Below are 67,763 nucleotides of genomic sequence, written 5' to 3'. Positions count from 1 at the left end.
TACTATCTAATAAATGGTCTTTCCCAGTGTTCAGTCCCGATTGACCCCATATTAATAAAACGTACATCTCCAACCCACCACAAGGACCATTTTTTGGGGGAACACGACCTGAAAACAGAGCAATGAACCTTCATGAAAAAACAAAAACCTGTAGGTGTTCCATAGACTCACAGAGACCGTGTAAAAGTGGCCAAACAGTGAAGAACTAGTTAAATAGCTGCCCCCCCATAATATCCCCAGCTAAACTCAAGTTGACAAGACAAGGGACAAGACAGACAAAAACATTTCCTCCTCCCCCTCCCAAGAGACCGCCGGACTCACCCGAACACGCACCCCAACCCCGCTCAGCCGCACACTGCGGTCTTTACCTTCTCAGCTGCTGCGAACCACAGGTCAATTCCAGCCTGCCCCACCCCAATCACCCGGGCTGTGGATATCTCAAGATAAATCACATCCAATAGAGTTAGGGACCAGTTAATCATTGTAAGCTTCTCAGGCTCCTTCCATCTCATTGCTATTAGCTTCTTCGCTGCTGTGACGCCCGCTAGGACAACCCTTTTCAGTTGTACGGACGCGGGTAGTGTCGTTATATCGTTCAGGAGTAGCGTAACAGCTGTGAATGGGATAGTTAAGCCACACAGATCTGAAAGTTTGTCCGTTATTGACCTCCAGAAGCGGGCCACTGGTGGGCAATCCCAATACATATGCATATAAGTGCCAGTGGCCTTTTGAGAGCACAAAGTGCACCGAGAGTCGGTTATCAGTCCCATAGCAAATAGCTTCCTAGGTGTAAGATAGGTCCTATGAATATAATTAAAATTAATTTGCTGGTGATTGGGGTTGCGGGAAGATAATGCCACATTTGCCCAAACATCATCCCAGTCAAACTCGGGGTCCAACTCCGGGATATCCACACGCCAGATTGTATCCAATGATAAATTTTTATACGTGGATTGAATTAAGAGCGTATAAAAGTCGGAGACAAACCCTCTGGATGTCGTCCTGTCCACTATGAGCCTGAGGAAGGGGTGTGGGTGCAAGGCTTGAGCCCACGGTACGCCATGCGCCCTCAGTGCTGACCTTAGTTGAAGGTAAAGAAAGAAGGACTCGCCGGGAAGATCATAAAATTCTCTTAAGTCCTGAAACGCACGGAGGCCGTTCTTATCATAAATATCCTCCAGAGTATGCACTCCCCTCCTTTGCCATTGAGGAATATTAACCGGCTTGTGTCCAACAAGTAATTGCTGGTTATTAAAAATTGGAGAGTCCAGGTGCCAAGGGCATTTAACCCCACACGACCTCTGTACATTACGCCACGTTTGGATCACGTGAGTTATGATCGGTCCATACCTCAGCCGGCATTTCGCAATAGAGACAGTGGAGTACACTACATCCTGCAATCTTAGCGGAGACACCGCCGCCGCTTCTAAGGAGCGCCACGATACAGCCTCTACAGGGTCTAGCCAGCACATCAGAGGTCTCAGTGAAAAGGACCAGAAATAAAGTTTAAAATCAGGGATTGCGAGGCCCCCATCTTGTTTCCTACGTTGAGTAGTAGCCCTTTTGATTCTCGGGCGTTTGTTATTCCAGACAAACTTAGATACCATCGATTGTACCTTGCGCCAGTGGTCTATTGGAGGGGGCAGGGGGAGCATTGAGCTAATAAAATTTATCCTAGGCAGGATGTTCATTTTGATTATGGAAGCCCGGGCTTGTAAGGAGTTAGGAAGGGACGACCATCTGTCTAGATCCTGGCGTATTTTATCATAAGTACCCGTGAAGTTGTACTTAGTAGTTTGGTTCAGCGTGGGGAATATCTCTATGCCCAGGTATTTAAAATGTTCTACTATGGGGATATCAGCTGGTAGTCGTACCGCCTTGGCCAGTTCATTAAGAGGTAGGCAGGCTGATTTGTTCCAGTTAATCTTAAAACCTGACAATTTACCAAAGTCGTCGATTATCCTCAATAATTTTGTGGCCGACCGGGAGGGGTCGTCCATGAAAATCAGCAGGTCATCCGCATAGAGAGCAATTTTGTGTGGAGTATTGTTGACCATTATGGGGACGATGTCCTCCGATTGCCTAATAAATTGGGCCAAAGGTTCGAGGGAAAGCGCGAACAGTCCCGGGCTCAGAGGGCAACCCTGTCTAGAAGATCTGGAGACTGGAAAGAGTGTGGAACAGTTTTTGCCTGTCAGTATCATCGCAGACGGCGAGGCATACAGGACTTTAATCATATGAATAAAACTCTTTCCAAGACCCATGACCTCAAGTACCTTCCACAGGTATGACCACTCAAGTCTGTCAAACGCCTTCATGGCATCCAAAGACAGAACTGTGGATGGAGTTGTATTGTCTTTACTGTTATCGATTACATGCAACAGCCTCCTAAGATTATCTGCAGCCAGACGCCCCGGGATAAAACCAGTTTGATCGCAGTGTACCAATACAGACATAAATCTCTGCAGGCGACGGGCCAGCACCTTGGCAAACACCTTTAAATCGGCCCTGAGAAGACTCAAGGGTCTATAGCTACCACAATCATTGGGATCTTTGTCCTTTTTGAGAAGTAAAGAAATCAACGCCATATTGACATCTCTTGAGAACTCCCCTTGTTCGATAGCGTAATTGATCATATCGAGCATCAATGGACCCAGTTGGTCCCAGAAAGCTAAATACACTTCGGGTGGAATACCATCCCAGCCTGGCGCCTTACCCCTCTGCATTTCAACAATAGTCTCCCTCAATTCTACGAGAGTAATCGGTCTCCCCAGTTCCTTGGCCTCTTCCTCAGAAATGTGGGGTATCTCAAGCCCGCCAATGAACGATTCAAATCTAGAGTCATCCAGATTACCCTCTGAGCTATATAACTGTGAGTAGAACTCTTTAAAAGTGTCATTGATCTTTTTCGAATCAGTAGTGACTGCACCCTGGCTCGTCCTAATCGAGGGGATATCTGAGAAATGATCATTTGAGCGTATTTTCATTGCCAATAGATGGCTAGGTCTGGAGCCGTGAAAATAGTAATTTTGTCTTGTCCTATGTATCAAAAACTCAGACTGTTGTTTAAGTATGGAGTTTATTTCTTTTTTGACTATCTTACGTTGTGTGTTTAGTCGTTCATTATAGTCAGTTTGCAAGGATGCGTATAGGTCCGCATATAATGATTCCAGTCCTTCTAGCTTTTTTGACCGGGATTTTCGCAAATTGGAGGCAAATAGTGTGACATGACCCCTGATGAATCCTTTCAATGCGTTCCACAGGACCCTAGGGTCTTCTACTTTGCCAACGTTGATCTGCAAAAATTCAGCTAGTTTACTCCTGAACTCAGAACAGAAGTCATCGTTCTTTAGCAAGGTCGAATTAAAACGCCATCTGGGAGCTCTTGCGGAGAGCCTGCCAAAGGTTGCCGTAAGGAAAATCCCCTTGTGGTCTGAGAGAGCCAAGGGAACCAATGAGACATCGAAACTATCAAACATATTAGGGGACGCGAATGCATAGTCAATTCGAGAGAAGCTTTTGTGTCTGGCTGACAGGTGAGAGTAATCTCTGAGGGTGGGGTTGCATATGCGCCAGAGGTCTGTGAGCCCCGTGTCTTTGGCCCACATCCTGAGGGCCTTAGAGGCCCGTTTCTGGTCGCTCGTTTCAGAGGGCCCGGACCTATCCATCTCCGCATCCCAGCACGCATTAAAATCGCCACCCACAATGAGAGCGTATCCATTAAGTTCCAACATATTCTTCGTGATTGTATTATAGAACGCTGAATCAAATGTGTTAGGAGCATACAATGCTATTATAGCCATCTTCCTATGCAAGAATTCAACTTTTGCTATAGTAATCCTTCCCTCCGTGTCCGACCATACATCCAAGATTTTGATATCAAGGTTACGTCTTGTAACTATGACTACTCCTTTCGTCTTATCATCGGCTGAGGATGAGGAGATAACGTGATATTGCCGATTTGCCAGTCTTGACACGTCACCTACCATTAAATGCGTCTCACTAAGGAGAGCAAGGTCAATATTTCTCCTCTTCAATAGCCAAAGGACACTGGCACGCTTGTGTGGGGCGTTAAGCCCTCCTGCGTTCCAAATTAAAATATTCAATTTAGCCATGGTCGAGCTTGTATAAGTGCGTAGAGAACATACCCGTGCAGCCAGGCTGAGTACAGAGGTGCCGATCCCGGCGGGCCCGGACGGCCAATCCCAGGAGTTCAGAGGAGGAACACTTACACATATATAAGACAACAGTACATAGAACACATAAAAATACCACCCCAGCTACAGCCCCCCCTCCTTCTACTCTAAACCCTAACCCACCCGTCCTACTATAAGTTCCTCTATACCCACTCTCCAATCCCCACCCTATGCCCCATCCACTGAGGATGGTCATCTTCCTATCACTTCCCACTAGAGACATGGATCAATAAGACGCTTCCCACTCCCACCCCCCTCTAGATAAACCCCTGAGTAAACCCCCACTAGTCCAATAAACACAAATAATAATAAAATAAAATTCAATAAAGATATCGGTCGAAAACCACCTGAGCCCTGGCCCCAACATGAGACAACCATAATGGTAAAAATAGCCATTATTAAATAATAACTCCGCATCAACCTGCAGCCCTCTATTTCCGAATCTGCGCTTCAACATCACATTGTTATAGCCCAAAAAGGTATAGGAAAATTCAAAACAAAATTAAATTAAAGCATCCCAGCCGATAGTCTAAGGCAGGTTCGGGTCACAGGTTAATTGTGCAAAATTGTGTGAACAGTGTCAATTAAACAATGACAAAAAAAAAGGAGGAAGGGAAAAAAAAAGTTTATGGTCAAAGTGCACCCCTTTAGCCGTCCCTCTGATCAGGCACAACGGCTGAAATGACCTAACCTATGTAAGAATAGAATTAAACACAATCATTCATTAATCAATCCGGGGATGGTAATAGGCAACACCTGACACCACCTGTCATCATACATTGTTTCAATAAAGATATCGGTCGGAGCAGTTAGTCCAAGGTAGGATCGAATCACAGTTAAATTGCTCATTCAAATGCCCTTAAAACAGCGACACTAATTATTATATAATTACTCAGCATCAACCCTGTAACCAACTACCTTGGAGTCTGCATATTAATGTCGCAACGTTATAGTATAAGTGGATCACGGAAAATTCAAAACACATTTAGGGCAGATTAGCAGTTAGTCCAAGGTAGGATCGGATCACAGTTAAATTGCTCATTCAAATGCCATTAAAACAGCGACAATAATTATTATATAATTACTCAGTATCAACCTGTAACCATCTACCTTGGAGTCTGCATATTAATGTATCAACGTTATAGCATAAGTGCCTCACGGAAAATTCAAAACAAAATTAAGGCGAGTCAGCGGTTAGTCCAAGGTAGAACCGGATCACATTTAAATCGCGCATATAGATGACATAAAAACAGCGACAATAGGAAAGAAAAAATAAAGGAAGAGAGGGTAATGGCTAGAGTGCAAGCCATATAACCATATAGCCATGAAGTGCAAGCCATACCCGACCCAACCTGTTATCAAATATTGTATATGCATATTCAACCGACCTTGGCATCTACTTTGGATCACCAAAGCTCAAAACAACCTGGATATAAAAATAAAAAGCATACCAGAAGTTAGTTAGGGACTCGGTCACTCTTGAACTGTGCAAACCAATGTCCCTTTGAACAGCAACAGCAACCAAAATACGTAACCATTAACGAATGTCTCAGCGCAGACCATAGTCGAAGCCCGTTGGTTAGCCCGAGGCTATCGCGTAAGCTAGTGACGAATCCGGATAGCACGTTAGCCTACTATGTACATTGTTCAGCTAGCTCGTTAGCTTCCAAAGAGGCGATACACAAGTACGACCATGAGGTCAGCTTTAGCAAGTAACAGAAGTCATTGGGAAGCCCCGCTAGTTGGATGGGCAGAGGACAGTTAGCATGTCTGGGCATGACAGCAAGTGTTTGTGAATAGTCGACCTAATCAATGTATATAGGCCCAAACCGCCAAGTCACTCACCCTCCATAGATATCAAGCAACAGACTCGGGTGTCTCCGCGAGATATTCCTTCGCTTTAGCCAACGACCAAAACAAACGCTGACCACCGACCTTCTCCAACACAGATAGTTTCGCGGGAGCGAATAACGTGGGCCTCAGGCCTAGTTTCCATAGCTTAGTCAGGACCACCTTGTACTCGGCTCTCTGAGCTTGAACCTCCGGTGTAAAGTCCTCGAAAATGGCCACTTTGTGATCGCCAAGCCTCAGAGTACCCCTTCTGGTACGAGCCGACCGCATGATGATTTCTCTCTGTTGGAGTCTGTTCAGCTTGACTATGATGGGCCTCGGTTCTTTGTTCACGCCGGGAGAAAACCTGCCCGCTCTGTAGGCCGACTCACAGATAGGAGGCGAGGGGAGGACGTCCGTCCCTAGTATCTTCTGCAGCAGTTCGGGCATGGTCTCAGAGAGACGGCCTTCACCGCTGGTCTCCGGTACTCCAACAATCCTGACGTTGTGGCGTCTATCCCGGGACTGCATCTCCTCCATCGCCGACTGTAGTTTGTTGACTTCAGCCTGCCTAGCCAGCAGGGCGGATTCAAGACCCGCCATCTTCTCACACTGTGATGATACCTCCGTCGTTAGCATGGCTAGTTCGTTAGCATTAGCCGATGAGGCAGCGTGAATCGTCTCCATCTTGTCTGTCAGCGGGACTACCGCCAGCCGTATTTCTTCTGATATCTCACGACGGAGGCTGATACAGAAATCCGCCAACACTTTCTTCTGTGCTTCAGCGATGCGTGCCTCAGAGTCTGCGTGTACTTTCTTCTGTGCTTCAGCGATGCGTGTCTCAGAGTCTGCGTGTAGCTTGGTCATGACCAAGAGCACAGCTTCGCTTAACTCCCCGACAGCGGGAGACGGTGCGGCCATGCTCGGCGGTGTCGGTGTCGTGCCTAATTCTTTCATGGCTCTGGTTTCCACCCCCGCCATCGTAGAAAGTCGAAAAAAGTTGATGAATGTATACTAAACACGACGACCTAGCAAACAGATAAAAAACAAATAAAAATAAAATAAAGACTAATGGGGAGAAACGTATATTCAGCACGGTAGAAGGGAGCTCATGTGAAACACGTCTACTCCATGATCGCTCAGCTCCGCCCCCCCGCCAAGGCTAGCTATTAAACTATCGATATGAATCGAAAATCTGGGACCCTGATGTAAACAAGAGAAACGTCTTTCTCTGGTCTGCATCCCCTTAACAATTGTGTGTATTGAGCCGTACTGTATTGTACCCATTCTGCAATCTGTTAATAAAGTTCTCATTCATTCATTCATTCATTCAAACATAGACGATATTGAACAAGCCATAATCCACGTATTTTCAATCCGAGAGAGCTGCAGTAGTTAAATCAATGAGCCATCGACATAGTCAGTGTGGTAAGTAACGTTATTATTGCATCCAAGATTGATACACGGCTGGCTAGGCAGTTGGTAGTCATAGTCTTGTGTTATAAAATAAATAAACAATCAGCAATGTCTCGCTTCATGAATGGCCAGCAGTAGTACTGCTCCTAAAAAAAACTATTTACAAACGTTAACGTTAAGCACAGAGAGAGAGAGAGAGAGAGAGACTCACTGTTTAGTTGAAACGTCCAGGGCAGGAGAGCTTGATAAACGTGTATAATCCGCCATATAGCTTGTTAGCCAAGTGTTAGCTGAGCTCGTTAGCACAACACTCAACAAGTACATTCCTTTGTCCATTTCCGCTCGAACAGACTGCAAACTACCTGGCGTTCTATCGCCATGCTCTAAGACAAACTCTAACCTTAACCAACTTTGAAAGAGTGCCTAAGCTTAACAGTCTAAAGAACTTGCAGTCACGGCATGGCGGGGCACGCTCTAACTAGACAAACAACCTAGACCAACCTAGGAACCAAGCTAGAAGCTAGAATTGGAACATTAGAAATTGGATTCGGCCAATCAGAGATCGTCTCTGTGAAATTCTGCCATGGAAAAAAATACTGGCGTCGGCCAATCAGAGAGCGTCTCCGCGAAATGCGGCTATGGAAATTCTTCACGGAAGTTCACGCTGCTGCCTAGACCGCTTCAAATCGCGCTCGGATTCCAACATAATAGTCATATTTCAACGCACAACGCCGTATGCACTGATTGGCTGTGACGGAGACAGCGATCAAACTGTGACGCGCACTCAGAGCGCTATCGCTTCTAGCCCGGGCGAGAAATACGAAAAAATAAAAAAAAACGTCACTTCCTGCTCATGAAAACGATGTTTTTTTAATTTAGATAATAACGTTATATTGTGCATTGGAAATACAAACATACTTAAAATGAGTAAATATTATTCATTTTAAACATGTTTATATTATTTATAGGGCTATAAAACACAAAAACTAAAAAGTTTTATTGTCGTCTTCTCTGATTTAACAGCAGCTGGCCAGCAGGTGGGTCGGCGCCCTTGCGCCCCTAGTGGCGAGCCGCCACTGATAATAGGTCTGATTGTGTAACGAATCGATTCCACGTCGCGCTGTGAGAGAGAGAAGGAGAGAGGGAGAGATCTGCCTGTGTTTGGAGACGGGCGAGTTTTGTTTCTAACTTTTCTATTTATATTGCGTTTCAAGTTGTGAATTAGAGTCTAGACTATACTTTATTTGACTGGTTGTGTGTTGTTGTAGTAACAGCTGAGCGACTCGTTCATAAGAGCCGATTCATTGCCGTGAGCGTGAGTCGAATCGCTCACGTCTTGCCATGAGTCTTGCGTGGTACAGTACTGTACTGTACATGTTTGCAAAATATTTGGTATAGCGCCCCTAGTGGCGAAGTACCCACCGGCCGCCACTGGGTTAAGGTTAGAGTTTGTCTTAGAGAATGGCAATAGACAGCCTATTTCCGCGCTGCAGCTCTCTCGCGCTGCAGCGGTCACATGGGCGTAGTGGCCAATCAGAGAAACGCTAAACACAAGTTGGTTGCCGAAAATATTCACGCGGTCCGTCCTCCTATATCTCCCTCCGGGTAGCGTGAACACTCACGCCTCCCCTCCGGTGTGGCGAACCTCGTTCCCAGCTTTATCTCGAGGGGGAAACAAGTGACCACACCCTATAGCTAGACAGAGCGACGGTCGCCTCCATGGTGTGTGGTGTGGGGGGCGCGTCTATACTTTCCGTAGCCGCATTTCTGGCAGACGCTCTCTGATTGGCCACTGTTGCCCAATCGCGTGACAAGCTGTGTCTTTGCCCATTTCCGCATCGAACAGCCTGCAAACTACCTGCCGTTCTATCGCCATGCTCTAAGACAAACTCTAACCTTAACCAACTTCGAAAGAGTGCCTAAGCTTAACCAGTGTAGAAACAGGCGTCGGCCAATCAGAGAGCGGCGTGCAGGCCATAGATAGGTGGCGTTATTTTTTTTCCTAGCCGCATTTCTCGGAAACGCTCTCTGATTGGCCGACGCCTGTTTCTACACTGGTTAAGCTTAGGTTTGATTGATTGAAAAGTGTAACAGATTGCAGAATGGGTACAGTACAGTACAGTACAGCTCAATACATACAATTGGCAAGGGGATGCAGACCAGAGAAAGACTTTCATCTTGTTTACATCAGGGTCCCCCATTTTCAATTCATCATAACATATATGACACACACGACATACAGATAGACAGTACTGCTACATCTATACATTTATGACATACCAGATTTGCAAATACAGTACTGTTTGTGATACAAAAAGTGTCCAGAAAAAGAGTTGTATACATTTGACGTAGAAAGAGGCAGGGGAGGAAACTAACTTTTTGGCTTACCAGCTAACTGGCGAGTATCTGATTTTTTTTACCAGCCAAACAGATTTTTTACCAGACAAAAAAAATCGCTAATTGTGATAATTACTTCTTTGTATGTCAAGCCGCGTCAATGTTGTGTATGCATCTGGGTAGGCACACTGTGCCTTTAAGACAGCACGGTGGTCTTACGACAGTGCTGTGAAGTACCGTCATTGATTGATTGATTGATTGAAAACTTTATTAACAGATTGCAGAATGGGTACAATACAGTACAGCTCAATACACACAATTGTTAAGGGGATGCAGACCAGAGAAAGACTTTCGTCTTGTTTACATCAGGGTCCCCCATTTTCAATTCATCAGGACATATATGACATACATGACATACAGATAGTCAGTACTGCTACATCTATACATTTATGACATACCAGATTTGCAAATACAGTACTGTTTGTGATACAGAAGGAGTCAGGAAAAGGGAGTATATACATTTGACATAGAAACTGTACATTGGAGGAGGTTGGGTGGGGGGGGTTGGGTACACTGGGATATTGACAACCATACTGGGTAATCTACATTGGAGGTGGTTGGGGGGGGGGGGGGGGGGGCACACTGTATAAACAAGCAAAACTGTACATTGGGGGGGGGGGGGGGGGAGACACTGTACAAACAAACAAAATTGTACATTGGACTATTGACAAAACCATACTAGGTAAATGACTGTACATTGGAGGGGGTTGGGTTAGGATATTTACAGGGGCCAGTGTTGAATTGCAGTCTCCCGTAGGTGTCCCTTGAGAGAGGTTTTGAAAGTGGGTAGTGATCCACATTCCTTTACAGCTTTGGGTAGGGCGTTCCACATTGATGTGGCATAATTGCGAAACGTGTTTAGTCCCTTATTTGAGCCGAATCTGGGTTTAACATGATTTGTGGAGCTCCCTCTGGTGTTGTGATCGTGGTATTCACTGACCTTTGGGAAGTATTTTGACATGTACATGGGTACCTTGGTCGTGTAGTGTATCTTGTAGACCAGGCCCATTGCAAGTTGCTGTACTCTGTCGTCTACTCTAAGCCATCCTAGGTTGTCAAAGTGGGCAGGGGTGAGGTGGGTTCTAGGAGTAAGGTCAAGCAGTAGTCTGACCAGTTTGTTTTGAGATGTTTGTAATTTTGTTTTTAGCGCCTTTGAGGTGCTTTGGTACCATGAGGTGCAAGCATAGTCGTAGTACCCCTGAATGAGTGCTCCTGCCAGAGTCTTCAGGGTATTCTTGTTTACCAGAGAGGAGATCCGGTACAAGAATCGAGTTCGTTGGTTGACTTTTTTTATTACATTGGATGCCATTTTGTCACAGGAGAGATTAGCCTCTAGGATGGAACCCAGGTAGGTAATTTCATCTTTCCTTGTGACAATATTGTCACCCACTGTAACTGAGAAGCCGTCGGTCTTGCTGAGTTTGTTATTTGAACCGAAGAGAATGGACTCTGTTTTGCCCATGTGTAATGATAGTTTGTTATCAGCGAGCCATATGCAGATTCTGCCTAGTTCCGAGCTGAGGGTTTTTTCAACCTGTAACTTGTTCTTGTCAGAGACCAGCAGGGCTGAGTCGTCCGCAAACAGGAACAAGTTGCAGTCACAAGCTGACGACATGTCATTTGCATAAATTAGGAACAGTAGCGGTCCTAGTATGCTTCCTTGTGGAACACCACAGCTCACTGTGAGGGGGGGGGATAGGGTACCGTTTACCTCCACCATCTGTTCCCTCCCCTCAAGGTAGGATTGCATCCAGCTCACTGATAGACTATCAAAACCAATTGCTTTTAGCTTGTCAATCAGAATGGAGTGATTGACCGTGTCAAAGGCCTTTTGTAGGTCCAGCATGACCATGCCGCAGTATTTGCCTGCGTCCACCTCTTGTTTGATGTGGTCATTCAAATAGAGAAGGCATGTGTCAGTGGAGTGGGATGTTCTGAAGCCAGATTGGAATTCGTAGATTCGATTTTTTTCCGCTAGGTACTTTTCGACCTGTTCGTAGACTATTTTTTCCATGACTTTCGAGATGGAGGTGAGAATAGAAACAGGGCGGTAGTTGCCTGGGTCTAATTTGCTGCCCTTTTTGTGCAGAGGGGTCACCCTCGCAATTTTGAAGTCCTTGGGGACGTGTCCCTGTTTTATGGAGAGGTTTATAATGTGTGTGATGATTGGGGTGATGGCGGCTGCTGAGTCTCTGAGGAATTTGGAGGGGATGTTAGGTTGGAGGGCGCTCAGTTTATTGAGTACCTCATCTGTTGTTACCATTTCCAGCTTGAAGTCGTCCTTGCGGACCCCTAGGTTTTTGTAGTAAGCTACTATGTGTTCTACCCCATAAAGCCCTGAGTGGGAGGGTAGTTTGTTTACCAGTGTTGTGGCTATGTTTGTGAAGAAAATGTTTAAGTAATTGGCTACATCCAGCTTGTCTGTGATGAGCGTGTTGTCCGTTTTTATGTTTATGTTTGAGAATCTGGTTTTAAGTTTTTTACTGCATCCTAGTTGATTATTGAGTAATTTCCAAAGTTCACGTGTTGTGGTAACGTCAGTTGGGTTGGTGTGCTGTTGACGTTGTGCACAGTGCACTGGTTGAGCTTAGCTAGCCCCTTTCGTGACTGCGATGTGCAAGCCAGGGGCTTTTGAGCATGAAATAAAATGTCTAACCTTACGTCGTAGTCCGGTGCTTTTTTGGAAACATTATAGTCATAACAGATATACACCTAGCTGGCTGCTTTGAGCACACGGGGCTAACGTTAGCTAGCAAGCAGCTATCTAAAACACTAACTAGAAGCTAACCACTGTATACAGTTCCAGTAGACAACATTACACCTCTGTGATTTAAATGTGTCCTTAGTAACTTATACTCGATGGTTGTACTAGGGTTGGATGCAGTTCCCCGTTGGTCAGTCTGTCTGTTTTCCATATTCTGCTGTGTTTAACGTTATCTGTTTGCGAGTGCTCCTGATGGCTAGCCTAGTAGTACCGCGGGACTTTTATTATTATATGTCCGCGGGTTGGCCAGTACTGCGCAAACGTTTATTAAACATTATATGTCCGCGGGTGGTCTTGTGCAGTGCTCTCGTGGCACTGTCAACTAAAGCGAACACTCAGAAGACACGCACCGTTTTCCAGTGCAGTGATTGCAGAATGTTTTATTTTTTTGTATACTCGCCAGACTGGCGAGTGGTCTTCATGAATCACTCGCCAAACGTAAAAAATACTCTCATTTGGGGAGTAAAGTGGCCTAATTTCCTCCCCTGATTGGAGGAGGCACTCTTTCGAAGTTGGTTGATTGATTGAAAAGTTTATTAACAGATTGCAGAATGGGTACAGTACAGTACAGCTCTATACATACAATTGTTAAGGGGATGCAGACCAGAGAAAGACTTTCGTCTTGTTTACATCAGGGTCCCCCATTTTCAATTCATCATAACATATATGACATACATGACATACAGATAGACAGTACTGCTACATCTATACATTTATGACATATCAGATTTGCAAATACAGTACTGTTTGTGATACAAAAGTGTCCAGAAAAGGAGTGTATATACATTTGGCGTAGAAACTGTACATTGGCATTAAGGTTAGAGTTTGTCTTAGACAATAGTGTCTAATAGACTAGACTAGAGCATGGCGATAGAACGCCAGGTAGTTTGCAGGCTGTTCGACGCGGAAATGGGCAAAGACACAGCTCCTCACGCGATTGGGCAAACATGTCAGTGGCCAATCAGAGAGCGTCTCCGAGAAATGCGGCTAGGAAAAAAGATAACGCCAGTCGCCAGACGATTGTCGTTGAGCGACAGACGATCGCATCGCCAGGCGACGTCGGTCGGCCGCCGCCCGCCGTGTGCGGACCACTTTACCCCTAATAAAGATCAGCTCTAAGTGTAATTATAAAAGAGCAAGAGGAGAAATACGCTTCTGATGTGAACAACCATTCTACTGCTTGCTTCATTTGTATTAGCTTAGTTTATTGTTTGAATTGAAGTATTACAATTATTTTTTGGGGGAAAAAACGTGTGCTTCTTATGGAGAGTTCTTTTATTTTGGAAAAAGTCCCACCGGAAATCTTATTGTTGGTGTCTCTACTCGCTAGCGGAACAGTGTGTCTTGAGAGACGACGCCATAGCATTACAGATCATTTAGAAAACGTTTGGTCAAAAGCCTGCATTAAACGCCTAACTAACATGACGCCCACCACTCGTTCCTGTAATTATGACGACTAATCTATCGTGGGATCAAAGTTGTGATAATCGACCTAGCAGGATATGTCTACCTGTTCTGACTCCTGAGTAAGTTGTATTTCTTATTTATCAACGATGGAGTGCATATACTGATTTGACAAATGCTCAGCTATCATGTGAATGTTTTACCTTAGTTCATTTAAAATCACAGAACAACACGGATATTTATAGCACGACAATTATTCAAAACCATAACATATTAGGCGTGTTCGAGATTGATTTTGGCTCGCCTCGAAAATAGACGAGAGTAGCCGAGTGCAGCCGGGGGAGGAGTCAGAACGTCGGACACTTCCGATTTCACGAGAGCCTCTCGCCCGCATGGCAGATACGCTTTCATGTCACCACACACTAGGGCAGTGTTTCTCATAGTGGGGTGCGCGCCACCCAGGGGGGGGCGCAGAGGCATGAAAGGGCCTTGAGATTTATATAAAAAAAAAACACCCTTTTTCTTTTTTTCTTTTTTTTTTATTACAGAAAATTATCACTAAAGTGCTATCTGTTGCAGCTGCACTGTTCTCCATGAAAATACAATTTCTCAAAATCTGAAAATCATTATTTAATAAAACACAGAAAAGGATCACCAAGTTACTCTGGATAAAAAAACCTTTACAGACAACATTGAGACAAAGCTTCCTGACACATCTCCATCCAAACTCTTGGAAGAACTCTTTGAAATCTCATCTGATACCACCTAGAGCTAGTTTCAGAGTGTGGTGCTGAGTACCAAGTATCTCATCTCATGGCCCACCAAGTATCTCATGATGCAGCAGTTAAGGTGTTGATACCATTCAGCACCACATACAGTATCTGTGTGAAGCTGGCTTTTCATCCATGACAGCTCTGAAAACAAAATATAGGGCCAATTTGAAAGGTCACGATATTGGTGTTATTTCAATACATTTAAACATGGCCCATTTCATGACTATTTTGTTGGGGCGAGGGGGGGGGGGCCCAAAATATTTTGGTCCGCCAAAGGGGGGCCAGACAGAAAAAGTTTGAGAAGCACTGCACTAGGGTGACGTGACCAGGTGTCCCCCTTTTGGTTGTACTGTCCCACCATTTGAGACTGCGTCCCACATATTGAGAGGATGTCCCTCTTTTCGAAGAAAAAAAAATATATCGAACACAAGACATTCCTGTCAAGTGATAAAGTTTGAATATTTAAAACAGATGTTAGGTGGTAACAAGCCGGCTGCCAGTGCCAAGATGAATGTGGAGAGATATAATTCTGTATTTAATTTGTATTTATTTTTATTTAACCTTTATCTATTTGGTGAAGACGAGTTATTCTAATAAAAAAATGTACATTATCTATCTGTCCCACTTTGTCCCACCAAAATCTTACTGTTGTCCTGCTTTTGGACTTTTTGCATCTGGTCACCCACACATTACACACCTGTACAGCCAGTGATGGGCAAGCTACTTGGAAAATGTAGTAAGCTACACTACAAGTTACTCTCGATTAAATATAGCTCAACTACAATGGAAGCTATCCCCAGAGAAATGTAGCAAGCTACACTTAGTACAAGAACATGGCAAAAATAGCTAACTACATCGGCACTACTTTTTATTTATTTATTTTACTTCATGATCAGGTTTCCACCAAACAAATAGGCAGGCAAAAAAAAGTTCAGTTTGATTGTTTATTATAAAACTGAAACAAGCCCTCCAACTATGCTATGTATGGAAAGTATAGACGCACGCGGGACGCGTGAATACTTTGGGCAGCCGAAGAGTGCTTCCGCGTTCGAGTTTTGCGCTCTGATTGGCCAGGTCATGTGACATGTGCGCCAATCGTGGGACAGCAAGTTCTGCGCCTATTTCCGGGTCGAACAGCCTGCAAACTACCTGCCATTCTATCGCCATGCTCTAAGACAAACTCTAACCTTAACCAACTTCGAAAGAGTGCCTAAGCTTAACCGTCAGAATCAGGGCAGGCGTTCTATCGCCATGCTCTAAGACAAACTCTAACCTTAACCGACTTCGAACGAGTGCCTAAGCCTAACCAGTGTAGAAACTTGCGGTCCCACGATTGGGCGTACGCCGTACGCGTCACATGACCAGAAATTACCTGGCCAATCAGAGACGCGGAAACACTCTTCGGCTGCCCAAAGTATTCAGGCACGCGGGACCCGTACTGTAATAAAGTTTTCAATCAATCAAATGTCTCATAACTCCCTGGCTGTCACGTGGCTAGTGACTGACAACTTTCCTGAGCCAATAGGCGCTTTGCGCGACCATAGCAAGTCGCTTCCCAGCCGGGAGCAGCCGGGTGAGAGGTACTGTGGAGCCTCGCTCTGAAGGCTGTGCGTGGCTCGGCCCTGCGAGAGTTCCGCGCCTCGTCAGATTTTCAGAGCAAGTCGGACAACATTCTAACCGTCATGCAACGCGCTTGGCGAGGCCGTAGTCAAACCTGCACAGATCTGCGTCCGCCTAGCCAATCTCGAACACGCCTATAATTTGATACACAACAGTGTCTATGGACCTTTCTAACCGATCCCCCAACAGAAGACTGGTGTCGTTTGGCTCCGCCCACTTGTCGCTCGAACGCTTTCAAAATGGCGGCGAAACGGCCGAGATATTTTCGGTTTGTGGTCTATGGTTTGTGGTCTATGGTTTGTGGGCCCAAGTCTTCACATGAGACAAGGACAGAGATCTTCCATTGAGCTAGCCTATATAAAGGGACTCGAAGCAGTTCTTAACAGTGCTATCTATCTAGATAGTTTAAAGTTTAGTATTTATTTATATATTATTTATTTGAAATAGTAGGGGTGCACCGATATATCGGTCGGGTATCGGTATCGGCCGATAAGTGCCTTGTTGACTGCTATCGGCCTATCGGCCGATAAGCTCAAATGTGCCGATAGCAGTCGCCGATAAATAACCATCAATTTGTGTAGTGTCAAAAGGCAAAAAAAAAAAAAGTTCACTCGCGACCTACCTGCACAACGCCCGCCGTCCCCCACACACACACACAAGCTACTGCATCAAAGTTACTTTATGATTAACGAGGCATTCGTTTTGTGGCATTAACGTTATATAGTTAGTGTTACACGGACAATAACATCAGCATATTATTATTACCCATAGCAGCAAGGCATTACTCCGAGTCCGTTCATTAGCTACCGGGAGATGCAAGACTAACGTTACTGGTGAAAATGTGATTTGCGTTGGAATACTCCTTTGCCAACTTGCTGTACTTTGCTTGCAGGTCTGCAGCCATTATTGCTGGATTATGAATAGCCCCAACTTTAGCCAAGGTAACGTTATGGCTAAACCTTTAACAATAGTTAACGCTAGCTTTCGGTTAGCTGTTCAATGCTATTAATAACACAACTCCCCGTCAACACCCTCTCTCGGGAAGATGGCATTTAAGAAAGTATCTGCTGTTAAAATGACACAAACATTCGTTTTGTGGCATTAACGTTATATAGTTAGTGTTACACGTTCAATAACAAGCATATTATTTACCAGAAGATAGCAGTAAACAAGGCATTACTCCATTAGTCCGTTCATAGCTGAGTTCCATTCCGTTGCTCATTCCGTACCAAACTACCCATTCTGCAATCTGTTAATAAAGTTTTCAACCAGACAAATGTATAGAAAGGCTTTGTTTTATTATAACATTTGTTGCAGTAAAATCATTGTCTCATTTGGTCATGCTGTGGAGCGCTGGTCGGCGGGCCGGGCAGCTAACGTTGTGCTCTCGCAAACAGAACAATGGCGGCATGCCCGAAAGTAGAAAATTAATAAACGCTTGCCGATTGGTGGTAAGGACAGCAGGAGTTGGGTGCTAGCTGTAACTGAGGGGTACAATTCCCTGACTGTATTACTAGATATGATACTTACTACCACTACCTTTGTACTTAATATTCGGCCACCCAGTACTCGGCATAAATATATTATGATGAACACTGTCACGTAGATGAAACGGATCCAACACAAATGTACGAATTAGAAATAGGTCTTTATTTCTACACAGCGATGGTGTGTAGAGCAAGCACTTAATCAAATCAATCACATTTATGAATGGGAATTAGTATGCACTTTTATGGCAAGAGTATTCGTCGGTATATCAATAGAGAATGTCCAATCTCTGAAGGCGCAGGTGGTACATATACGACCTGGAATAGTTAAGGAATAACAGCAATGATACTTTAATGATTATAGACTGGATACACTAGGGGGGGTTAATCCGGTCGCTTGTAAGCCGACAGGAGTAGGAAGGGGGGGGGGGGGGTAGAGTCCGGCTGCCTCATCCGGCCAAGGGTATCCCAGGTGAACCCACTGTAGTGCCGTTCAATGCGCCGGCGATCCTTGGACCGCAGATGAAAGCAGATGGACTCTTTGTGGGCCGGCGTCCTCCGGTCCACGGAGGAGAGACGTGAAGCGACCTCGTCTTGCAGAGCGTCTCCTCACCTTGCGTCCTCTCCAGGGGGGGGGTTCCAACACACGGCAGTGTCGGGGGTCTTTATCCATGGAATAATCAACGTATACAAAGCATAATCCGTGCCTGGGAAGGCGGGCTGTCGTCGGTAGAATAATCCGGTATACAGGTCCACTCGCTCGTCGGCTCTGGGGCTCCTCGGGTGCAATCTCACATGGGGTCGATCATCCTGGATAAACAGCCAGTTTTCTGCCCGAAACGATGGGGTGCTGACTACGGTAGTATTCTCACCGCACGAAGCACTATATATTAACAGACTATTATTAGCTTAATAGACTACGTCCAACTCGACGATATAGTGCCAAATATGACTATTCAAATATTAATATACACGATGTCTCAATACCGATGGTAGGCCGAACTTGGCCTTACTCCCACACGTGGCGTCGCGGGGAGGCTTTACGTCTGTGACTCTATTGGAGGGTAAGAAACTGGACTGAAAAGGAAGTCCTACTTTAGTAGCGCAGTATATATACGCACTATGAACAAATAGTCCCATTAGTGGTGCGGTAGCCAGATTCCTACGCGGAACTAGGACTTGTTCGTACATGTTGAGCGGTACGTTTGAACTGGGTCTGGGGGGTATGGCAGCCTGGCACCAAGGTCTCGACCAATAGTAGAATGGAGACTATTATGGGATGTTCAGTAGGCTAGAATGGATATTCAATGCATATTGTACAAGGAATATACAAGGGATATCAGGGAATATTAGAGAATATACAAATACAATTAAATATATATATATAATAAATATATATATTCGGTTTAATCTGGCCCTTCACAACAGCCACCCCCTGATTGGTCCCAGACCTAATCAGTTAAGCAGAGACAGATTAATCGCGTTGTCTATTTACACATAAGGGTTTGCTGTAGGGGTCAGTCAACTTCACAAAGTCATAGGGTTATAGGGTCATGGTCATCATCGATTGTGTCTGGGAGTCGGGGCAGTTCTATGAGCCTCGCCACGGGACGGGAGTAAGTGCGACCCTGGACAAGCACTTCAGCTGCTCGGACCTTGCCGTCGGCACCGGTGATCACTTTGCTTACGCGGCCGGCCGGCCACATAGCTCTGGGCAGTGATTGATCAATAATCATGACGACTGTTCCTTCTGTCAAATTGTCTCTCTCCTTTACCCACTTCTGGCGGGTCTGTAGAGACGGTAGGTAGTGCAGTAGGAAACTGCTCCAAAACTTGTCGGCTAATACTTGGCTATACCTCCACATTCGTCGGCCGTTCGCTTCTTCAGGCCGGTACATTGTCTGGGGTAATGCAGGATCTAGCCGCCCCATCAGGAGTGTGTTGGGGTCTGCGGAGATAACAGTGCTCAATCCACAGAACACAGGCTTCTTATTCTCAGCCTCCTCCTGACTGGCTTCCCTCGGGATAGGCGTGGGCCACTCTCCTTCCGGGAGCTTTAGGAATGCTGGGCCGTCACTGTAGACATTGCGACGGGTGAGGTCATCCAGGGGCATCCCCCGGGTGATGACGTCAGCTGGGTTCTGTTTTGTATCAACGTAGCGCCACTCTGTTTCTCCGGTTAACTCTTCGGTTAAGTCTTGAATCTCGGTGACTCTGACTCCCACGAAGACTTTGTACTTGCAGGAGTCCGATTGGATCCAGGCGAGTACTGTCGTGGAATCTGACCACAGGATTGTTCTAGACACCGGTATGGTGAGCTCACGTTGGATGAGCGTGGCTAGGTGCGCTCCGGCTAGGGCTGCGCAGAGCTCTAGACGTGGGATAGATTGTTGCTTGCGTGGGGCTATTCTCGAGCGGGCGAGGACAAATGCTGTGTAGATCTCTCCCCCCTTTTCTTGGGCCCGCAAGTAGGCTACTGATCCGTATGCGACCTCTGAGGCGTCACTGAAGACGTGTAAGTCCATTTTACATGTCTCTGGCCTCACCGTGGGTGGGAAGTAGCTTCGGCGCATATTAACGCCTGGGAGTGAGTGGAGCTCCATCTCCCACTCTCTCCAGGTGGATGCAAGTTGTGCGGGAATGGGGTCGTCCCAGCCCTGGTCCTTGTCCCACAATGCTCGTACAATCATTTTTGCCCTGGTGGTGTACGGTAGAATACATCCTAGCGGGTCATATTGTCGGGCGAGTGTGGTGTACACACTCCGTCTGGTGGTCGGCGCCGCCGCCGGCCTTCCCTGCGCCGTAGTCAGGGGCTTGTGTCTGTAGTGAAGCGAATCTGTTTTGAATCGCCACACCAATCCCAGGGTCATCTCCTGGGCTTCTCCCGGGATTGTAGCCATCCAGGTCTCGCTGCTGGCTGCCTTGTCCTCGGAGGAGAGGCTGCGCAGTACTTGCGGATCGCTGCTGGCCCACTGCCTGAGATCAAAGCCGCCTTTGATCAATGAGGCGCAGAGTTTAATCAGGAGAGCCTCGGCTTCTTCCTGGGTTGAAAGGCTTTGTAGACAGTTGTCTACGTAGAAGCTGTTCTTTACGCTGTGTCGGACCTCTTCGTCCGCTGCTGGGTCCTCTGCTACATGTTTCTGTAGTGCAAATGTAGCACAGCAGGGGCTGCACGTCGTTCCGAAGGGGAGGACTTCCCATTGGTAGATGGCTGGGTGCTCATCTCCTGGCTTCTCTCTCCATAGGAACCGCAACAGGGGCTTGTCCTCCTCTACTAATCTCACCTGCAGGAACATTCCTTTAATGTCCCCGCTGATGGCCACCTTTTCCTGGCGGAAGCGGAGTAGAACGCCGAGTAGGGAGGGGCCGAGTGTGGGACCGGGCAGTAACTCTTTATTCAGATTTTGGGATCCGATCTGGTAGCTGCAGTTAAATACTAGGGGTGCACCGATATATCGGTCGGGTATCGGTATCGGCCGATAAGTGCCTTGTTGACTGCTATCGGCCTATCGGCCGATAAGCTCAAATGTGCCGATAGCAGTCGCCGATAAATACCCATCAATTTGTGTAGCGTCAAAAGGCAAAAAAAAAAATTCACTCGCGACCTACCTGCACAACGCCTGCCGTCCCCCACACACACACACACAATCTACTGCATCAAAGTAACTACTTATGATTAACAAGGCATTCGTTTTGTGGCATTAGCGTTATATAGTTAGTGTTACACGGACAATAACATCAGCATATTATTATTACCCATAGCAGCAAGGCATTACTCCGAGTCCGTTCATTAGCTCGGTTCCATTCCGTTGCTCATTCCGTACCCAACTACACATTCTGCAATCTGTTAATAAAGTTTTCAACCAGACAAATGTATAGAAAGGCTTTGTTTTATTATAACATTTGTTGCAGTAAAATCATTATGTCTCATTTGGTCATGCGTGGAGCGCCGGTCGGCGGGCCGGGCAGCTAACGTAGCTACGTTATTAGCTATTAGATGCAAGACTAACGTTACTGGTGAAAATGTGATTTGCGTTGGAATACTCCTTTGTCAACTTGCTGTACTTTGCTTGCATGTCTGCAGTCATTATTGCTGCATTAAGAATAGCCCCAACTTTAGCCAAGGTAACGTTATGGCTAAACCTTTAACAATAGTTAACGCTAGCTTTCGGTTAGCTGTTCAATGCTATTATAACACAACTCCCCGTCAACACCCTCTCTCGGGAAGATGGCATTTAAGAAAGTATCTGCTGTTAAAATGAAGTGTTACACGTTCAATAACAAGCATATTATTTACCCGAAGATAGCAGTAAACAAGGCATTACTCCGTTAGCCCGTTCATAGCTCGGTTCCATTCCGTTGCTCATTCCGTACCCAACTACACATTCTGCAATCTGTTAATAAAGTTTTCAACCAGACAAATGTATAGAAAGGCTTTGTTTTATTATAACATTTGTTGCAGTAAAATCATTATGTCTCATTTGGTCATGCGTGGAGCGCCGGTCGGCGGGCCGGGAGCTACGTTAAGTGTGTTCTGCAGTGCTCTCGCATTCGCAAACAGAACAATGGCGGCATGCCCGGAAGTAGAAAAATTTATAAACGCTTGCCGATTGGTGGACAGCAGGAGGTGGGTGCTAGCGGTGTGGCGTAATTGGCCGAATCGACTGTCAATCAAAATGGTTCCATTGCATTGGTTGAAAGCTCTGGTTGAGAGAATAGTATCCCGCTGCAGGCCGCAAGAATGGTTCCATTGCATTGGTTGAAAGCTCTGGTTGAGAAAATAGTATCCCTCTGCAGGCCGCAAGACGATACTGGGAGAGAGATAGTGATACCATAAACATATTTCTTGACGTTTCCTTTTTTTAAGTAAGTAAAGAGGCCTACAAATACAAACATACACATACAAATATACAGTAGTTTAATTAAAAAAAAAAAATAATTTAATTTTTTTTTTTTTTTTTACAAATACTTATATACAAATATCGGTATCGGTATCGGTATCGGCCGATAGTGTTAGTTGAACAATCGGTATCGGTATCGGCGGCCAATTTTCATATCGGTGCATCCCTATTAAATACTATGCGGTCTTTACCGTTGTGATGGACCTTGTGGTGAGGCACGTACCACGATTCAGTGGTCTGGTCAGCCTCTTTAATGTCCATCTTTGTGACGTGTCCCGCTGTGATGAGCTTCTCAATCTCAGCGCGGTATACACTCTCTTGGGCGGGGTTCTTGGCTAAGCGCCGCTCCGTGTTCAGCAGGTACCGTTCTGTGGCGTCTGTCTTGGCGTGGAAAGTAGGCATTCCTTCTCGCCGCAGGAGTGGCGTGGCGTATCTCAACACGCCGTTGACCGGGACTCTCTTGGTCCCTGTCTCGAAGAGGTGAATGGCGTAAATGTCATCTTTAGAGCGAATGTCTTTCTTTCCGTTCTTAAAGGGCATTTGTTCCAAGGTCCATAACCGCTCTACGTGTTGCAGGAGTGCGGTTTCTCCCTCCGTGACTCGGGAGTGGAGACATCTAGTGGCTGTACTTCGGTTGAGAGATTTGGCGAGCGGGCCTTGGAGAGTCCATCCCAAACGGGTCTCGACTGCTGCAGGACAGCCTCGGGGTCCGGTATGAACCCGGTCTATCGGGACAATGAGGTCTGCATGGTCGGAGCCTATCAACAGGGTCGGCATAGCATTGTCTATGAGCGGGATCGGTAACTTGCGCAGATGTGCATATTTCTCCATCAGCTTGGCGACGGGGTATGTGTACCGCGACAGTCCTATTTCTTGGCTGGTGAAAGCGTCTGTAATCTGGTACCGTCGCTCAGGCTGGCCGCTTGCTGCGATAGAGAATGAGACATTCTCGCCCTTTATCGTCTTCAAATCTCGTCTTGTCCGAATTGTCATTTGGGTTTCGCTTCCCCGCAGCCCTAGCTGGGCCGCAGCGGAGGCGAGCAGAAGGGTCTTCTCTGACCCGTCATCGAGGACGGCGTAAGTGTCCAGGACTTTATTCTGGTAGCTTAGTGTCACACGCACTACTTTTAGGAGTACTCGGGCTCCACTGCTGCTGGCGGGATCGATGTACATGACGCTCGCTTTGCTGCTGGATGGTGCGGGTGAAGGGCGCCGTCTGTTACTGTCGTGAAGTATGTCCAGATGGGCTCCATCGCACTTGGTGCACCTTTTCTTTAAGCGGCATTCGGCTGCCATGTGTGAGCGCGCACAGCGAAAACAGCGCTTGTTGGACTTTATCCATTGACTTGCTTCCTCCGCGTTCAGCTTGGGGAAGGAGTCACATTGCGCTAGCCAGTGTTCTTTCTCACAGTAGGGGCACACTATCTTCCACTTCTCCGTTCTGGAGGGGGTACTGTGGCTCCTGCTGCTCGGTACTGACTCCGATTGGTGCATCACAGTCACCGATCTTCTTCCATCATTTAGTCGTCTGGTTCCTTCTCTGGAGCCAGGGGTGCTCCGTCCGAATGTATCTAGCCGTAGGCTGCTGACTTCTCTCGCCAGGAAGTCTGCTAGATCGAGGAGGTTCGGTTCGGGGCCATTCGGGTCTCGGTGGTCTCTCTGCCGCCTAAAACGCTCCTGTCGAGCGGGCGGCAGCTTCTCCAAGATCCTTTCCACATTTGAGTTGGCGTAAAGTTCATGCCTCCCCTTCTCTCTCTGCGCTCCCAACATCCCTACCAGGGACTGCACTCTGATGGACAGGTCGTCCAGTGCTCGATTGTCTATTGCTGGGGGTAAGCGGTCGATGTGTCGGATCTCCTGGATCACGTAATCCCATATGCGCCCATACCTCTGGTCCAATGCTACCAGCGCTGCTGTGTATGGGGTGGTGGAAGTCGCGTAGGCGAGCGCTATATTATGTGCGCGGGGTACCTTTAAGTGCTTCAGTAGGATGGCGTATTTATGGCGTTCATCCAATACATCCACCAACATGGTCTCCAGACACATGCGGAGTTCTCTATACTGGGCCCGGTTCTCTTGGGTGAAGTCGGGTACCATAGGCGTGCCAACGTATGACGCTGACTGTGGATACATCGGCGAGCGTTGGGGGAGAGGCCTCCTAGGCGAGTCTCCTCCCGCTCCTTGGTATGGGCTGGTACCGGCAGTGTACCATGGCCCGCTTGTCCAGGTGCTGTTCCTCGGTGCGGGTCGTGCGTCGTGCTCACCCGTGTATAGAGTCGGGGGTCTGTAGCGCAGCTCCGCGGGAGTATAGCCTGGGCTGTACCGGACCTCCTGGTCCGGTAGAGTACTGTGCTGTCGTCGGGCGTGGTTCTCCTCCTCTTCCTCTTCGTCTTCAGTTAGGTCATCCAGTGCTTGTAGTCTCTGGTTTAGCCTCCACAGGATATGCTGCTCCTTCCCGGTTGCTAGGTCTCGCTTGGACCGGTGGGGGGAGGTGGTCTGTGGGGGGTATAGACCTCGTCTGTTGGTCAAGTTCAGGGTTGTTTACTCGGCTAGGGGATGCCGCCCTGGAGGTGTGTCTAGACGAGTTCCTGGAGCCTCTGGCGGAGGGAGAGGGTGTTGTCCGTCTGATCAGCTGTTCTATTAGTTGCGCTTGCTGTCTGTCGCGCTCTGCGTCCCGTAGAGCACCAGCAGCTGCTCGCTGGCTGTCTGCTCGGTCTCGGGCCACATTCTCTTCCCTCTGAATGCGTCTTATTTCTAGACGTATATGCTCTTCTTCGCTCCGCTGCTGGATCTGCAGTCGGTCGCGTTCAGCAGCGGCGTTCAGGCTGATGAGGAAGGCCTGCTGTAGGGTCCTCTCTGCCTCGCTGGGAGAAGGCGGTTGTATAGGGGAGCCTTCCCTCGGGGTACTCCTTGCGGAGCCTTGGAGCTCTATCTCCACGGTGCTCTCCCCGTCTTCTTCCGTGCCGAGTTCTCTCTCGGTAGCGTTGTATTCCTCCCGGGACTCATCGGGGACTACTTCTTCAGTACTGGCGGGGTGTGAAGTCATGTCTGGTTCCCACTGGTCCCCACCGTGAACTTGGTCAGTTACATTAGAACCCGTAGGGGCCTCTATGGTCGGGGTAGTCTGGGCGTTGGGGTTAGACATACTTTTACTTTCTAGTTTTACCGCGTTTACTGTTAGTAGAAGACTAGGTTGTTGACTGACAGCGTAAGCCTCTAAGTACTGAGGGAGCCGTCGTTCGCGCTGCGGGCGTTGGTTAGGAGGATCGTTTCGTGGAGTGTTCATCATAGGCCATTTCAATATTAATAACACTATATTAATATTACACTGATTACCATCCGGCTCGAAGGACCAATTGTAACTGAGGGGTACAATTCCCTGACTGTATTACTAGATATGATACTTACTACCACTACCTTTGTACTTAATATTCGGCCACCCAGTACTCGGCATAAATATATTATGATGAACACTGTCACGTAGATGAAACGGATCCAACACAAATGTACGAATTAGAAATAGGTCTTTATTTCTACACAGCGATGGTGTGTAGAGCAAGCACTTAATCAAATCAATCACATTTATGAATGGGAATTAGTATGCACTTTTATGGCAAGAGTATTCGTCGGTATATCAATAGAGAATGTCCAATCTCTGAAGGCGCAGGTGGTACATATACGACCTGGAATAGTTAAGGAATAACAGCAATGATACTTTAATGATTATAGACTGGATACACTAGGGGGGGTTAATCCGGTCGCTTGTAAGCCGACAGGAGTAGGAAGGGGGGGGGGGTAGAGTCCGGCTGCCTCATCCGGCCAAGGGTATCCCAGGTGAACCCACTGTAGTGCCGTTCAATGCGCCGGCGATCCTTGGACCGCAGATGAAAGCAGATGGACTCTTTGTGGGCCGGCGTCCTCCGGTCCACGGAGGAGAGACGTGAAGCGACCTCGTCTTGCAGAGCGTCTCCTCACCTTGCGTCCTCTCCAGGGGGGGAGTTCCAACACACGGCAGTGTCGGGGGTCTTTATCCATGGAATAATCAACGTATACAAAGCATAATCCGTGCCTGGGAAGGCAGGCTGTCGTCGGTAGAATAATCCGGTATACAGGTCCACTCGCTCGTCGGCTCTGGGGCTCCTCGGGTGCAATCTCACATGGGGTCGATCATCCTGGATAAACAGCCAGTTTTCTGCCCGAAACGATGGGGTGCTGACTACGGTAGTATTCTCACCGCACGAAGCACTATATATTAACAGACTATTATTAGCTTAATAGACTACGTCCAACTCGACGATATAGTGCCAAATATGACTATTCAAATATTAATATACACGATGTCTCAATACCGATGGTAGGCCGAACTTGGCCTTACTCCCACACGTGGCGTCGCGGGGAGGCTTTACGTCTGTGACTCTATTGGAGGGTAAGAAACTGGACTGAAAAGGAAGTCCTACTTTAGTAGCGCAGTATATATACGCACTATGAACAAATAGTCCCATTAGTGGTGCGGTAGCCAGATTCCTACGCGGAACTAGGACTTGTTCGTACATGTTGAGCGGTACGTTTGAACTGGGTCTGGGGGGTATGGCAGCCTGGCACCAAGGTCTCGACCAATAGTAGAATGGAGACTATTATGGGATGTTCAGTAGGCTAGAATGGATATTCAATGCATATTGTACAAGGAATATACAAGGGATATCAGGGAATATTAGAGAATATACAAATACAATTAAATATATATATATAATAAATATATATATTCGGTTTAATCTGGCCCTTCACAACACTAGCGGTGTGGCGTAATTGGCAGAATCGACTGTCAATCAAAATGGTTCCATTGCATTGGTTGAAAGCTCTGGTTGAGAGAATAGTATCCCGCTGCAGGCCGCCAGAATGGTTCCATTGCATTGGTTGAAAGCTCTGGTTGAGAAAATAGTATCCCTCTGCAGGCCGCCAGACGATACTGGGAGAGAGATAGTGATACCATAAACATATTTCTTGATGTTTCCTTTTTTTAAGTAAGTAAAGAGGCCTACAAATACAAACATACACATACAAATATACAGTAGTTTCATTAAAAAAAAATTAAAAATTAAAATTAAAAATTAAAAAAAATTACAAATACTTATATACAAATATACAAATATCGGTATCGGCCGATAGTGTTAGTTGAACAATCGGTATCGGTGGCCAATTTTCATATCGGTGCATCCCTAAGAAATAGTATTAGTATAGTATAGAAATAGAAAGAGTATTTATTGATTTTGGTATTCCTGAATGATATCAACTTCATAGGTTCAATGGCATAGGTTGCCAGCAGTGTTTTAACTTTTTTCTTCCAAACAAGTTATCCAATATCGTGCACATGTCAGGGGAACAGCTAGGCTGTCATTAACATCTATTGTAGAGTAGCGTAGCTTTTGTTCCAAGTGTAGAATTGTAGATTTTAAAATAATGAATATTTCCTAGCTTTGTCTAGCTGCCAACACAATGCTAGATCAACAGCTGACACCAGCACTGGTGTGGATTTTCTATGACACTAATGTAAGGAAATTATATACCATCACACTATCCATTCATTTGACCATAATCACTCGGACATCTATTTACAAACCATAAAGCCACATCCAAGATTCAATAATTTCTTATTCTACTTATAGGCTTATTAGACTGGTCACAGTAATATTGTATTTCAATTTTGAAGCAAGTAGATAATGAAACAAAATAAGTTTAACACACTAGAGCCAATGGCCCAGCATTACACAATAACCATTTGTAGTAGATACCGGAGTCTCATGGCAAGCACAGAGAGACTCAGAAGAAGCTTCTATCCTCAGGCCATCAGAATGCTAAATGACAATAACACTGTAACACTAACAACCATCAAATGCACTCACAGCACACACATCCACACGCACACACTCACTTTAAACAAACAACTCACTGCAGCACCCACTTTACCCACTTTAGAACACCTAAACACACTTTATATTTATTGGTAAAGAATTTGCACTACAACCCATACCTCATTACACCTTACTGTAAATTGCACCTAAATTGTACCTCATCCCATTTCTGCTTTGTTTTTTTTATTTGATTTTTGATTTGATATTTTTTATTTTCGTGTCTTACATACAGATGTATGCCCAGCCCATATGGGCTTACAAGACACATAACAATAAGTATATAATAATATACTTTACCAATTACTTAACAAATGACATAGACCAAGATGGCCATACAAAAAATACAAGAAAATACAATAAAACGTAATATAACACAAGCTGTACTCAATGTAAATAAACAGAAAAGCAAGGTGAATTCAAATACAATTATATAGGATACAGTGTGTTTTGTCTCAGGTGCCATGCCTTCTCCAAAAATCCTGCAAAACCGAAGATGTCCTCCACAAAAAAACAACTCAACATACAGCTCTCAGACTGCCAAAACAAATCTGGGTTTACAATTTGAATTTTTTCAAATAAAGCCCTCCTCAAAGTGGTGTACAAAGGGCAATAAAAAACAAAATGATATTCATCCTCCACCACTCCCAGATCACACAGAACACACAACCGCTCCTCCTCAGGTTTACCCTGAGGCTTTGTACTGTATAGTATATTGTATTGTAACTCTGCATTGCATATATGTACTGAACACTTTTGTCTACGTACTTGACTTCTATTTTACACTTGCTATACTTATTTTATACTTATCTATTTTTGTCTAGCACAGTCTCTGGAGCGTAACAGAAAGAAGTATTTTGTATAAAAGTATTCTGTACTTCTGTATGACAACTAATAAAGAAACTTGAAACTTGAACTTGAAACTTGTATTGCAGTGAGATACAGTGGACACATCCACCTCCCCCTAATCAATTTGCTATTGAAAAGTCAATAGGAAAGGACTGGAGCAGCCTATAAACATGTGTATTGCAGTGTGCAGTGCACAGGTAGCATTAATTGTTTGCACTAATAGCTACCCGAATACCTTCAATATGGGAAATAGGCTAGCTTAAAGGAAAACTCCAACATTTTGGGAAATTAGCTTATTTAACATCTTCCCTGGAGTTAGACAAGAAGATACATACCTTTTTTGTCTCTGTGCATGCATTAGGCTTAGGGAACAGTCGCTCCGTTAGCATAGCTTAGCTTCATCACTGGAAGTGAGTAGGGGCCGGAGCCTGGCGATTGCAGAATACACTCCAAATACAACTCCAAAACGTTCATGTAAACATGTTGTGACCTGTGTATTCACCACGTGGAGAAATAAAAAATTATTGAATTAGACAATTACGTTTTATAAGCAAATATACTTGCCCAACCACTACTGTATGAGCGCAGCCAGTGATTTCAACGTGACGGCGTGTTTGTTTACATTCTCATTCATTCAAAAGATCCGAACCGATTGAAGTTTATAGATACCATGACTTGAAATCCTCTTACCTTGACGATTAAAAGCCTCCCCAATTTAGAAAACAGTAATCCAATGGCTGGTATTGATAATATACTACTAACGCTCGGAGCTAACCAGCAACTGGACAGTCAAGCAGATAACGAGAGCAATGACTTCCTTTCTGGGGGGTTTCAAAATAAAAGAGCGACATCTATAGCAGCGGAAAATGTTTATTTTGTACATTATCTAACGTTAACACGAACCTAAACTAATGTTACAACTAACCTAAAGTTAGTTTAGGTTCGTGTTAACGTTAGATAATGTACAAAATAAACGTTTTCCGCTGCTATAGACAATACTACAGAGAAAGGGAGACAGCTAGTGTACAGAATGTGTAAATGTAAGTGATGCAGGTAATGAGAAATGATTCTGAATGTTGGAACAACCAGCAAGGAGTGAGAAAAGAGAGAGAAATGCACATTTCAGTTAAACATGGAGTATGCGAGGTCATGTAGCTTCCCCCAGTCCCCGCGAACACTGGGATAACATTGAGCGAGCCCAATAGTTCATGTTACCTAGGCTATCTAATGTAGCGGCCGGCCATGCTAAGTGGCTAACGTTAGGCTACTTACGTTAGCTTAGCAATTGGAGTCCATGGTAAAGTCATATAAGTTGTTTGCAGATTACATTACATTACGTTGCTGTGGCATGAACTGCAGGTGGGTGCAACACACACACACACGGGCAAAACTATATCTAATTTCCTTGGTGGAGGTAATTAAACCCTGTCTGCCTTTTGACTATATACCAAAACGTTATATTGTCATCATACTGTATAAGCACACACAAGTGAAGTTTCAAACTGCAGTTGGTAAAGTAATGTGTTATTTCCCCCCCAGATCTACCCAGAGACATGGATGATTCCACTGGACTGAAGGAGGAACCCAGAGACCCACAAGACTTTATACTGAACATCAAAGAAGAGATTCTGGACTTTCCTGACCCACCCAGGGACATTTCTACCAGACTGAAGGAGGAGCCCACAGATGATCAGGACATCTGTAAGTTAAGTTTATTTCTGTGTAACAAGGTGGCTGCTGGTCCATAGAGTCTTAAAATTCACTTTGACTAATTAAAGACTTAAAAAAGCATTAAATAGTCCTCTGTTTGATAAGGTCTTAAATATATATTTATTGAATGCTATAAGCAGGGTCTAAAATGAATGGCAAGCGCCAAATGCCTGGAAAATAATATTTTGGTGAAATCGATAAGTAAAACCTTTATATCACATTACAGTCTTTGGTGTTTGCTATTCGTGTTCTCAGATGTTGACCTTTATCTCTGTCCACTCTCCCGTGATTGGCTGTTGCGTCTGCATTTGTATGGATGGTATAGAGATAGCTAGTTAGCTAACCTGCAAACACCCTGGCTGATGGCTCTCCCTATGTGCTCATATAGCAATTTCTCCTGTTAATCGCCTGTATTTCAGACCAAGTCTCATTCATGATAGTTAACAAGTGTCATTGCAGCCGTCACTTGAACTGCTGATTCGCATTGCAGTGTCCCTCATTCATTCCCTATTCAGAATATAAATGCGCGGAACAATGGAGGCTAAATGGTAAATGGACTGCATTTATATAGTGCTTTTTATCCAAAGCGCTTTACAATTTCTGCCTCATATTCACCCATTCATTCATACACACACCGACAGCAGAGGTGACCATGCAAGGTGCCAACCTGCTCACCGGGAGCAGTTAGGGGTTAAGTGTCTTGCTCAAGGAAAACTTCGACACACTGCCGGGAGCGGGAATCAAACCGGGAACCTTCTGATTTCCGAGACGAGCCCTCTACCTCCTGAGCCACTGTCGCCCCACTGTGTCTGAAATATTGCCAGGTAGAAAATGGTCTTAACGGTACCAATATTTGCGCAAAGGACAATCCTTAAAAAGTACCGGTAGGTCCATTTCACCAAGAGGAAATTGACTATCGTAGATTTATTATGACAACCGACTGCCTTTAGGCTAAATGTTCTTATTTTGCATCTATTTATTTAAAAGCTCTGTATTAACTATGAAACAGAGAACCACCATAATACAACCATGGTCTAAATGACTTCTACCTTGATATAGTCTCAACATGGCCAACCCAACCACAGAAGCCACACTCGTACAGGTAGCACAATACACTATTGTGAAAAGTAGGCCTAGAGGAGCCCTTTGTTCATTACAGACTCTGGCTGTAAGACTATTGTAGTGATTAATATCATTAAGGACACATATTTGTTCACATTAATAAACATATTTGGATATTTAATTCAACCAGTTATTGTCATTTTGCCCTACTGATTATTTTGAACTGACAATATGCATATTATTTACTCATCATAAATACCCACAGTATAGATGGTTTCACTGGAATTGTGTTGCTTTTCCCGTCAGGGGTCGCCACAGCGTATCATCCCTTTCCATCTGTTCCTGTCCTCTGCGTTGTCCTCCGTCACGCCCGCTACCCGCATGTGTGTCCTTCACTGTGTCCATAAACCTCCTCTTGGGCCTTCCCCTCCTCCTCTTTCCTGGCAGCTCCATCTCCAGCATCCTCCTCCCGATGTACCCCACCTCCCTCCTCCGCACATGTCCAAACCATCTCAGTCTTGCCTCTCTCACTTTCTGCCCGAACTGCTCAACATGGGCCGTTCCTCTGATGTAGACATTTTTTATTTTGTCCAACCTTGTTACTCCCAGAGAGAACCAGCATCTTCATCTCTGCCACCTCCATCTCCGCCACCTGCTTGTTGGTCAGTGCCACAGTTTCTAGACCATACAGCATAGCTGGTCTCGCTACCCTGCTGTAGACCTTTCCTTTTACCCTTGCTGGTACCCTTCTATCGCAGATCACCCCTGTCATCCATCTCCATCCGCACCACCCGGCCTGCACTCTCTTCTTCACCTCCCTACCACAGTCCCCATTACTTTGGACAGTTGACCCCAAGTATTTAAACTCGTCCACTTTTGGTACCTCTACTCCTTGCATCTTCACCACCCCTCTGTCTTCCTTCCCATTCACACACATGTACTCGGTCTTGCTTCTGCTCACGTTCATCCCTCTTCTCTCCAGTGCATGCCTCCACTTCTCCAGGTTCTCTTCCACCTGCTCCCACTACAGATTGCGATGTATCTGCGAAGTGCGAACATCATGGTCCACGGGGACTCCTGCCTGACCTCGTCTGTCAGCCTGTCCATCACTCTTGCAAATAAGAATGGACTGATGGCCGACCCTTCGTGCAGTCCTCCTACCCCGACCTTGAACCCCTCAGTCACTCCCACTGCACACCTCACCACAGTCGCACTGCCCTCATACATGTCCTGTACTACTCTCACATACTTTTCCGCCACTCCTGACTTTCTCATACAGTACCACACCTCTCTTGATACCCTGTCATACGCCTTCTCTAGGTCTACAAAGACGCAATGCAGCTCCCTCTGGCCTTCTCTATACTTCTCCATTAGCATTCTAAGGGCGAACAATGCGTCTGTCGTGCTTTTTCCTGGCATGAACCCATACTGCTGCTCACTAATCCTCACCTCTACTCTTAACCTAGCCTCCACTATCCTTTCCCATAGCTTCATGCTGTGGCTGATCAGCTTTATTCCCCTGTAGTTGCTGCAACTCTGTGCGTCTCCCGGCTTACTCTTAACCCTTTCACTGCCACACTACCAAAACGGTTAACCCTTTCACTGCGACAATACACAGAGGGTTAACCATTTCACTGCCACACAACAGCAAGTTAACCCCGGCGACCGTCGGTTGTGTGATAGTAAAGGGTTAACCTTCTGTCGTGTGGCAGTGAAAGGGTTAAAGATCGGCACTAGCACACTTTGCCTCCACTCCTCTGGCATTTTCTAATTTTCCAAGAATTTTCCAATCTCCAGGCCTCCGCTGGTATGTCATCTGGGCCGACCGCCTTCCCACTCTTCATCCTCTTCAAAACTGCCCTCACTTCCTCCTTACTGATCTGTTGCACTTCCTGGTTCACTGCCTCCACACTGTCCGTCCTCCTCTCTCTCTCATTTTCTTAATTCATCAGCTCTTCAAAGTACTCCTTCTTCCTTCTCACCACACTGTCCTCACTGGTCAGCGCCTTGCCCTCCTTATCCTTTATCACTCTGACCTGCTGTGTATCCTTCGCCTTGACCGATCCGGTATGGAAATCAGATTTTTGATCCGCATAATAATTTTGGCAGTTTGGTTTTACACCGGATGCCCTTCCTGACGCAACCCTCCCCATTTTTCCCGGGCTTGGGACCGGCACTCGGAAGTGGCTGGGTTAGCAATATGTTATTATTATATAATATTAGCAAACACTGCAGCAGGAAATAAACTTGGGTCCATTTAGAATGTTTTTGTTGTCAATTTGAAACTGTCTATTTTCACATTTATTGCTTATTTTTATTGCAAAATTTGCCTTAAATGTAATATAAACTGTGGCATTAAAAAGTCTTTAACTTAATACTTGTAGACCGACACCTCAAAGTCTTAGTTTTCTAGTGGACTATAGCAGTCAAACAAGATAACTGGACATTGTCAGCAAACTCCAGGGTCTGTAGCAGCGATTATCATGTTGTAAATGATATACCTTTTTCTTACACAGGCCCTATTTAAACCTTGTCTGACATTAGTTTTAGTTTAGTTTTTTTTGTTTACTCAGTTTATTTGATCAGGGACAGTGCATATCAATCAACAGTTATACAGTTATAAATTAATACAAATTAAAAACTGTAAATATGCCAACATTAGCAGGGTTGCTAGTTTTCAGTTGTAGTCCCTGGGCTAGATGTTTAAGCCAGAAATAAACAGAAAAATAGAAGGACATTAAAGCTAATATAAAAACAGTTTAAAACATATTCTGTACATTCACTCACTAGGCATTCATGCATCTATAAAAAAAAGTGTACAGGGACAAATCAAAGCCCATACGTGTATAAGCACCGTATAGGCAGGCAGTGGCACACATATGGCAGGCACACATATATACATAATCATATAACCACTTAATCACAATCAGGACAGTCAGGCTAGTGGGCAAGCATACAGGGGCTGGGCAGCTGGACTGCGACGTGACTTGCTAATGGTCACAGACCTGATTTTGTAACAGCCATGCTTTGAGTGTGTGTGTGAAGGACCTGAGTGTACTGCGGATGTGTGATGGGATGGTGTTCCAGAACTCTGCAGCTCTTATCGAGAAGGCTGATTTGCTAAATGCGCTTTTCCTCCCTGGGATGATGAAATTTCCCTCTAGCACTGTTCTGGTGAACCTGCTGCTTTCTGTTAAAAAAACTGTGAGAGAGGGTGCGGTTAGGTGGCCGAGCGGAGATTGCGTTCGTCACCAGCCCCGGAGCTGTGAGCTGGATTCGCCTGTTCGAATCCGGCTCACAGCTCCGGGGTTGTCACCAGCTTGGCTGGCCGTCTGCACTAATACAATTGGCTGTATTAGAGGGTGGGAGAAGCTGGCGGGGTGGGTCCTGGTCGTTGTAAACAGCGACTCCTACAGTTCGGTCGGGGCGCCTGCTAAGCGCGGATAGGACTCGAGGGGGATAGTGTGGTCCTCCCACACGCTACGCCCTCTCGATGAGAATCCGCGCTGCCAGGTGAAAAGAAGCGGTGATTGGCTGGACGTGTGTCGGAGGAAGCACGTGGTAGCCTCCACTCTCCCAGATGATCTGACTGTGGGGGGTAAGTGCGCAGCGACCAGGAAGGGACTGGGAATTGGCATACGACTAACATTGGGATGGGAGAAAATCGGAGGAAAATGGAGGGGGAAAAAGACCAATAAAAAAAAGAAAAACTGTGAGAGAGGTGGTGGGGCTAGACCGTGTTGGATTTTATATATCCGACTGGCATCTTTGAGTTTCAGCATGTTTTCCCAGCTTAGCAGGGCATGTTTTTGGAGGATGGTACAGTGGTGGTGAAAGGGTTTCTTGTCCAACACCTTCAGGGCCTGTTTATGAACTGAATGAATTGGTGTCAATGTGGTTTTGCAGGTCTGAGACCAGCTGGTTATGCAGTATGTCAGATGGGACATAATTACTGACTTGAAGTAAAGTTTGGCTGTTTCCATGGCATTCTGGGATGTATTTAAAGTTGGCTATGTTAAAATGTACGGCCTGTGTGACTTTTTTTTACCAGTTTTTTGAAGGTGAGGTTTGAGTCCAAGGTTATTCCGAGGTATTTAAAATCTTTGACTACTTCAAGCCTCTCCTTTGCTGCAAACATGTCTGGGTCAGGTGTTACAGATGATCCAGACTGACCCATACGTGTTTGCAGCAAAGGAGAGGCTTGAAGTAGTCAAAGATTTTAAATACCTCGTTTTGTGTCTTAACTAGCCAGAGCTGTTAGTATCCAGTAGGGCTGCAACCAGTGTTAATCTTGGCAGCTATTTTCATTTTAGTTTTAGTCTTAGTCATGTGGCAAGTGCTCCTTTTTCGTTTTCATCATATTTAGTCATTTTCATTTATTTTTCGTTTAGTCAGTTTTAGTCAACTAAATGTCTGAGCATTTTAGTCTTAGTCAGTTTTTGTCTCAATTTTGTCTTTTTTGTTTTCGTCTAGATTTAGTCGACGAAAACGGATGACATTTTTGTCTATTTTTAGTCAATGGAAAAAAACTTGTCAGAAATAGTCAACATGGAACATATTCTGATTTAAATTGCCTATTTATTTTTTAACCTAGGGGAATCTGAGTCTGCGGCACAAGTAATACACAGGAAGGGTGCACTCACTGTCGAGTGTCGATCTGTGAATGGAGAAATAACTTAAGACAGTCACATTATCTTTCTTTGCCTTGCTCACCTGGCAGCGATTTATTTGAATGATAAATATTAAATAACAGTGTCGTCGTCAGCACTGGCAGCAGCCAGTAACAGTAAGTAACAACATTAACTAACAGGATACTGTCGTAAACAAACACACAGTAGTACAGTAGTAGTTGAACTTGAGTAGATAATAGTACACACAGTAGCAATCTGATTGCAATCTGCTTGCATAAACATATAAAATGATAAATCACAATCTTAGGTCAGTGTTAGAGTGCCACATGGAAGAGGTCTGGTTAGTGGGTTAGTGGTTAGAGGTGGTCTAGGTCTGGTATGGCATCTATTAACCAGACCTAGACCACCTGACTCTCTAACCCCCTAACCAGACCTAGTAGACGTCCACCTCTAACCCCTAAGTTAGGGTTGGTGATGATGGTCAGTGCTGCTGCCTGCCTGCATAAAAACATTATATAAAATCACATTCTGAAGGTCAGTGTTAAAGTGCCACATGGAAGAGGTCTGGTTAGTGGTTACAGAGCGAGGTGGTCTAGGCATGGTTAGGGTAACTTAGGGGTTAGAGTTAGAGGTGGTCTAGGTCTGGTTAGGGGTTAGAGTAGAGGTGGTCTAGGTCTGGTTATGGCCTCTATTAACCAGACCTAGACCACCTGACTAACCCCTAACCAGACCTAGACCACTTCCACCTCTAACCCCTAAGTTAGGGTTGGTGATGGTCAGTGCTGCTGCCTGCATTCACAATTGACTATTTAGACTTGTTCTTGTTCATCTTGAGAAAAGCACTTTTTTCCAATATGTCTCTTGCTCTGTTGCGGCGGCCATTTGAGAGGTAACCAGTTACACTGAAGACACGTTCGGCAAAGGCTTGGGATGCTGGCATCGCCAGGAGATCCAAGGCCAGAGGTTTCAGATGTGGAAACACCATAGGACTCTGAGAAATCCAGAACTCGATAGCAGATTCCTCAACGTCTGTGTTAGCACTAGCAGCCTGGTGGTTGGACAGCCCTTCTTTGTATTTCAGAATCTCCTGTCTAATGTTTTTTTTATCCACTTTTTCTCCCATTTTTCTATATTTTCTCCCATCCCAATTTCGTATCATCCAATTCAACCCTCCCCTGTCACGGACGCTGTTTCTTGCCTCCCACAAGCCGGCTGCAATGTGGACTAAGTCATACATAGCACAAGTCCCCTCCGGTACTTGAGGTAACAGCAGTCGCATCTTTTCACCTGCGCAGCTCGATCTCTCAGTGGCGAGGAGTAACACGTGGGAGGCTCACGCTGCCCCCGACACTTCCTGATTCTACTGCGCAGGCGCACCAACCGACCTGTAGGAGTCGCTGTCCACAACGCCCGATCCCCACCCATCAGTTTCCCACCCCCTAATACGGCCAATGTGTATTAGTATGAACGACCAGCTAAACTGAAAGCAATGTGGAGCGCTGGGCTCGAACAGGCGAGCCCAGCGTCTCCAGCATTCGTGGCGAGCGCCTTGCCCACTACGCCACGTAGCCGCATCTCCTGTCTAATGTTAGTGGTCTTGGGCGTCTTTGGCCTTGCTGGACGACTGGCACTGAAAAACTTGAACCTAGGCCGCTTTGCCGAGGGTGTCTCTCCTGCTGAACCCACGTTTTCCAGTTCCTCCTCATCATCATCGGTCACCTGCTCCACTCGCACTTCCACTCTTCGTGGCATGCTGTGAGCAATGTAGTCTTCTGCCTTTCGTAGAAGATCCTGCATTCCATCGTCTTCATTCTCAATAAGTGTCTCAGCTGATACATGGGGGTCAACAAAACATGCTGCTGCAGCAAGAGGAGAGAACTTGACGGCTGTGACGTCAAGGAAAACGCTGAAACGATTGTGCATGTTGAAAAGCATCTTCTGTGCCAGTGAAGCTGCCTCTCTGTAGGTTCTAGCATGAGCTACATTGAATTCAGACAGATGGCTTCTGAGATCCAAAAGAGCAGGCACAACGAGGGAAAGGGATTGGGTGTCACTTTGCAGCATCTTTGTGTGCTCAGCAAATGGCAGTAGAAGGTCTCGCAGCATGGCAATCTTCTGCCACTCACTGGGCTGCAGGCTGTCCCAGCTCATGGATTCCGCTACCGCTGTGACGTGGTCCTTGAGTTGAAGACAACGCGCCATCATGGCGTGACAACTGGACCATCTGGTGAGACAGTCTTTGATGAGGATGAGACCAGACCTCTGCAGCAAGCGCTCTGTGGCGACAGATGATTTGCGGAACTGGTTGACCAGGTGTCTTGTTTTGTCCAGCAGTCTTCGGATTGAGGGTTCCTTGTTCAGCAGCATGTTTACTACAAGCTGGAGGGTGTGCACAACGCATGGGGTCCTCTCCATTGCTCCATAGGTGTTGGAGCCAGATTCAGTCCTTAATATTTATTTATTTATTTAGTTAAAAATATGAAGCAATATTGTTTGGAAAACGATTTGAAATGAACTTGATTGATAAATTTTTTTATTTGTTATGACTTGGATGTGTGTTGCTTCAACAACGTGGAGGCGTGTCTGGTCCAGCCCATTTTGAACCGGTGATTACAGCACCCTAGTGTGTGAACTCACTTTATCAATGGACTGGTGCGCTAGTAAAAAACATGACACTGGAATGTAAGGCATGCAGCCCAGACGGTTTTTGACCGTCGCAAGCGCTATGGATTTGGAACTTTAGAAATTGGAAACAGGACACCATGCAACGGGAATAAGCCAGCACACCTCCACGTCATCCGGTAGGAACCCATTTACGCTAAACAAAGCTTCAAGTAAATGACAATAAATACTCTTTTCTATAAACCAAACAATTCATCTCATCTGTTTTCTTACGGAAAAGCGCATGCGCGCGTCAACCAAGGCTGTGGATCTCACAATAGGCATAGTCGTACTCGTCCCTACATGATGGAGATAAGAAAAAATACAAATGCATAGTTTAATGATCCATTTATTCTTTTTAACTTATTTATTCAATTCACAATGTTTAACCTTTTAACACTTTGACTGCCGGAAAACGCTTAACAGCGTCATTCCCGGCCATGCTCAAGTTGCCGGAGGACGCTTTACAGCGTCCTTATATCAATATTTCAAAAATCTGCGATCGGATTCATATTTCCCCTCCGCTGGCCTGAGATCCACCAGGAGGACCCACTGAGCTCTCTGGTGGTTCAGGAGCGCCATCTGGTGGCCGATCGGCGCAATCGCTTAACAGGAAGTGCTATGGAGGTTGTGCTGATCGGCCGTATTACTTCCGGGCACTCGCTATAGGTTCCGGGACTCGATCTCGACACACTACATAGCGATCGATTGCCAATAACTCGATAAACAACATGATTTGGACGTATATACCATTATACAAGCTGGAAATGGACCGGGTAAATCTACATCCCATAATGATAAAATTTCTACTCTACGATGATCGCCCAACGGCGCACGGAGACTGGGGTGAGTTTTAGCGTGTAAAATTACCGCCTTCGATACTAACTGCTATGATCAACATTTGACCCACATTAGATGATTGGTATAACGCTGCCCACGGAATTATAAACGCCCCCCTAGCCCATCCGGTCAACATCAGATGATGTGTAGTAACTTCTAGAAGTACGTCTAGTTGGAATTTTTTATATCGCGCTGATTGCCATAAAACTGTATTGCATCATCAATATAATGCATTTGGGGCTATAGATCACGTTCTGGAGAAAGCTGCAGAAAGAGATGAAAACATACTTATACATTAGACCATACTTTACTATGAATATGTGAATGAAAAAGTTTAACGTTGCTACACAATGAACAATACATATAGGACTTTGAATGGGCCCTAATAATGGCAATGTAGCAATAGAATTTAAAAAGTTATAGCCATGCAAAGAAGGGGTACTTCTCCATAGACAAATAGAGCCGGCAACCTATGGTATATCATGAATTTAACCCATGGCAACCAAAGTGTTAACATATTAACTTATTTATTAATATGTATATGAAATTCAATTATAACCAGGCAGTTACCTATTTATTATTATTCGAATGAATATAGAATTATTTCAACTTCAAGCACAGACTGACCCGTCAATGTCATCCTCTCTCCTTCCTGCAGCACATCGTTGTTGTAATGGCATCCTCATTGTGCTCAGAGTCCGACTCCTCAGAAGTTGTGGCCTCTTCTGCAGTACGGAACGGGAACGCAGCCACCATGTTGCTGCTATTGTCAGTGATCCTTGTGAGGATTTTCTCTTTTGGGATGCCCCAGGCTTCTATGCACTCCTCCACAAGCACACTTATAGCTTGAGCAGTGTGGGGGTGAACCATTTCCTTCAGGTTCAGGAGAATATGTTCAGGCTTATTATCTTCTGGGTTGAAATAACAAGCACTGATTGCAATGAAGGATGCAGTGAGACCCTTTTTGGACCATATGTCTAAACCTAAGGTTACTTTGCGTGCCATAGACAACCTGTGCCTGCATTTCTCTTGTTGTTCCACATACACTTTGTCCACCTGGTTGGATACTTTAGTATTTTTTGGCACTCTGAACCTTTTATCAAATGTTCGCAACATCATTATGAAATCCTCATCTTCGACTGTACGTGCAGGGAGTGCTGTGCGGCCGATCCAGGCGGCGACGGCGATGGGATGGAGGCTTTGGCTGTAGTGTCTTCTTGGGTTTCTTCACATCTGCAATCTAAGACAGGAATAAAGGAATAAATAAAGTCAGAAGTCAGAACAGAATATGCAACTTCTGAAAAGTCTAACTCTTTCCACTATAGGTCAGAGGTTACGTAGGTAGTAGTACCTGGGCTGGGAGGAGGGACTGTATATTCTAGGGTGACCAATGACCATATTGTGATTTCCAAAAAAGAGGACGGTGCCCACAGCCTCAACTCAAGATACTTAAAGTTGACTCAAAGATGCCTTATAATTTTAATATATTTAAACTTTTAAAGTATGCCTGCTCAGTCCTGAGTCCTCTATGGATATAAAATTATTATTTATTTATATAAATTTTTTATAAATTATATCTCTATAACCAAAGTTACTCAACATGCTTTATTATGCCTAGTAATCTGACAAATCTCAAGAAAATAACTTAAAAAGCAACCTATAAATAACAATAGCTCTTTTCTTTCAAGCCTTACTAAATATGAATTCATGCTCTAGTCTAAATAATACCTCTTTCTGTATAAAAAAAAATGCACCTTTAAAAAATATAGCTTCGTATCTTTTCAATGTAATGTAAATTATAACAGTAACCTCAGTCACAATGATACGAATTAATAAAGTACAGTCACAGACAGTACGTTAGCTAGGTGTCACGTGGGCACTGGGCACTAGTACATCTACTAGCAAGTTACAACAGATGGGCTAATCCACCACAAATGGCTCCATGATATATACTAGTCCATACAAATTCACTCATATGGTGCACTGCTAAAAGCATTTTTACATTTAGTCACAGGATGTACGTTAGCTAGGTTTAAGCGTACTTATACTTTGTGAGCCAACCCCGGGCCCTGTGAGCCGTCACGTGGCTACTGGCTAGCGTTAGCATCAGGGGGCTAGCTAGTAGCTAGCAAGCAAGTTACAACTTACAACAGACGGGCTAATCCACCACAAATTCACTCAGTCATATGGTGCTAATGCATTTTTACATTTACCTGGATTTCCTTGTGGAATGTCTTTAGATGGCGTTTGAGATTAGAGATTTTTTCCCTTCATCCGATGACCACATTTCTCCCCGACCTGAGCGGCCTCTCCTCGTGTTTCACTTTTTTCAACAATACATTCTGTCAGTCCTTCGAGCTTTATATATCTAAAGTATGCCCAGAGGTCTGGTCTTCGTTTTCTTCCAAGCCCACGGGATAATTGATCATGTTGCTCTTGGTTCGCGTTCGCGGTCGCCATTGTCTGGCTGAGTGAGGGCCTGAGGCGGGGGGCATCACTCAGCTGAGCAGCTATTTGATAATGCAGTAATGCCACCTACTGGTCTTTCTACCTCCGTGCTTGTGCTGTGTCAGGAAAGAATGAAAGCCCCATGTGCCTGGTCACCTGCCTGCTGCAGAGACTCACATCACAGCCGGAAACGGAAATACTGAAATAATAATTCGAAAAGTTAGTCGACTAATCTAAAAAAAACTATATAAAAAAAAAAAGAAAATTTATAATATTTTTTTTTGCACTACCTATCCTTGTGAAAGTGGCTTCTCAGCTCTGGTCCAGCTGAAGACAAAGCAGAGGAACAGATTGGACATTGAGCATGACCTCAGAGTTGCTTTGTCTACCATCATCCCAGACTTTGAGACTCTTGTCAGGAGCAAACAACATCCCCAGTTATCCCATTAGTTCCCTGGGATGTTAAGCTAAGAAGTCTGCTAAGAAGGATATATTATTTATTATTATTATCATTATTATTATTATTATTATTATTATTATTATTATTATTATTATTATTATTATTATTATTATTATTATTATTATTATTTATTATTTATTATTTATTATTTATTATTTATTATTATTATTATTATTATTATTATTATTATTATTATTATTATTATTATTATTATTATTATTATTATTATTATTATTATTATTATTTTATTGTGTTTTTAGCCCTAGTTGCACTTTTGTTGCAACCCCAGTTATCCCATTAGTTCCCCCAAACTTACTGTCGGTCTGTTATGTTAAGCCAAGAAGTCTTCAGCTAGACCAGAGCTGAGAAGCCACTTTCACAAAGATTATAAAAAAAAAAAAATTATATAGTTTTTTTTAGATTAGTCGACTAACTTTTCGAATTATTATTTCAGTATTTCCGTTTCCGGCTGTGATGTGAGTCTCTGCAGCAGGTAAGTATAGCAAGTATACATTTTTTTTATTTATTTTTTAACGACTAATCGACGCAAAAAGTCTGCGTCAACGAGTTTTTATGATCAACGTCGTCGATTATGTTGACTAATCGTTGCAGCCCTAGTATCCAGTATGAACAGCATTACATAACATTAGTTTTGTGTCTAACTAACCAGAGCTGTTAGTATCCAGTATGAACAGCATTACATAACATTAGTTTTGTGTCTAACTAGCCAGAGCTGTTAGTATGCCGTATGAACAGCATGGACTCTACTGATCATCTTACCAACATCATTGGTATGTAGGAGATGGTGTTAGGTGTGAACAATCTTAAATATGTCCTAAAGATGACGCTGGTCAGAGGTGGTACTACAAAGGAATTTTGATTCTTGGGAGTCACAAGAATCGAATGTAAACCTTGCCTGCCATCTCAAATGAGCTGTTACATATTGTTCTCACAAGTCTTCAGCTAGGGCTGCTCGATCATGACAAAAATCATAAACACAATTATTTTGATTGATATTGAAATCACTATTATTAAACATGATTTCTCATTGATGGCACCGCTTTCTGAGTAAAAAAGCAGATAGGATGATATACTTGGGCTCAATTATAGTGTGGATCATGTATCAGTGATAGTGTAAGATTCCCCAAATACTTCACTGTCGTTTTGCAAAGCTTGCCTATTGTGTGAGTCTTATCAAGTTCCATCTTCTCAGAAGTTTGTAATGCTGTTTTTAATTATTTTTACACAAACCAAACGTTTTGTTTAAAAATTATTATTAAATAAACAAATTGTAGTCTATATTTATCGTAACGATAGGTCATACAGACCCTCATCTGTACATTTGTTTGCACTGTTTATTCTTTTCTGTTATCTTTTTATATTCAGATACAATTTTATTTCCAACTGTATATGTATTTCTTCTATTACCCTGCCCATACCTGTACATCTTATCTTAAATTCTTACTCGGATGAGCATAATAAACAAAGTAGTAGGCTATAAATACTTAGTTACCATCTCCCTCTGCCCCAGGTTCACCCAGCGACCTACTGATTATTAAAAAGGAAGAGGATGAGGGCACACTTGACCCACCCGGGGATATTTCCTTTGAGATGAAGGAGGACGACACAGACCAGGATATCGGTATGTTACTTTCTCTTTCTACCATTCTCACATTTAAGAGAATCAAGAATCAAGAATCAAGAGGTTTATTTCAGGGGTGCACAATAAAGATTTTTTGATATCGATACCGATAACTTTCTACTCCTCAAGGTCGATACTGATAACCGATATATATATATTTATTGTATTATAATATTTTATTTTTAATGTATATTCCTGTAGTTTTGACCTAACCAGATTTATCATGACATGAGCGTTACTACTATGAACAAAACAAAGCCAAGAGAACATTTTTGACTCTTCAAATAAAGTGACTATATTTATTTTTCCAAATAAATATAATTTGAGTCAATCACAAAATTCACAATCCGTCAATGTCATTCAATGTGTTTCCCTGAACAATGAGTGAACTAAAAACCAACAGGTATTGTGCTTTGTCAGTAGGGATGGGTACCGGTACCTGTGAATCGATACCGGTACCCAACGGTACCTTTTTTCGGTACTTTAGTCTCTAAAAAATCTACCTACCTCAGTTGTGAAAAGAAATAATCCAAACTTCAAATAACCACATTTTCGACAGTTTTCGGCTTGCCATTCCCCCGACTGCTTTGTTGTTGAATCAAGTCAAATCCTAAGTAAGCATATATTGTGCGTGTGAACGTTGACATGAAAAGAAAAAAGTTTAATAAAAACTATTTATTATTGGAGCTATCAATAATTTTATCGGGATGACGTCATAATAGCTGATATCGGCCCGATAATTATCGTGCATCCCTAGTTTATTTGTCACATACATACCAGGGCATACAGTGAAATGTGGGTGGTCATGCTCACATTGATTGTGCAAATACAATAAAAAAAAATAGGCATAGAAAAAATTAAATAGGTAAGACACAAGATATGCATGGTAAAAAAGACATGCTAAGTTCCTGAGAAACTGGTTCCTATATACACTACTATACAATATACAATTTACAATTTGAACTCAGTACCTCCTTCCTTTAAAGTGACTTTCTATTTTTTAAAGTGACATTTTGTTTAAAGTAGAGGTGGGCATAGATACATTTTTTTAATCTAGATTAATCTATCTGCAATCCTGGATTTAATTAACCCTGCCAATGCAAATCAACTGCTCCAGTGGAGTTGCTCAGTGGCCAATGGTGTCAACTGTGGTTGTACTGGGCAGCTCCCAGGTGTGAATGGAACTGTGTGAATGTGAAGCAGGGCGTTCCTGAAAAAGAGCATCTGTGCTCAGCGAATCTACCCTGGGTAAAAAAAAGGTAAAAAAAGAAAAGAAAATGTAAATTTTTTATTTTATTTTATTTTTTTAGATGAACTGCGTCAATTATATTATCGCGCGATACTAGTATCACGTTAACGCCGTTAACGGCCCAGCTCTAGTTTAAAGTGATTGTTTTAGCGGTTGCCGCATGAGTGTTGTGTGTGTGTCTGTGTGTGCTCATGTGTACTTGTGAGTGGAGAGTTCAGTGTTCTGATGGCCTGGGGGAAGAAGCTTACCTGACCGCAGCTGCTTGAACATGCTGTTGTTGGGGTGGTGGGGGTCTTTCATAATTCTGCAGGCTCTGGATTTGCACCTCCTGTTATATAAGTCCTGCAGGCAGGCACGTGCACACATAGACATGAAGGGGTGCCCGGGCACCTGCCTTTTTCATTTTTCATTAGAAAGTGCCCTTTTTATGCCCCCTTTTTTTCTTTCTTTTTTTACTGTTGCACATATAGATAGACTGTCCTGCCCTTCCAAATGCAATATGTCACGATAGAATCTAAATATTTGGTAAAGAAAGAGAGAGAAATGCCCCTACCCCTCTCCTGGAAGGACCTATTATTTACGCATAGCACGTGGGTGGGTGATGATGAGATGATGTAAACCGCGCGCTGACAGCCGGGCCAGCAGTGCACTGAACACGAAATTGATATCCAGCTGTTGAGCTCATACTCGAGTCGAGACCTCTTTTTTTACAGTTACTATTTCAACTTAAAACAAAGCAAGAGTACACTTCATCATCAGGTAAGGTATTTGCCCAACAAAATAAAATGTCGGGTTTGCAGTGCACTGTATAATCCGGGCATGCCTTGTGAAGTTGTGATTGTCCGTGCTTTTCTCTCATGCAATCAGGCAGGCAGGCTAAAAGTGGCAACACTGCACTTCCCCCATACTACATTTCTTATTATTCATACCGCGGTGGCATTGCATTATCTCTTTACTTTATGCTTGATCACATTCTCATCTCACGGTCTCAGCACCTCACTTGCAAGATGCGGCTCTCGTGAAACACATTGCCGCCTTGCCGGATCACCCCTCCCCAGCCCCTCCCTGTCTGTGCTAGGAAAATCACTTAGCATACTCTGTCTCTGTCTCTGTCTCTGTCTCTGTCTCTGTCTCTGTCTCTGTCTCTGTCTCTGTCTCTCTCTCTCTCTCTCTCTCTCTCTCTCTCTCTCTCTCTCTCTCTCTCTCTCTCTCTCTCTCTCTCTCTCTCTCTCTCTCTCTCTCTCTCTCTCTCTCTCTCTCGCTCAATAACAATAGCAATAATAATAACAATAATAATGTATTATTATTGTAATTATTATTATAATAATGCAATAAATTATTAATTGGTAAAATAGTTATTTCAGCAGCTGTACATTCTGAGTTTAAAATATTACCATCTGTAATTAAACTGGATTTGTGTTAATTATGCCTGCAGAAATATGCCCAAAAAAGAAAGATATCAGAAAATGAAAGAGAGAGAGCGCCAGGAAGCAGCTAAGGGTAGCAGGTATATGAATGCCTGGCTAAAACCAACACCTGAGAGAGTGGATGAGGCTGTAGAGCAGTGCTTCTCAAACTTTTTCTGTCAGGCCCCCCTTTGGCGGACCAAAATATTTTGGGCCCCCCCCCCCCCCCCCTCGCCCCAACAAAATAGTCATGAAATGGGCCATGTTTAAATTTATTGAAATAACACCAATATCGTGACCTTTCAAATTGGCCCTATATTTTGTTTTCAGAGCTGTCATGGATGAAAAGCCAGCTTCACACAGATACTGTATGTGGTGCTGAATGGTATCAACACCTTAACTGCTGCATCATGAGATACTTGGTGGGCCATGAGATGAGATACTTGGTACTCAGCACCACACTCTGAAACTAGCTCTCTAGGTGGTATCAGATGAGATTTCAAATTGTTCTTCCAAGAGTTTGGATGGAGATGTGTCAGGAAGCTTTGTCTCAATGTTGTCTGTAAAAGTTTTTTTTATCCAGAATAACTTGGTGATCCTTTTCTGTGTTTTATTAAATAATGATTTTCAGATTTTGAGAAATGGCATTTTCATGGAGAACAGTGCAGCTGCAACAGATAGCACTTTAGTGATAATTTTCTGTAATCAAATCTTTTTTTTTTAATAAATCTCAAGGGCCCCCTTGTCATGCCTCTGTGCCCCCCCTGGGGGGCGCCCCCCCCACTTTGAGAAACACTGCTGTAGAGGAACCTGAGAGAGAGGAGGAGGAGGATGTAGAATAACCTGAAAGAGAGGAGGAAGATGTAGAAGGACTTGGGCCTACAAGCAGGGGGTGAAACTAGAGCCCGCCAAGCGCCATTGGCGGTCAGTTTTTACATTTGGCGACTACCACTGAGAGGTCTGTCCGCCATGTGGCGGGCAATCAAATAGTCATGTGAAAACCGAAAATCATGATCCAATTCTTAGCGGAGTTCTCACTCGCTGTCTCGGCACAGGCGCATTGCTGCTCCTACCCCTCCTGCACCTGTTTCTGTATGCTGCATGTAAACAGAGGCTATTGCCTCGGACAGTCACCGTGACGTTAGTCTAGTCAGTAGGACCTTCGTGAGATAACGTTAGCTACCGTTACAAAATGACCCAGTCAACTATTCACTTAGTTTAATACATGAGGCATTGTGTAACGTTATCCAGCCGGCTAGCTACTGATAGCTCCCGACATCAACAAATGCTCCAGCAATAGTCCAGTGCATAATACCTCCGTTGGCTAGGTAGCTCACGTTAGCCCACGTTAGCTCACTAGTCACTATGAAATGTCCCAGTAAACTAAATAGTGAACTGAGGCGTTGTCCCAACGCCATCCAGCAGTAGCTACAGATAGCTCCTGACATCAATGTCATACAACATGCGTATTCGAGCCCCTGGCTTACATCGCATGAGGGCTGCTGAATAGGGTCCAGCTGCAGCGCAGGACAATCCTTGCATGCTGAATGTAGAGTTTAGGACCCAGCTGCAGCGCCGGAGAATCCTTACATAGCTGGAGGCCACTCGAGTATACACACAGACAGTGGAGCTGTTTGCAGACAGCAAGGTGGCGATGTCTCGCAGATAACACAATCAAGTATGATTATATAATATATATATTTTATTAAAAAAAATTAAAAAAGAAAATTTGGCGGGTCAGAAATATGCTTGGCGGGTAGATTTTTCTCATCTACCCGCCACTGGCCGGTGAGTCAAAAAGTTAATTTTGTGCCCTGCCTACAAGTAATGTAGAAGAAGAGGTCCTATCGAAAATTGCACTCTTAAAGTATCCTACAGATCCTGCCCACCAACAAGCTTTTGATCTCAAATGTAATGCCAGTTATGTAAAAATGTGTGTTGATAGAGGACCAAGTCAACCTGTACTTAGATGTCCCCAAAACAGAGATGGACGTTCATTTCAAAGAAATTGGTATACTACCAGGCCCTGGTTAGAGTATTCACCAGACAAGGACACAATGTACTGCTTCAGCTGTCGGCTTTTCCTTGGAGAGAAGTACAGCAAGTCTGCTTGGAGAGTGGCTGGATTAAACAGTTGGAGAAAAGGGCTTGAATCTATACAAGAGCATGCAAACTCAGAGGCCCACCTAACAAGCATGGTGCGATGGAACACATACAAAAAGAGTGCTTGTCAAGCAGCTTTTGATGTGTCAGATGTTCAAGGCAAAGCGATAAGAGAGCGAGAGAAACAAAATAACATTTTGACCAGATTGATTGACATCATTTCATATCTTGCATGACAGGGAAAGGCTCTCAGGGGTGATGATGAGTCTACTGAAAGCTCAAACCAGGGCAACTTCCTTGAACTTGTGAAAATGTTCAGCCAATACGACAGTGTACTGAAGCTACATTTAGATCATGTCAAAGAGAAGAAAGTTGGAAAGAAGAAGAGTTGGGTTTCTTTACTCTCAAACAGGACACAAAATGATCTCATAAAGGCCCTGGCCACATTCACTAGAAGAGAGATAGGGAAAGAGATGAAGGAGGCAAACATCTACTCAATACTTGTAGATGAAACAACTGATGTGTCTCACTGTGAGCAGGTATCCTTTGTTGTTCGTTATGTGTTTGAAATGAATGTCAAGGAGCGCTTCCTCCAGGTCTGTAACGTGTCCAGAACAACAGGTGAGGAGATGGAGAAAACAGTCCTGGACTTGTTACAGAGCAATGACCTAGAAATAGAAAGCATGCGTGGTCAAGGCTACGACGGCGCAGCCAACATGAGTGGGCAGTACAAAGGACTGCAAAGTAGAATACTGCAGCACAATGCCATGGCTCTGTATGTTCATTGCCACGCCCACTGCCTTAATCTAGTGCTCGTTGAAAGTGCAAAATCAAGCCTGCACTTTATCACCTTCTTCAACCTTGTGGAGAAGCTCTGTGTTCTTCACTGCCTCCACAAAACAACATACAGCATTTATAAAATGCCAAGAGGACCTGCACCCTGGAGAACGTGTGATTCAACTTCAGAAGCTCTCGGACACACGCTGGGCATGCAGGGAGAGAGCCCTGAAAGCCCTCAACAAAGTGATGGATGCTGTGGTGAAGGCCCTCACTGATATCACCGACCAAGAGCCTCCAGATACTTCTGCTGGGGATGCAAAGATGTACATTAAAGCCGTTGACTTCGAGTTCTTCCTTTGCCTGGAGATTGCCACGCCAGTTTTCAGGTCACTGCACACATGCTTCCAATGCACTCCAGAATCAAGGTATTGACTTGTCGACGGCTTATCACGTTGTTTCTGGAGTGGTGGATACCCTGACTAACGGGAGGACAGAAAAACAGTTTGCCAAACTGTACAAGAGTGCCACAGAGAAGGCAGAAGCTGCTGGAATCAGCATCCCCATAGTCCCCCCAGGACAACAAAGACAGAGAAAGGGGCCTGCCAGGTACAAACAAAGCTCCACAGCAGCCACAGAGAGTCACGCCTTCACAACAGTGGAAGACTACTACAGAGTTAAGCTCTTCTACCCATTCCTTGATGTCCTCTCTCAGGAACTACACAGGAGGTTTAGGTGGGATGGGGAGACACAGTCGAACAAGATCCTAAATGCACTCCACAGTTTGACGAAGGCCAGCAACTGGGCAGGTAAAGATGCCATGGGTCCTGACTCTGCTGAGGCTGTTCACACACTGTGTGCATTCTATGGAGGAGAAGAGGAGAAGCTGAAAACAGAGCTCAGGTTTTTTCCACGCTTATTTCCCAAAAACACTCGCAGTAAAGGGGATACAACTCTCAGAGACAACAGCGGACATGACATCTTTCCAACACTGGTGGAAATGATAAGAACATATGCCACCATTCCAGTGTCCACAGCAACAGTGGAGAGGTCCTTCTCCAAGCTCAAACTGGTCAAATCAACACTCAGAAGTCTATGCACAGAAGAGAGGCTCTCTGATCTCCTCCTCCTTGCTATCGAGAAAGACATCCCCATCAATCACAACGAGGTGATTGACATCTACAGGAACATGGCCCCCAGAAGGTTGCTGCTGTAAGGGAGGAAGAAGGTACAGAAAAAGAGGACACAAGCTAGCAATACAGGAAACAAGCTAGCAATAATAATTGTATTTACAAACTTAAAAAAGACAGATTTTCTCAGTCTTTTCTTTTCCATCGTCATGTTATTTTATTCAACAATAAAAAGCTTAAAAAAATAATAAAAAAGCCAGTGTTTGAATATTAAATTGTTGGACGTATGGTCTGATGCAGATGGCCGAGTAACTATTGCTAAAATAGATTACTGTAACAGGAAAATCGCTTTGGTAGCGGCTTACGCCCCTAATCTTTACGACGCTAACTTCTACGCTTCACTCACTAGAGCGATGTTAGATCTCCCTGGGTATTCATTTATAATTGTTGCGGATTTTAATGCCATCTGGGATCCCTCGATTGATAAATCTAGTCTCACCACATCCTCTGACCAGAAACAGGCCTCGAAAGCACTACAGGCTTTGGCCAAGGATACAGGTGTAAAGGATCTGTGGCGATCACTCAACCCAACGGCCCGAGAGTACTCCTTTTTCTCAGCAAGACACGAGACATTTTCTAGAATAGATTGTTTTTGCATTCCCGGGCCTAGACTATTTGATAGCTTTGACGTTGAATTGGGACCCATTGCACTGTCGGATCACAACTATTTACTCCTAAAGGGCTCATTCAGTAGAATGACTTCCCGAGCCCTGCTAGATTTTTCTCATCTACCCGCCACTGGCCGGTGAGTCAAAAAGTTAATTTTGTGCCCTGCCTACAAGTAATGTAGAAGAAGAGGTCCTATCGAAAATTGCACTCTTAAAGTATCCTACAGATCCTGCCCACCAACAAGCTTTTGATCTCAAATGTAATGCCAGTTATGTAAAAATGTGTGTTGATAGAGGACCAAGTCAACCTGTACTTAGATGTCCCCAAAACAGAGATGGACGTTCATTTCAAAGAAATTGGTATACTACCAGGCCCTGGTTAGAGTATTCACCAGACAAGGACACAATGTACTGCTTCAGCTGTCGGCTTTTCCTTGGAGAGAAGTACAGCAAGTCTGCTTGGAGAGTGGCTGGATTAAACAGTTGGAGAAAAGGGCTTGAATCTATACAAGAGCATGCAAACTCAGAGGCCCACCTAACAAGCATGGTGCGATGGAACACATACAAAAAGAGTGCTTGTCAAGCAGCTTTTGATGTGTCAGATGTTCAAGGCAAAGCGATAAGAGAGCGAGAGAAACAAAATAACATTTTGACCAGATTGATTGACATCATTTCATATCTTGCATGACAGGGAAAGGCTCTCAGGGGTGATGATGAGTCTACTGAAAGCTCAAACCAGGGCAACTTCCTTGAACTTGTGAAAATGTTCAGCCAATACGACAGTGTACTGAAGCTACATTTAGATCATGTCAAAGAGAAGAAAGTTGGAAAGAAGAAGAGTTGGGTTTCTTTACTCTCAAACAGGACACAAAATGATCTCATAAAGGCCCTGGCCACATTCACTAGAAGAGAGATAGGGAAAGAGATGAAGGAGGCAAACATCTACTCAATACTTGTAGATGAAACAACTGATGTGTCTCACTGTGAGCAGGTATCCTTTGTTGTTCGTTATGTGTTTGAAATGAATGTCAAGGAGCGCTTCCTCCAGGTCTGTAACGTGTCCAGAACAACAGGTGAGGAGATGGAGAAAACAGTCCTGGACTTGTTACAGAGCAATGACCTAGAAATAGAAAGCATGCGTGGTCAAGGCTACGACGGCGCAGCCAACATGAGTGGGCAGTACAAAGGACTGCAAAGTAGAATACTGCAGCACAATGCCATGGCTCTGTATGTTCATTGCCACGCCCACTGCCTTAATCTAGTGCTCGTTGAAAGTGCAAAATCAAGCCTGCACTTTATCACCTTCTTCAACCTTGTGGAGAAGCTCTGTGTTCTTCACTGCCTCCACAAAACAACATACAGCATTTATAAAATGCCAAGAGGACCTGCACCCTGGAGAACGTGTGATTCAACTTCAGAAGCTCTCGGACACACGCTGGGCATGCAGGGAGAGAGCCCTGAAAGCCCTCAACAAAGTGATGGATGCTGTGGTGAAGGCCCTCACTGATATCACCGACCAAGAGCCTCCAGATACTTCTGCTGGGGATGCAAAGATGTACATTAAAGCCGTTGACTTCGAGTTCTTCCTTTGCCTGGAGATTGCCACGCCAGTTTTCAGGTCACTGCACACATGCTTCCAATGCACTCCAGAATCAAGGTATTGACTTGTCGACGGCTTATCACGTTGTTTCTGGAGTGGTGGATACCCTGACTAACGGGAGGACAGAAAAACAGTTTGCCAAACTGTACAAGAGTGCCACAGAGAAGGCAGAAGCTGCTGGAATCAGCATCCCCATAGTCCCCCCAGGACAACAAAGACAGAGAAAGGGGCCTGCCAGGTACAAACAAAGCTCCACAGCAGCCACAGAGAGTCACGCCTTCACAACAGTGGAAGACTACTACAGAGTTAAGCTCTTCTACCCATTCCTTGATGTCCTCTCTCAGGAACTACACAGGAGGTTTAGGTGGGATGGGGAGACACAGTCGAACAAGATCCTAAATGCACTCCACAGTTTGACGAAGGCCAGCAACTGGGCAGGTAAAGATGCCATGGGTCCTGACTCTGCTGAGGCTGTTCACACACTGTGTGCATTCTATGGAGGAGAAGAGGAGAAGCTGAAAACAGAGCTCAGGTTTTTTCCACGCTTATTTCCCAAAAACACTCGCAGTAAAGGGGATACAACTCTCAGAGACAACAGCGGACATGACATCTTTCCAACACTGGTGGAAATGATAAGAACATATGCCACCATTCCAGTGTCCACAGCAACAGTGGAGAGGTCCTTCTCCAAGCTCAAACTGGTCAAATCAACACTCAGAAGTCTATGCACAGAAGAGAGGCTCTCTGATCTCCTCCTCCTTGCTATCGAGAAAGACATCCCCATCAATCACAACGAGGTGATTGACATCTACAGGAACATGGCCCCCAGAAGGTTGCTGCTGTAAGGGAGGAAGAAGGTACAGAAAAAGAGGACACAAGCTAGCAATACAGGAAACAAGCTAGCAATAATAATTGTATTTACAAACTTAAAAAAGACAGATTTTCTCAGTCTTTTCTTTTCCATCGTCATGTTATTTTATTCAACAATAAAAAGCTTAAAAAAATAATAAAAAAGCCAGTGTTTGAATATTAAATTGTTGGACGTATGGTCTGATGCAGATGGCCGAGTAACTATTGCTAAAATAGATTACTGTAACAGGAAAATCGCTTTGGTAGCGGCTTACGCCCCTAATCTTTACGACGCTAACTTCTACGCTTCACTCACTAGAGCGATGTTAGATCTCCCTGGGTATTCATTTATAATTGTTGCGGATTTTAATGCCATCTGGGATCCCTCGATTGATAAATCTAGTCTCACCACATCCTCTGACCAGAAACAGGCCTCGAAAGCACTACAGGCTTTGGCCAAGGATACAGGTGTAAAGGATCTGTGGCGATCACTCAACCCAACGGCCCGAGAGTACTCCTTTTTCTCAGCAAGACACGAGACATTTTCTAGAATAGATTGTTTTTGCATTCCCGGGCCTAGACTATTTGATAGCTTTGACGTTGAATTGGGACCCATTGCACTGTCGGATCACAACTATTTACTCCTAAAGGGCTCATTCAGTAGAATGACTTCCCGAGCCCCAAGATGGCGTTTTAACTCGACACTATTGAAAAACATTGAATTCAATCTACAATTCAAAAATAAACTAAATTAATTCCTGCAGATTAATGCGTGTTCGATACAAGACCCCAGCATGTTATGGATATCGATAAAGGGTTTTATCAAGGAAAACACTACTGTCTTTGCCTCCAACCTCCGCAAGAAACGTCAATCCAAATTGGTAGAGCTGGAAATGCTTCACTCTTCGTTGTTCTCCTCTTTACAACGCAACTACTCGTGTCAACTGGAGTCTCAAATTAAAATGTTAAAAAAGGAGATTAACTCCATTTTAAGACAACAATCTGAATTTCAAATACGCAGAACAAGACAACATTATTACTTTCATGGCTCTAAACCGAGTCATCTACTAGCTATGAAGATACGATCCAATGAGCAATTTGCTGATATCCCTGCTATTAAGGACCAACAAGGACTTGTTATTACAGACCCCAAAAAAATCAAAGACTTTCAGTACGTTTTACTCCAACCTGTACAAGTCGGAAGTGATTTTCGATCATAATAAACTGGATAAATTTCTTGATCAAATTAACTTACCTAAACTTTCAGAGGAAGACGCTAAACGGTTAGATGCACCTATTACACGGGGAACATAGGGAGGCTATATCTGAATTGCAAAGTGGTAAGGCCCCTGGTTGGGATGGCATTCCACCAGAACTGTACCTTTCATGTTGGGATGTAATTGGACCCCTATTACTTGATATGATTTTATACTCAATCAAAGAGGGGAACGTCTCCAGGGACGTCAATATGGCACTCATATATATATAAAAGACAAAGACCCCACTGAATGCGGTTATAGACCCTTAAGCCTCCTCCGAACCGATCTCAAGCTGTACGCTAAGGTACTAGCCATCCGACTTCAAAAACATATGACATCTTTAGTTCACCCTGATCAGACAGGCTTCATAAGAGGCCGCCTGATCACGGATAATATTAGACGGTTACTGCATGTGATAGATCCAGCAAGGATGCCGCGCCTCCTACAGCTGTATTATCCTTAGATGCGATGAAGGCCTTTGACAGGTTGGAATGGTCTTATTTATGGGCAGTACTTGGAAGGATGGGGTTAGGAGATGGATTCATTAATATGATCAAAGTACTATACACAGATCCATCGGCCATGATTTTAACAGGTAAATTCATCTCCCCACACTTCCCTGTGTCGCGCTCGTCCAGACAGGGTTGTCCTCTTAGTCCAGGACTATTTGCTCTATCCCTAGAGCCTTTGGCACAGTACATAATACAATCCCAGTCCATAGAGCCGATCTCAATTAAGGGCACACAGCATCATATTAGCTTATATGCGGACAATGTAATATTGTTCATGCAAAACCCTACCACCTCCCTACCTCATCTTCTCAAAGTAATAGATGATTTTGGCAATCTATCGGGATTTAAGATAAACTGGCCAAAATCGGCCTTCCTTCCACTCAATGTGACTGCGAAGGCTACCTCCCTCCCAGCAAATATACCAATGGTAGAACACTTTAGATGTCTTGGCGTTGAAATATTCCCTACTATATGCCAAACGGTGAACTATAATTATTCCGGATTCCTAGATAGGATCACAAATGACTTCGGCAGGTGGTCAAAACAAAAAAACTCAGTACAGGCCCGAGCATCAATAGTTAAGATGGATGTTTTACCCAGAATTAACTTCTTCAGCTCGATGTTGCCGTTACCCCCCCCCCCCCCCCCCCCAAAAATTACACTCTGCCGCATATACATTTATTTGGAACAACAAACCTCCACGAATAAAAAGATCCACTGCACAGAGAAATAAAGCCGACGGGGGTTTAGCATTTCCAGACTTCAACTATTATTTTAAAGCGTTCTCTTTAAGACCACTGATCACCTGGTTTGATTCTCAAGCATCTGTATCCTGGAGTCCATTAGAGGAGAACATAGTGGCACCACATAGACTGCAGGATATAGTATACAACAACTTATCAATTAAGCAATGCGACTTGAAATTTGGCCCTCTTATTACACATGTTATCCGGATATGGTGTGACACACAGAAAAAGTATACTAACCACCATAAATGGCATAGTCACTCTCCCCTATTTAATAACAATTTACTCTTTATTGCACAACAACCTATCAGATTTCCTAAATGGGAAAAGAAGGGTATACATACATTGGGGGATATCTTCGACGACCGGGGACTCTGCAGCTATCATGATATATCTAACCAATTTAACCTCACCAGCTCCACTCATATTTTCTATCTACAATTAAGAGCAGCTTTAAAGGCTCACGGAGTCCCATTAAAGATTCCACAGATATCACATTCTTTTATGAAAAGGAGACATCGAGAGGCTTCGTCTCTGACTTTTATCGTCACTTACTTACGTCCTCATATGATGTCCTTCCCCTAGACTCAGTTTGGAGGAAGGATATCCCAAACTTGGAAGTAGATTTTGATTGGGATGAAGTCTGGGCAAACGTTCGGCTGTCGTCACGCAACCCGGATCATCAACAGATTAATCTTAATTTTATTCATAGGACTTACCTGACTCCTAGACGTTTGCACCTAATGGGGCTCAGACAAGACCCTCAATGCTCCTTGTGTTTAAACGGTGATATTGGTACATTTATGCATATGTATTGGGAATGCCCTCCTGTTAAGATATTCTGGGAAGAAGTAACCACTCAATTATCAGAATTTTTATCTCTGACCATACCTGTACTGCCTTCTGTATTGTTGTTGAATGATGTTTCTCAGTTATCAACCTCTGTACATGTAAAGAGACTAATTTTGTCCGGTCTTACGGCTGCCAAAAAGTTGATAGCATCACGCTGGATTCAACCGGATAAAATGTGCCAGAAGGTATGGGTTCTTACTAGGGCAGTTAATTAGTTAATCGCGTTAATTAGATTAATTAATTACACAGCAAATTATCGCGTTATGAAAATTAACTCAAAATTGATTACAAAAAAAATATATATTTTTTTTTATAATTTTTTTTGTAGCTCATTCATTCCATAAGAATGTAGAATACACATTTACAGATTTTTTTTTAATATGGTCCATTTGCATGTTCTTGGTATCTGATTCTAGGGACATCTATGAATCTCAGGGAATGTATTCCCAGTGTCAGAAATACTGTGGGCTAGATCCACAAAGAATGGATTGCACGGTGCAAGTTGCACCCTTACAATTCATTATGAATTGAAAATGGGGGACCCTGATGTAAACAAGACGAAAGTCTTTCTCTGGTCTGCATCCCCTTAACAATTGTGTGTATTGAGCCGTACTGTATTGTACCCATTCTGCAATCTGTTAATAACATTTTCATTCAATCAATCAATCTGCGCGGTCATTGATTGAATGAACATTTTATTTTGAGTAAATTGTAATGAACCAAATGAGAATATCAATTTTTTTTTTATCTTTGACTGTGAATAACATGCTCAAATTGACCAGACCTGAAAAATCTAAGCAAATTAATAGATGGAAGATGATTAAACAGAAGGTTTTGTAGATGCAGTACTGAATTCTGCCATCCGGACACATGCAATTTGAAATATGATTATAGAATATAGAATATCAGGCATAAAATGGTAATGCGATTAAAATGCGATTAATTAGATTAATTCATTACAAATCCTGTAATTAATTAGATTGCTTTTTTTAATCGCCTGTCAGCACTAGTTCTTACCTATCTCGATGTGATTTATCTAGAGATATCTACCGCACGAATTTGAGGTGTTAATGAAGCCAGCATAGCAATCTGGTTAGATGTGGTGGAGAAGATAAAGGGTAGCATATGAACTTGTAATCCCTGATGTTAATCCGAATAGTGGATGTATAGTCCAAAAGGGGGTCCTGAGGGGGAGGGGGAGGGAAGGCGAAGGAAAGAGTGATGAAGAGCGAGCAAGAGCATATGCATTGTATTGTATTTATTATTTTTATGTCTTTCAATCTACATTTATTTTTATTTAATTACTGGACTGTCATTATTGTTATTATTATGTCGGTCATTGTCCTGTGATTTATCATAGATTTCTACTATTAATGTATTGTTTGTCTAGTTTTGTGTTAAAAAAGCGAAAATAAAAAAACATTTGTTAAAAAAATAAAAAAAATAAGTGTTTTGTTTCTCTTAACACTTTCTCTGCCAAGAACGCCTAAACTCGTCATTCCCCGCCATGCTCATTCTGCCAATGACGCCGTAACACGTCATTGAGATCAATATTTCAAAAATCTGTGATCGCAATCATATTTCTCCCCCGGAGACTTGAGATCTACTGTTGATCCCCTCTCAACTCTCCAACGGTTCAAGAGCGCCATCTGGTGGCCCATCGGCGGATCTCCCAAACCGGAAACGGAAACTGGTGCTCATTCCAATTCGGTCCGATCACTCGCTAATAGTCCCGGGACTCGAGCTAGACACAATGGATAGCAATCCGTACCAATAACTCGATAAACAACATGATTTGGACGTATATACTATTATACAACCTGGAGATGGATCGCATATTTCAACATCCCATAATAGGAATATTTTTGCTCCACGCTCATCGCCCAACGCTACGAGGAAGCTACGGTGAGTTTCAGCGTTTTATTTTACCGTGTTCGATACAAACTGCTCTAATGATCATATCACCCACACTAGATGAATCATCTAACGTTTGGCACGGAATTATAAACGACCCGGTTCCTGACAGGGAGCGAGCGAGCGAACTAGAGACGAAATCGCGCGCGACACTGTCCTGATATGAGGCGGCGCGTGTCCGAGTGTGTCTGTGTGTGTGTGTTACCTGGAAGCACACGTGGGGGGGGGGCAAAGCAGCCTGCGATTCTTGACCAATAAAAAGTGTTTAGGGGCGGGACTCGGCCGCGTAATCGCTCAACTAGAGACGCAGCGAGCGAATATCTGAGGGGTGGACGACATCGCTGCTCAGTTCGCTGTCGCTCGCGGCAGGTCAGGATAGTCTGATTGAAACGAATACATTTTAATCATTTTCGCAATCAGGCTTGCTCGCGTCGCTGCCTGTCAGGAAAGGGTGTTAAGGGGAGTTTAGATTCCTGCCTGCGTGAGGAGCTTGGCACGGCTCATGCGCATGCGCGCGCTCGGCCAATCAGAGCGCAAAACGGCAATGCGGAACTGGAACAGCGTTGTAGAAGGCATTCATGCGTCCGGGATAAACACCAATACAGCCCCTAAAAATATACAAATAGGAAATAGTAGCCAGAACTCCCTACCAGACGAGGCAAATAAGTTCTCACCTGGACATCCACTGGAAGTGTCCACACAGTCTGTAGGTAAATATTTTAAAGAGATTAAGGTAAATAAAGCTAAAGGGCCAGATGGAATATGTGCTGATCAACTGAGTCAAGTGTTTCAAAGACTATTCCAGCTCTGCTTGGACTCAGCAGTTATTCCTGATCTCTGGAAGAATTCTATCATCGTTCCAATTCCAAAGATCAGCAGACTCCAAATCCTCAACGACCTGTGGCCTATCGCCTTAACATCACTAGTAATGAAAAGTCTGGAGAATGCAACCAGATCAGCTCTTGACCCCATGAAATGTGCATATAGGCCTGAGAGGGGTGTTGAAATTATTTATTTTGAACTCTGTACATGAGCACTTAGAAAAAAATAACACGTATGCAAGATTACTATTTGTTGACTTTTCATCAGCCTTCAATACAATGCAGCCTCACATACTTGTAGAAAAACGTATAAATTACTTTCACTTGGATCACCAACTTATCAGATGGATTATCAGTTTTCTTACATATAGAACTCAGACAGTAAGTATAAATGGAAAAAGTTCCAAATAAATTATAATCTCCACTGGCTCACCGCAAGCCTGTGTTCTTTCTTCTCTTCTTTTTGTTTTTATACACAAACGACTGTCTTAGCAAATATATAAATCACCATATTGTAAAATTTGCTGACGACAGTGTTATCCTATCTCTATCTCTTCTCAGTCAGTCAGATAGATCACATGGACCCATAATACAAGACTTTGTATTGTATTCTTCTTTTATTGAAAGCATTCTAACCTTTTCATTTGTATGTTGGTTCACATCCCTCTGTCAAAGAGACAAGAACAAACTGCAAGGTGTTGTCAACCTTAGCTAAAAAATTATCGGCAGAACACAAAGATCCCTAATGCAGTTTTACAGTGCTCAAGTGCTCAAGAAAGCACATAATATAATTGATGACTCCACACATGTCCTTCATGTGAGTTTTGACCTGCTGCCCTCAGGAAAGCACTTTAGACAGCCTGCCTGTAAAACAAACAGAAGAAAGTTTGGGTTTGTTCCAGAGGCCATTCAACTGGTGAATGGCCACAGTACAAGGAATGGTCAGTTTACTAACATGCACCCTTTGACCCCTTGATTTTAAAATGTTTGACGAAAGTGCACTTTTTTTGTACTGACCAATTTATTTATATTTAATAAATATCAATTTATTTATTGGACTTGGCAGATCAACAATGTAGGGATCCCATTCTGGCAGTGTCATGCTTTAAAGTGTCATGTATGTCTCTTGTCCCTGTTTCGTCTTGTTTAGTCTTTAATGTGTAGAAATGCAGCTGTTTGCCGTATCATGCTCTAAATTGCCCCTTGCGGGACTAATACACTTTTTTTTTATTGAATTGAATTTGCCTGCGTGGGAGTTTGTCGGAATAATGAGATGGTTGCTGCGGTAATGGGAAACTTCACATGACTAATAAACTCATGACAACACCAGTATTACCGGTGACACCAGACATTTTACATAATGACTCAATATCTGTAGAGCGCTTACAGCGCTACATCCTGTGTGTCTAGTCTGTTTTAATACATTTTTAATTACTAGTATCCATTTGTTGGACGGACAGAGTTAACGTTCTAATTTAAAAATAAACCAACGGACAGTAATACCTTCCGTCAATTTTTTAACTGACTGATCAATGTAGCTGTTATTTAAAGCATTGCTCAAACATACTTTTGCTGGTCTGGACTGATCCTCTGAGCTCCTCTCCAGTCGAGCTTTAGTTTCTGCAGGCTTTAAATCCATAACATTGCCAAATCCTTGTGTCGCCTCTAGACCCTTCTTTCTCTCCTTCATGTGAAGTTAAATCTACCCTACTACTAGAAATGAAAGTGAAACTGCGAAGTCTGTGCACACTTAACTTGTCTGACTAAGTATTGATAACGTATTTTACTAATTCAATTTCTTTTATTTGATGAATGTTGGCACTGATATGTGAAAATGAACTAAATGGGGTTTATTTATATATCTAGTCATCCCTGTTTATGTTTGAACCTCTATGTTCTCTTAGTTATTTGAGTTAAATCTCTTTTCTTCTTCCCTCTTTTCTCCAACACAGATATCTTCCCTGGCCTTCCCTCCACTAACAAACAGAAGAACATTGACAAACCAAGGCAATGGTTTGACCAGTTTGGGACAAACATTACTACAGAGAGGAATCTCCCATATTACTGTGACGAGTGTGGAAAGTGCTTCAATCGGTTATCGCATTCACAGCGACACCAGCGTGTTCATACAGGAGAAAAACTACCCCTGTGACCAGTGTGGAAAGTGCTTCAGTCATTCATCTCATTTACAGAAACACCAGCATACTCATACAGGAAAAAAACATAAATCAGGGTTCCCAAGTGTCCTAGAAAACAATTGACCAATTTTCCAGTCATGGAAAAGGAAAAATATCCTGGACAATCCTGAGTTGTTCTGGAAAATGATTTCAATATTCTCCTATTTTTCCTTTAGTTGAGAATGAACTACTAGGTCTGTCTATCAGAGCTCCCCAAAACAGATAGCATTGCCATCTGAAGGGGTTATGCTATGTTCAGGATCATATTATTTACATTCAAATGGTAGTTAATGGAGGTGAGTATTTTGAATAGGCTGCTCTCTGCTATGTTGTGGAAAAGCTGTGAACAGACCCCCAAGTCACCTCACATGGTAGCACTTGCAGGTTGAATGACAATACAACTTAAATGGCCGAAACTCAGAATAATGTAAGTTACAGTGTTGGGACTAACGCGTTACAGTAATACCATTCACTTTTGGCAGTAACTAGTACTCTTAACACATTACTTTTTAAATTCAGTAACTCAATTACCGTTATTACTAAATGGTTCGTTATTGGGCACAAGGCACAACGAGTCAGGTTAGCATTTGTTCTAGTAAACACAACATTCAAAGGTTAGCATTTGTTGTTCTTAGTAAACCCAACATTCAGAGTTAGCGGAGTGACGAGCCCGGCTCACGAAATCCAGATCAAACTGTCAAACTAGGTGTTGCAGATCAAATACGAATTAAGATCCAGCGATTGCATATCCGATTTATCACCTAAAATGTTGTCAGAAATAGGGCTGTGCGATAAATCTTCTATCACAATATGGGACATTTTATATATCAATAACGATATACGGTATATCACAATATAGTATGTTTTCTGTAAATTCAATAAAACATTTGTCTATACAAAATAACTACATACTTCATGACTACTTTTTGTTAATCCTGTGTGTGAACTAAATCCGACACACGTGCACAGCACACCGAAAACACCTCTCACCTCGGCATCTCTTTCTACCACAGATTTCACTCATCTTGCGCAAAACCAATATTTTCCATTGATTTGATTTCAGAGTAGGTATGATGAATTAGCAATAATCCACTTGATACAGAAAAATTGGATGCAACAGAATAATACCACGGCTTGAGTCGAGTGAAAACGGACGACTGACAAGCTTTTAAAAACGAAAGTAAATAAAAACACAAGGTACAACTGAAGGCAATATATTGGGTCCTACTCCAGTGGTCCACGAAAGCAGATGAATGCATTTGTATTAAATAAAAACACGATACAGGTGCATATAACGCTCTGGGCTCTTGCAAGTAATTTGTATTGCTGCTCATAGTGAGATGGTGCACTTGATTTCCATCACAAGCCAGCTGTTCTGTATTCCAGAAACGTCCTGAACACAAGAAGAAGTTCCAGGCAGAAGGAAGGGTCTCTGCAGATACAGATATCTCCACACACCTCTAGTGGGTCATAAAGGATGATTGAGAGCGATTATTTCTGTATGAGATTATTTTCTATACATAGTTTTTTAGGAGAATCTACTTGTTGTGCCTTTTGAACTTTTGTAGTGGTAGCTCACAGTTGGCCTCTTTAACCCTTTTACTATCACACTACAGACGGTTAACCCTTTCACTACCACACTACACATGGTTAACCCTTTCATTACCACACTCTTTTTCTCTGAGAGAATGAGCTGTCAATCTTTCCATGTCTGTAATTTTCCCCATGGGCTGTATAGTAGGCTATTTCCCAGATCTCCGCCCATCCACTGTTTAAAATGTCCCTAAAATCATGAATCACAACTAATGGACTCTAATAACACAGCCGGGTCATCAAACATTGCAATAGACTGAACAGTTTAATCATTTTCTTGTTCTGATTCAGACAAGACCGCTTTTAAATTCTCTCACTCACTCACTCATATATATTATTATATTTAATATTATATTATATGGCTGTTGGTCTCCCAGACAGTTTCTGTCGGGTGACTGTGACACATCAGTGAGTTACTCGTGTTGCCTCTGATCTGGGGCTTTTTGTTGGCGAGCACAAATTCAGGGCTATAATCACACGTTTTCATAAAACAATGAGATAGTTGAACGAAAACCATTCACGTCTGACATGTTCAAGCCAGAAGGAATCCTGAATTATTTCCAAGATTTTCCTATTCATGGAAAGGTGAAAGACTCACACTCACAGCCATGCTGATTTGGCTAAATGACATCCAGTCATTTTAGTTTGAAACAACTTTTAGTCAGGGCAATGTCATGGTTTCTCCCAGTCATACTTTTTTAGCGCAGAAGCTCGTGCAGGTAGTGGGCAACTTAGTCATGTGACTCAGTTGGTATTGCTGATTGGCTCGAACAAACAGCGAACAGGTCTATGGTAGTCTACCCCTTGCCTTAGTTATAGTTTTGTCTTTTGTTGTAATGTATAACTATATTTTGTATGTGATGTATGTAGCCTAGTTTACCAAATATGTTTTTATCAAATATGTACAGTTTTGTTATACAATGAAAATTTGCTTTTAGTTCATCCTGTTTTTCCCAAAGTATAAAATGAGGGAATTTGCACGGCAATGTAAATGTTTCATACTATCAGAAGAAGGGTGTGTGTGTGTATATATATATATATATATATATACACGGTATATTGAAATGCTCAGATTTTAAAATGGTATTGCTTTGGAGTCTTGCTTCAAGGCTCAAAGCCATGTGTTCTACAAACCCCTTTGTGAACCCCTTGGCAATAATGTTTTGAATGCTCATTTTTCTTTCATGTTGTGGAAAACAACATGAAAGAGAAACCCAATGGAAACCCAATGGAAAAACATGCACAACAGATCCCCCACGCTGTCGCGTCCCTGACGAAGACGGATGTACCTCGCCGACGCCCTATCTGCTCCCGGCTGCCCAGAACTCCCTCTGGTGTTGTGGGATTCACTGACCTTTGGGAAGTATTTCGACATGTACATGGGTATCTTATTGGTGTAGTGTATCTTGTAGACCAGGCCCATTGCAAGTTGCTGTACTCTGTCGTCTACTCTAAGCCAGTGGCGAATCCTTATGGAAGCCAACGGAAGCCATGCCTCCCTATAAATTCATATCAAATATGAAATATTAAATATGAAAAAAATATATATATAATTCTTTTTTTAATATAGTTTACATTCTTTTTCATCTGTGCATCTGTGTTATATATATATATATATATATATTTTTTTTAAATGTCTCCCTCTTCTCCTTCTCACTCCCTCTAACACACTGTCAGACTGTGCTCACTGCAGCTAGTATAGGAGAGAGGCAGTGGGTAGGTCTCTTTCTCCAGGCTTCCAGCATTATAGAGTCCAAATCCGATCCTAGCCAATCAGATTCGAGCTGACTGCCACACCCTAAAAGTTTAAAACGGAGCTGGGAGGAAAACACTCAGCATATTTTCCCCCCTGGAGGCGGGGCACTCAGAAGTTCACGTTTCCACCTGACTACCTAACGTGACATCCCATTAGTAGTATAAAACTGTCTGGCGTCACTCAGTCTAGTAGTCTACTACAAACATGTCTGAACATCATCCCCTCGCGGAATTGATTGAAAATGTTATTAACAGAGCGGGCACGTTCGAATCCTCTATTAGTGTATCTAACATTTAGCACTTTAATAGCAACTTATTTTCGCCGGCGGGACATTTACTGAGGACCAGCAGAGCACACCACTGTGGATATTATGATTTAACAAATCTATCTGGCAAGAGGAGGACCACATTATTGACCAGGTAAGCACTGAGCAGCCTGACTGACTAACTAACGTTATCAGGCAAGCTTGTATACCCTTTCATGACTGCAATGCAAGCCATGGGCTGGAATACGCAGTCACTTATTCCTCCGTAGTAGCCAGGTTAATGTGCACCATCAAGCACTGCTTAAAAGCTAGCGGTGGGTCCAAAATATATCGGATATAAATGTCAAAGGTACCCAGCGTTCCATTAGGGTTTCACACATGCGGCGGGGTTTGAAAGCTCGGCGTTGCTAATAAACATTTAAAATCATTTTTATAAACGAGTAAAACGGGCTGAAATGGCTGCTTCCGCATTTTACAGTAGGAGCGCTCTGATGGCTGGGCGCGCCGCGCAACAGACACGTGAATGAATGAATGAATGAAAACTTTATTTAACAGATTGCAGAATGGGTACAATACAGTACGGCTCAATACACACAATTGTTAAGGGGATGCAGACCAGAGAAATAAGTTTGTCTTGTCACGTTTGTCTAATAGACAGTCATATTCTCTCCCGGCCATATGTATATTTCTCTCCCACCCACCCACCCCCTCCTAATGTACAGTCCCCTCCCCATCATATGTATATACTCTGTCAGGATCTATGGGTAACAGTACTGTATATGTGATGTCATGATGTCTTGTATGTCATAAATGTCACTATGAATTGAAAATGGGGGACCCTGATGTAAACAAGACAAACGTCTTTCTCTGGTCTGCATCCCCTTATACAATTGTGTGTATTGAGCCGTACTGTATTGTACCCATTCTGCAATCTGTTAAGAAAGTTTGACTGGCCGCCGAGCCATACTGTAGTGTACATGGTGACTGCTTGACTTAAAAAAAAAAAAAAATATTAATAAAAATATTTAATAATTTTTTTTTAATAATTTTTTTTGGCTTCCCCTGTTATTTTACCCACGCGACGCCACT

The 67,763-nt window shown here is 43.7% G+C and overlaps 1 protein-coding gene across 1 annotated transcript; it reads left to right on the top strand.

Annotated features, from left to right (window-relative positions):
- The first annotated feature begins 13,954 nt into the window (after positions 1 to 13,954).
- Positions 13,955 to 64,833, top strand: LOC311240102 (uncharacterized protein). Its single transcript, XM_084328629.1, has 4 exons — positions 13,955 to 14,129; positions 31,083 to 31,244; positions 44,887 to 44,997; positions 62,836 to 64,833. The coding sequence occupies exons 2-4, from the start codon at positions 31,097 to 31,099 to the stop codon at positions 63,033 to 63,035; spliced, it is 459 nt and encodes a 152-aa protein (XP_084184755.1). The 5' UTR covers positions 13,955 to 14,129; positions 31,083 to 31,096; the 3' UTR covers positions 63,036 to 64,833.
- Positions 64,834 to 67,763: the final 2,930 nt, after the last annotated feature.

The sequence above is a fragment of the Notolepis coatsorum genome (assembly GCF_963971535.1).
Source record: "Notolepis coatsorum genome assembly, chromosome: 1".
In the NCBI taxonomy this organism is placed as follows: domain Eukaryota; kingdom Metazoa; phylum Chordata; class Actinopteri; order Aulopiformes; family Paralepididae; genus Notolepis; species Notolepis coatsorum.
The sequence above is the reverse complement of the archived record's forward strand: the minus strand, read 5'-3'. Positions and strand labels throughout refer to the sequence as shown.

Excerpts from the sequence above, each read along its gene's own strand:
- LOC311240102 (XM_084328629.1), top strand. The coding sequence starts at position 31,097 with ATGGATGATTCCACTGGACTGAAGGAGGAACCCAGAGACCCACAAGAC. Across the intron at positions 31,245-44,886 it reads CACAGATGATCAGGACATCT|GTTCACCCAGCGACCTACTG; the intron begins GTAAGTTAAGTT and ends CCTCTGCCCCAG. Across the intron at positions 44,998-62,835 it reads CGACACAGACCAGGATATCG|ATATCTTCCCTGGCCTTCCC; the intron begins GTATGTTACTTT and ends TCTCCAACACAG.